Raw genomic sequence first — 60,948 nt, 5'->3', positions numbered from 1 at the left:
CGAAAAGTGTGTATGCCTTTTCCTGTGCCAACCATTTCATGTCAACATTTTGCCTGTGTTGACTCTCAATGACGACATAGACCAAGTGTTGACATATTGCCTTTCGATCAATAGCGGTTGATGGACACGGACAACCTTTTAATCCACACTCCTCCAGGTGCGACCTAAAAGTATTTTTGAGTAAAAACATCCCAGCGCTAGCAGTGCCGTAAATAACCTGGCATCTCATTTGCACTAATTGCGGCATGAGGCTAGGTGTGAGTATACATCTGTATATTGCCACAGGGGAGTGTCATATGACACTGAGGAGAAGATGTATGAAGAAGTAATAAGGGAGAAGTGAGCCAGAGAAGTGGCCCATGGCATCCAATCAGCACTGAAGTAACATCTATAATTTGCATAATATAAAATTATCCAGAAAAGCAGATTGGTTACCATGAGCCACTTCTCCCTTATCATTGCTTCATACATCTACCCCAAGGAGACCATTACCATTTGCAATTAAGGATGTCGTAACAAAACAAGGATTTGTTCAACCCATATATATGAACAATATGTATATGTAATAATATGGCTAACACTAATAATTTCTACTACACATAAATAATTTTTTCACTTGTATTTTATTCAGTAGTTTTTATCCTTCGTTTTTTGGCTTTTTTAAATTTTTAAGTCCTTTTGTTTTTCCCCCTTTTCGGCGCCAGACAAGGCAAGAAGTGATTACAGTCAGGTCGTCATTAAAATGAGAGACCAGGACAAAACTCTCAGTAATAGCCTTGTTCCCCTCCCCCCCTATGCCACCAACCCTGCCACGGTCAACCCATTTCCCTGTGTGCTTTCTAGCGGTTGGATTTACACCAGCGCAGGGTAGGATGAGGAAGAGCAGGAAGTGGGACAGGAAGGATGGAAGAATGGATTCCTAAGAGGATAGCAAGGGGGAGAGTGAAAGGGCAGAGAATAAAAAAAAAAGAAAGTACAAGCTGCGAAAAAAAATTACATTTGAAAGAAAATGGAGTGAATACAAAAAAAAAAAAAAATCAAAGATCATCGACTTTGCAAGGGGGAAAAATAAAATGATGTATATAGTGTTATGAGATTAAACCCAGCCTCACCAATCTCTAGCCCTACAGAAAGAACCATATACAGTGTCGGCTGATACTGCAATTGACATCATAAAATAAAAAAGACAAAAATTAAAGTCTACACATCAGGCAAGATGGTTAAAAAGAAAAGAAAAAAAAATATTACAGTAAACCCTGCTAATACCCTCACGGGGCAAGAAAACAGCAGGAGCAGAGGTTCTCCCTGCGCAGCTATAAAAAGGATATTCAATGGCACCTTAAAACACTGGAAAAGTCAGACGGGGAGGAACTGGCAAAAGCTCCCGCACGGTCAGAAGTTTTCTTCTGTTTTGGAACAGGGTACGAATTCTAGGCTCGACTATCGGAACTAGGTGGACTAAAAGGACTGTCCCACACAGAAAAGGCCAGTACTAATTGACTCGGTCCTGGAATATATACAGGTTATTGGTGGTGGCCACAGCAATGATGTTGTCTTTAGGATGCCAGGCTGTGTGCAGGATCTTCTTATTGAAGTCCAGACTGTCCACCGTGATCTCGTCCTTCTTTCGTTTGCCGCTGGCGCACACTTTACGTGGTTTCAGCACCATGCGGGGCTTGCTGTTTTCCCGCGAAGCCTCCAGGGTGATGTCACGTTTGGTGTTGCGGTCAAACATTCGGAAGAAGTTGTTGTAGGAGCCTGTCATGACAACACTGCAGGCAGAGACAGACACAGGATTGTGAGACACTATCGCAACATACTTTAACAACATTCTGGAAAGGACACCGGTATATATTCAATTGATGCCAGATTCATTTAGAAAAATTATTTTGACGGAATGGATTCGGCATCCATAATTCAATGCAGCGGCCAAATACAGATGTCGGATTTGGCTGCTGATTGATGCTCACCTGGGGACCGGGTGAGCGCAGCGTCGGGAGGCGGCACGATTGCCTGGGAGGCAGCCGTAGCCACTCTCCCAGTGCGGCGGGAGATGGCAGACAGGAGGACGGCGCCGTGTAACCCGCTGCTCACCCAGGACCAACCTCCCTGCCTCAATCAGACATAGTTTCATGTCCGATTGAGATTACCGGAAACATGGCCAAAACCTTTCGGTTTTGGCTGTGTTTCAGTCAAAAGAAGGTGGATTAGCGGCTATTCCATCAATCCACCTGGAAACAGCTAACATTCAATAGATTGGAACCCCTTCCGATCCATTCATGTCGAAAACGGTGTTCTTTTCGGCAAGACGCCAGTTTCAGCATCAATTGAATATACCCGTAAGAGTGCCATACATCCTAATGGCTGGTACCATGTCCAGGGTTAGTGGGATCCTATAGTAATAAAAATAATACCCACTACCCCCTCCTGCCACTATAAATATTCCCTATATCGCATCCACAAAGTTTCAGCAGTGTTACCTTCTCCTAGCACAATTCACCCCACACAACCCCCAGGACATCAGCGCCCATAGAAAATGCCATAGCATGAATAAGAAAAGCATGCAGCCAACAGAATGGTGGCAGCAACCTAATGTGATCAGATGTAGCCACCAGGTGAGAATGAGCCTGCTAGATGCCATTAGTATGTAGTGTTCCCGCTAGGCTGTTTTAGCGGGGCGTTGCGCCCTGCCCGATTTTTAAAGGCCAAATTGCGCCCTGCCTCTCTGGCAGCGCCCCGCTAAAACAGCCTGCCTTCCGCCAGGTGAGACCGGGGAAGCCCGGCGCCGCTGTAGATAGCGATGCCCGACGCTTTCCCGGCAGTGCACAGCCTTCGGGGCAGCCGGGCCCGCCCCTTTTCTTGACGCTGGCGATCCAGGCACGCCCCTTTTATGACACTGCGGCCCGGGACCGCCCTAAATAGTGACGTCGGCGGGCCTGGTCCGCCCCCTTCACGCTGCCCCCTTTGAAGCGGCGCCCTGCCCGACGAAGTTCCTAGAAGTTACACTAAGTATGTACTTATTACCCATCATCCCTCCCTCAAACTTACTTGTCAGGTCCGTTCCAACAGCACTCAAACTTGTCAAAGATGCAGTCATTCTCATACAAGGAGCAGAGCTTACTCCTGAGGTATTCATGTACCTGCAAAGACAAGCTTGTGTAAATATTTTGGCCGTGTTCACATTTACGCTCTCAATTAACCAAATACTAGCAGAGGTTTATTTAATGGAGCAGATAGGCTCGTTGGCCAACACTGCATTTAAGTTCAAAAAGCATCCATAGGTTTAATACAACGCGAGTAGGCGTGGCAGTTTGCTACACTTGTGGGACCACTGGCCCAGCAGGTTTTTGTACACAGCCCCATAGAGTTGCATACAAAGACCTAAGAGTCCTGGGCGAGATTGGGCAGAGAGGGGGACACATTGAGGTGCCGTTTGCTAGAGTTTCTTTGTCAGTGGAATAGCAATAGACGCTCATTGAGGCTAATAGGACTGACACCAGTGAGCTAAGAGATGCAGCATGAGGTCAGCATTGCAGAGTATGATGCAAAGAAGCATTCTTAGAGATTTGATTTTCTAAAGTACTACTAGTATCACGTGCTAGCCCTGAAATAACAGGGGAGCATGGTTAAGTAGGTGGTTTGGTTTTTTTTTGGAAAGAGTTATGTTCAGTATGGGACGGATCAGCTGCTCCTCAATGAGACAGGACAGGAAATACATGGCTCTGAAATCAGGTGCTAAAGCAGGGCTGGGCAACACCGGCCATCCAGATGTTAGTGAACTACACATCCCAGGATGCTTTGCATTAGTTTTGCTATTTGGCCATGCTGAAACTAAAGCAAAGCATCCTGGGATGTGTAGTTCATTAACATCTGGAGGGCAGGTGTTTCCCAGCCCTGTGCTAAAGGGTTTAAGTACAATATCATTACAAAACTAGGGGAGCAGTGACCGAGTGATCTACAGTTCATAAAACTAGCGGACCTGGCAGAAGAATATTTATCTTCACACATTGTAGAACAATCCATGTACTGCATTGGGGCCATTGTAGTATCTAATAGGACAGACCGATAATTCAAAGGTTTATTCATGCCTACTCGGTGATGGTAGATTGAAGGGTGCTATGCAATTTGTTTGGGGGGGGGGGGGGGGGGGGGGGGGTGTTTAATTAGCTGATTGTGCCCTGCAGTTGTAGGGTTCAGCCACGTAACACGTATTGGATGGTCTTGTATTTACAGAGTATACATTACAGGTATCAGCAATAAAGCTACAGCTTACCCTTTAGAGACCCTTCACTCATTTATGGGATATAGATACTTAGGGTACTCCCAACTAAACACAACCACACTGGCATATAACATATCTGTACAGGCCAAACTGCAGTAACTGGTAACAATCTCAAACTATCTTCCGAAAATATCTCGGTCACCTGATATGTTTCCACCGGACGGCTCTCCATGTTCAAGTCCCAGATTTTGACGGACAAGTAGTCCCTGGTCATCATGTATCGGCCATTGTGGCTGAACTTAACGTCCGATATGGAAGAGATGATCTCTGAAAAGAATGACCTGTTGCTAGGATCTTCTGGCTCTTCGAACACTGAGAATACAAAGGGAATATTACTGTGGCGATGTAAGACAAAAGGCAAGCAGAACACTTAACAGCCAGATCCAAGAGCCTCATAATCTGCACAGAGCAGCAGTCCTGGCCAGCGCAGTATAATCACTGTGGGACGCGGTAACTTACACTTAGAGTGGCGATCACACAACGCGGACTCCCGCATGTCACACAGACGGATGGTGCCTTTGCTGCTGCTGTATACAAAAGTGTTGCAGTGATGTGGGGTGGAACTCCGCTGCTGTGATCACCTCGGTCAGCTCTTCCATATTGGCGGGTTTAATATCTACGATGTCTGGATCAGAGAGTGAAGGAGAGCACTGCAAACACTGGAGATTCTGCTTAATATCTCTCTCTCCAAATAGAGGGATGGAATACGGTTTTATAAAATAATTTTATACACACATTATTATAAATCTATACCATGTGAGGGAAGGGACATCAAAAAGGTATCTATATAAAGCAAACTTACTAGCATGGACATGAGCATGACTAAGGGTGCGTACACACGGGGCAATATGATCGCTAGCAATATATTGCTCAGCAATCATATTGCCCCGTTTTTCATCTGCGACCAGAGATGGTCGCAGATGAAAATTTAAACACTGCTGGGTGAAGAGGCAGGGAATGTCGCTGGTCGGAGGAGCATGTTCCTCCGACCAGCGACCATTCAGGGGCTGAAAACGGGAGCGCGCACCTGGCGATTTATCGCTGGTGCACACTCCAATCACTGGCAATATGGTCGCTCAGAGATCTTATTCCCAGCAATTTCAGCCCCTATCGCCCCCGTGTGTACACAGCATTAGTCCATAACAATTATACCCACCTTTCTGTACAGAGGTTACTTAAACATAGGACCATTAACAAACCCTTGCAAAAAAATAAATAAAAAAAGTCCATTGTGAGTTTGAAGGAAATTAAAAGCATCCAGTTCTTCGTTACACCCCCCCCCCCCCCCCCCCCCCCACACACCTCACAACAGCACCACTGCCCATGAAACACGTTACACAACAATATTATGCCTCTTATCCATATATGCAGAAAAGGTGCACAAACTGTATCCTCAGAGCCTGGGTGTAGGGCATTAGCTCTTACAGTGGCTGCACTCCAGAGGAGTATTGGCACATTGGAATTACAGAACGTGTACAACTATTGCTCTCTTCCACAGGTCGCACAGAACTTCTTTCAGTCGGCCCTGCTGCATGGACAGCTAGAAGATACTGAAGTGTAGAAGGACAGACCAGTGATTGTTCTGGTGTTCATTACAACTCCCCGGTGCATACTGGCAATCTGGCATGGTCTGGTTCAAAGGGAAATCCCCCCCAAACCATCAGCGCGATTGCCAGTCTTCCTGATGTGTAGCCGGCCTAAGAATAGAACAGACTTCTGTTTATATAAATCAGCAATACAAACAGCTGACTTCATATTTCAGCACGCCACCTCAGAAGACCAAGCTGAAAGGTGTCCGTCTGGGCTATTTACTGCGCAATGATGGAGCTGCTTTATTGAGCGCCATCTAGGAGGCAGCTGTGGAAAAATACAAAATAAAATGCCTCCAACACATATAGATTTCATATTTCTATAAATGCAGACCAAGCATATACTTTTATTTCTTTTTGCGTATTGAAGGATACTAAAACTCCTGTCCGTGATCTCCAAATGCCAAAGGTTGACGCGCAGGTCATCTGCTGACAAGTAAGTCTCATAGTCGCTATTGACAGAGATGGAATTAATGTGATACGTGTGGGCATTGGCAAATATCCTACGGGGACTTGCTTCAACCATCAGATCCATAGGGCGGAATACTGGCACCTTCAACAAGAAAGCAGTGTACTTATTTATTAACAGTTCCTTATACAGCGCAGCAGGTTCCTTTGCGCTTTACAATTAGAAACAGGGATAAAACAAACTGGGGTGGTTACAGACTGTGAAAGGATAGGAGGGCTTACAACACAGATGTAGTCGTCACAGTAGACGCAGAGCAATACTGCGGAAGTAAGAAGAGTCGCAGAGGGAGGACTTACCCTGAGTGTGGTCACAGTGGTTGGATCCCTGTATCTCCCATTCTCTTCCTTCAGGTTGTAACCCTCTGGTCTTTTGTCACGTTCGCTGATTTTCCACAGCTTGATAGTTTTATCTGTGAGAAACAAATCACAAGCTTAATTCTCACAATCACTAATAAGTCTCCATTACGAATTATGATTCAGATCGCACAGCACGCAGTGTGATATCTGCCATACTGTCAGGGCCAGATAGATTTATCCAGCATGCTGAATCTTAATCGGCGGGCGATAAACGACACATGGGACTGCACATCGCTATCGCACACACACACACACCAAATGTAGGGGCATTTTCTAAGTGATCTACCGAGAGTTTGGAAAATGCCCGGATATCATCCCATTACAAAAGTCTGGGAATGAGGTTTAGAAGAGTTAGTCATCAGGCAGAACCCTGTGCGGGACTATACAACACCAGAGTTATTGGCATTGGAAAGAGGACATGCTAGCAGCCCATGCGCCACCACTTTGGATAAACACATCAGAAAAAAAAAAGCAGAAGTAGCCCATTTACAATAACAGCTTTTAAACTTAAAAAAAAAAAAAAAAAAAAAAAAAAAAAAAAAATCACCATCCTTAGCATCTAAAGAGGTAAAAACCAATTTGTTTGCATTCAGCTCATAAAAAAAATAAGTAATAATAATAGGCAAAATAGACTTTATACCACACCAAAAAACACCATCCTCACCATTTGTAGACAACAGGAACTGTGCTGCATTCTTCTGTGGTAGCCATCGGATCTTGTTGATCTTCTCTTCGATCTCTAAACTCTTCAAGTAGTCAAATTCAGGCTCGTGGCTCTGGAAAGTGCTATAGACACTATACTCCCCTCTGTGATAGGGACTCTTACTCTGCAAACGGTAGCATCGAGGAAGATTTTAACTACTTATACAGCCCATGCATTTAACTTTGTAAACGTCCAATTCTCTATAATGTGCATTCTTACTGATCACCACTAGATGGTGGTGGCTAGTTTGTGTGCCATGAGGGCAGCCAGAAGAAAAACCAATACTGTGAGGTGTAACAGGAAAAATACCAGGAGTAATGCTGGGTACACACCAGGACGACTAGGGCCCGATCCCCACAATCTAGATCCAATTCCGATCAATTGGATGTAGATTGTGTGCTGATTGGGCACTTTTCTGACCTGGTGTGGACCGATACCGATCCGATGCGCAGTCCCGCGGGTCGGTCGGTCGTTATTGAGATCCTACCTGCTGCAGGTAGGATCTCAATGACGACCATACAGCCGGGTGCGGGTCGCCATCGGATCCGCTCACGGTGCACATCGTGAGCGGGTCGTGCCCCCCCGCGTCACTGTGAGTGGGTCGGACGAGACACTGACGACCCGCTCACGATGTGCATCGTGAGCGGGTCGTCCTGGTGTGTACCCTACATAAGTCTGGGAACGCCTGTCCACTGCAACAGATTAGCAGTACAAGATCTACAGAAGGCTGAGATCATGATGGGACCAAGTTAATGGCTGAAGAATTAGGAAGGGCCTCCTAGATCTTGGCACTTGTCTATACGTGCCTGTACACATTTAAGGCAGTGGTTAACATATATAGAAAATTAAACATTGGGAGATAAGATAGATGGGTGCTTAGATGACAGAGCAAATCGTTTATTAGGAATCCAGAATAGAACGCGGCAGTATCACAGTGAATACGAACCTCTTGCTGGAAAATGACCACTCGTCCTCCTTTATCTCCAGTGGCTAATAATTCTCCAGAATGATTAAATTCTACTGTAGATATGATATCAGCTGTAATGACAGAAGAGACAAATAACGTTATGTTTATTTCTGGAGAAGATTCCTCTGTACACAATACATTGACACAAGCCCAGCGAGTCTGCGGTCACTAATCCCGGAAGTAGTGTCTTGCAGGAAACTCAAATGCAAAACTTTATTTACCTGCTAAACACGCCAACAGGAAATAATCAACTTTCCTAGTAAAAATAAAAGTGGAATACACCAGTTCAATGCATACATATAATCCTATGGCAGTGTGCAAGTTTATAGCTTGCCAGCACCTCAGCAATAAAAAGTCTATAAAGTGGTGTTCACATGGATCGATTCAGTTTACGAATCGCTCCCAATTCGATTGGGGTCAAATCGAACGGCAAGCAAATTGCATTCAATTTGGACTATATAGTACAGATCTGTACTATACAGTCTTGCCTACACAGTCTATTTTTCTATTTGATTTTGATGCCACGCATCAGGACTGAATCGTCATCGAATGCAGCTGAAAACCGTTCTATATCCATCAGATTTTGCTTTACGATGGCTGCATCCTCTCAAGTTAATAAACACATTTATGTTCAAAAGAGTTATGGCCCCATACATCAGCAATCACAATTAATGGATTTCCAGATCCAGTGATTTTTTTGGCCAGATAAATGGTTTCTACAATCTATTTGACTTTGCCCACACATTACAGATTTATTTCAGTGATCGGCAGATTTTTCCATCTAAAGATTGCATCTTCATATCTGGAAATTGCCCAATCAATTGTCATTTCAGCTGTTCATAATGTAAATAGATGAAGACGAAGAATTGGGAATGCCCACACATAAAAAAGATCCGCAGATAATACCAGATTATTAAGCATGTTTAAAAATCTGATTAAGCAATCGATTGGCGATCCCTATTAATTTTTGATTGGGATTGCCAAAAGGGGGAGCCCATACATCTAAAATTAATTGTGGCAATCATCTCTAGATCGTCACAATTAATTGCTGATGTATGGGGTCCATACATTTATCAAGAAATTGAAATGTGATACAAACATGTTGGTGCTAAAATAACAAATAAATGCTAACTACAACTTCTTAGGTAATACCGTTTCTATTGAGGGCTACAGAAATATGGGCATTTGATTTTTTGAGTTTTCCTAAATCTAGATTTGCTTGTACAGGATCCACTGCCATAAGTAGCTTTAAGTTAGTATAGTGGTTCAAGCCAGATATCAATGAATAACTTCTGCTTATCAGGATATAACAGTCTTAAAAGGTTGTCATACACAATGTGAGAAATCGCAGCAGTTAATGGTCATCCGATCTACTTTGAGCCGCACTGCGTTCCATTTGCATATAATGTATCAAATGCATGCGTTCCATTTGCATGTAATGTATCAAATGCGACCCTGTTCCCCACCGCTGGGAGGGGTCAGAGTTACAGTTTGGACATGCAGGCAGGCCCGACCTCCGACACCGATGTGCACAGGGCTGCGCATTGGAACGTATGGGATGTCAGACATCTGATTTCTCTGCCTGATTCGTTGGAATGGGGTAATAAGTGTATGGGGGCCTTTAGCACCTGTTTTATCGCACCGCTGTACACTGAGAAGATAAGACAGACAATGACAATTCACAACAGAGACAAACAAAGCCCATTCATCAACACCTTCGGCTCAGTTATATAATTGTTTCCAGATCTTTTATACATTTTTACGTTTCTGTGGCATTCATTCATCAATGTGCTGTAGAAACTCAGGATACCTAGCAGCAGTAGGACTACAACGATTTACAGTATTTATTTTTAAGTGTAGGTTCCATTATTATCCGAATTCTTATTTAAGAAATTGTCTGTAGGCATAAAAAAAGGTAGAGGGGGACTGATTAGTCATCGATTAACAAAATGGCTTACAGGCTACTCAATCGGAGGGGAGTGCAAGAAGCATTGCGGACGTTTTAGTGTTCACGTTAGGCTATTTTAGCAGTGTGACGCGCCCTGCTAGTAAAGCATGCCCACGGTCTTGCCATTGCTGCGCTAATAGAAGCCATGCACATGAGCACGGCATCTACTTACAATAGAGATCGAGCTTGGAAGAAGCCCAGAACCTCTGTAGGTGCTGGGCACGCCCCCATCAGAACACTCCAATGACATGTCCCCATCAGTGACTTAGAGGGGCTGGACCGTGCCCCCCTTTCTGTGCGCACCCGCAACCCCAGCGCCCTGCCCGCATTGGTTTCTAGCCGGAACACTATGTTGGGAAGGTTCCTACAGCCACTGTGTTTGGTCATTAAAGCGTATAAGAACGTTCCTTATAGGAATGCACCTCACCAAGAAACCCCAGAGAGTAATAACTAGGGAGCTGCAAAATAAGCGCTCATAAACCTCTAGTCACAAAGAAGAATGCAGCTCAGCACATGACGCTGTAAAGAGTGCAACAACAGACATTACATTGGGGCACACACAAAACAAATCAATTCCCCTTTAAGATGAATTGGCTCCAAAGTGAAGACTCTTGTGGGCAGCGCTAACTAATGGGTGTCTGATAGCAAATTAATTGTTATGGCCACATACAGCGGCTTAACCAATCTAAAGTCCTGGGTTAGGGGGCCCAAAACCATGGACTTTTTGCACAATTCTTCTGCAAGAAGAAACGTTTCCCCCTTTAAGCCCCATACACACTTAATGAATCCTCGCCAGCGCAGATATTGGCGGCGGCAGCGGCGGTGGGGACCCGGCATCGGAAAGTGCATTGCAGTTACAGGGGATGTCAGGAAGCGACTTTCCGTTGTTAACGAGGAATCCCTCGTCCGAAGATGGGTCGATGATGATGCTCAATACCCTGCATCGTTAACGACATGGAGTGTACACACTAGTGAACAATATCGCCTAGTGTGTCCGGGGATTATGGCACTCATGCCTAAATAGAGCAATAACTGAATTGATGTATTGAGCACCATCTGGTGGCAGCCACTGTTCAGACCATTAGTATTTCTCCCAATTCCGACCTTACGTGGGAAAAAAGATATTCAATGACAACTACAGGTCTTAAACAGGACACATGGGGTCTATTTTGTGTGGAGAGGAAAAGCTACTGGTGTATATACGGATACAGAAGGCAGCTAACTGTTTCAGATAAGGTTAGCCATCGCTGATGTAGGCTCTGTACCCTGACACTCCAGCTGTTAAACTACACATCCCAGGTTGGGATGCGTGGTTCAACAACAGCTGGAGTGTCAAGGTTAGCCATCGCTGGTACAGTAATGTAAATCAGACCTCAAAGTCAGGCCACTAGAGTGACTAGAAAACACAGAAGGAGCAGGGACTGGTTATGAATTGTGTAGTGGGGACTAAGCTCCATTCACATACTTAGCGGTTAAAAAAACACGGTGAAAATGCCCATGATTGAATACGGATAGGCAAATCTTTGCCTGAAACACTCAGCCAGGATTGAATATACCCCGTAGTGAGGGGCTTGGCAGGGAGTAACTCCTGTATTGCCCCTCTGCAGGTCATGATTGTCCAGGGTCTCACCCTGCAGCAATAGCGAGGTCATCAGAAACATGCCTTCAACCAGGGTCGGACTGGCCCACAGGGAAAAACCCTGGCTGGGCGCCCCTCAACCTCAAATCATCATGTTCCAGACTGCACATTATACATATGTATATTATACGACACAGGACTATGCTATATTATCTAGAGTGCAGTGCTGTAATTAATCTGGTACATTATCACAAATACACTAGTAGTATTTACTATATACCCATATCAATGCATTCCATCAGTGGCCTCCCCACCCGAGTCCGACACTGCCATCAGCTGTTCAGACATAACATGCTGTGCAATACTAGCTGCATATGTGTAAGAGTGAGCGTGTGCGCGCTTGGGTTCGATTCCCACCATGGCCCTAACCGTGCAGAGTTTGTATAGTCTCCCCCTGCTTGCATGAGTTTACTCTGGTTTCCTCCCACAATCCAAAGTATACCAATAGGTTAATTGGCTTCCTACAAAATAATTAACCCTTCAATTAATGTGTACATGTGGTAGGGAATATAGATTGTAAGCTCCACTGGAGCAGGGACTGATGTGAATGTTCAACTATACACTGTGCGCTATATAAGAAGTTGTTACTAAATAAATAATAAATTGGATTTGAACAAATGGTTGAGGCTTGAGCACACACACACACATACTGTATATACCTATCAGAAGAAGGATAAGGCAGCACTCTCAGGACTTGATCTTTGTTAATAAGAAAAGGTGACAAACTGCCTTATAGTGAGTGCGCCGCCTCACCCTTCTGCTGCATTGACCACGCTGTTGTTCACAGGAAGGCATTCACAACATGTTTTAGGGTCATAACTTACACGTGTCACATTCTACAGTCATCTCTTCATCTAGCCAAGAAGAAGAAGAAAAAAAAAACAAAAAAAAAGTATGTCATTGAGCAATAACATATACTCAAATAAAAAAATAAAAATAAAAAAACACAACAACAGATATTATAGAATACCAGGTCTCTGTAGCCCATGAGGGTCATACATCAGAAAAACTGTTGGCTTTCAAGGGCACGTATTAGATGACATGGTTGTGTTGTGTCCAAAAAAACATGGGGGGGAATCTAACTGCGGGCAAAGTTTTTGCGCCCATGAGTTAGTGCCACAATAGCCAGTGTGTATGGCCTGGCGATGAGCAATGATATGCACTCCCGCATCATTACCAGCCACATACTGGGCAAAAATGTCCAGTGTATATGGACCTAAAAGGAGAGTTCATGTCCAACTAATGACAGACAATACAGACCAATTACACATTTGTTCGCCTAGAGCAAGTAGTCATCCAAAGCAGAGCATTCAGAGGAAGACGCTTATAAGGGGCCAGGTTCCCAGACATGAGAAAACCTGAGTGACATAATCCCTGACACTTACAGAAAGGGTCAAAGCCAAAATATTTTTTGTAGCAATCAAGTTTGTGAGTACTTGAATCGGCAGAAAGCAGAAGGTGTCGCCATCTTAATCTGCATTTTAGAATTCGAGACTACAGATAGTTTTAGTTCGTTTTGGACAGCCCAACCTATTTTACAGGAACATCTCTATTGGTTACACCTGAGAGCTCATTTCAACTGAGCAGACATGTCTACCCTATGGGGGAAATTTACTAAGATGTGTATTCTACTTCACATGTGATGTTGCTATGGGCAACCAATCAGAATCTACTTCTTATTTATTTAGCACCCTCTAGAACAGTAATTCCGGTACTTGTTTCCTATCTGGGCGCCCGCTAAGTTAATTGCGCACCATGCTATTCCCCGTAGAGAAATCTGATCGCATCGCATCGTATACATACACGATATTGAACGATGCGATTCGATTTCCCATAGGAAACAATGTTAAATGGATCAATTTACCCAAATCAGCATAGGGAAGAATGGTAAATGGGCCAGAAACCCCAAAAAAACCCACAACGATGCGATGCGATTTCCCATAGGAAACAATGTTAAATGGATCAATTTACCCAAATCAGCATAGGGAAGAATGGTAAATGGGCCAGAAACCCCCCAAAAAAACCACAGAGCAGTGGAATGTCCCCCCAAAAGTAGTTGACGCCACCCCGCCATCAACGTGAACCCGAAGCGTGGCGAGCGCAGCGAGCCCGCGAGGGGCGGCGGTACGCGTCCTCCGACCTTTTCATGCCCTACTATCCACTAGGGCGTGGAGTGAGAATAGAATAGTGTGGCGAGCGCAGCGAGCCACCGAGCCCGAAGCGTGGCGAGCGGACGCGGATACCTTCACAGGTAAACGCGTCCCTTCGCGGGCTTCCCAGGTGTCCGCGTCGCCATGGACACCTGGGAAGCCCGCGAGGGGACGCGTATAACTGAAGGTATCCGCGTCCGCTCGCCACACTATTCTATTCTCACTCCACGCCCTAGTGGATAGTAGGGCATGAAAAGGTCGGAGGACGCGTACCGCTGCGCTCGCCACGCTTCGGGTTCACGTTGATGGCGGGGTGGCGTCAACTACTTTTGGGGGGACATTTCAATGTTCAGGGGTGTTTTTGGCCCATTTACTATTGTTCCTATGATAATTTGGCTAAATTGAGCCATTTCACATTGTTTCCTATGGGAAATCGAATCGCATCGCTCAATATCGTGTATGTGTACGATGCGATGCGATTTCATTACGGTGCCGTACGTAGAAAACCTGGGCGCCCAGATAGGAAACAAGTACCGTAATTCCCAACCACGGTCGTCAAGGCACACCAACAGTGCAGGTTTTGTAGATATCCAGGCTTGAGCACAGGTGACTTAATTAGTACCCGAGTGATTCTGATTAAATCATCTGTGCTGAAGCCTGGATATCACTAAAACCTGCACTGTTGGTGTGCCCTGAGGACCGTGGTTGGGAAAGCCTGCTCTAGAAGATAGCAGACAGGATCTGATTGGTTGCCCATAGCAACATCACATGTAAAGTAGACTACACATCTTCATAAATTTCTCCCAATATGTATAACAAATGTCTTATTAATGTGATTTAATTAATATTTATCCTTGTGACGGTCTGGTACAGCTGAAAACGATAACTGACTAAAACCACACACACACACACACACACACACAATGAGAAATTAAACCATATAGGTCAGTAGGGCCCTTCTGAGCTAGAACTTTATAAGTGTGTACACTTACAATTGTTAACTAGGTGTTCTCCCGTGCATCACTAACGACCCCCTCCACATTTGTCGAACGTGCAGGTTGATTTTGGCTATATAGTCAATGACATCATTGAACGATATTGTTTACCGATATCGTTCAGTGTGTACACTCAATATCGTTTGACCACCCGCACCGCCTTCAGTATATAGTTCGTAAAGGGGCAGACTAGATGGGCCAAGTGGTTCTTATCTGCCGTCAAATTCTATGTTTCTATAAGTATCGACGGTGCCCCATGTCTTCAAATGTGTATGGAGGTTTAGTCGTCACACCTCATTAACTCTGAGTGCAAACGCTGCTGTGAGATGTGCAAAATATCCACTAAAAATGCCAGCGTCACTTACAGTGACTGTTTTTTTTTTGGGGGGGGGGGGGGGGGGGGGGCGCAAAGTTTAATGAAACCAGAACTTCAGATCTTTTGTCGGCAATAACTAAAGCGATTCATATTCCTCGACTTCAACCCGGCATTTTGTACATCTCTCAAAGCAACTTTGGCACTCAAAGGGTTAATCTTATCAACAGCAACTTTGGCACTCAGAGGGTTAAGGTGCCCATACACTAGTAAGATTTATTTTCAGATCTGGCTGGAACAAAAACATGGTTATGGATGAGTGACAGTTTGTCAGTTTTCCAGCATTTCCAAGCAAATGGTCAACTGTCATTTGCTCTCATCCATAACCATGTTTTTATTCCAACCAGACAGATCTGCAGATAAATCTGCATGTGTATGGTCACCTTTAATCTTATTAGGTGTATCACATGTTTGGTCAGTGACCCCTCTCACCACTAGAAGGCACATACAAAGCCTGATCTGCCTGGCAATAAACTGAACGAATGGACGCTGTAAACAGACTACGTAACATTAGTTTAAAAGCCGTCATCCTTATGCTCTGTCTGATGCCAGATAATTCCCTGACATCACACACGATATGTAATCTGCGGGACACCAGGCATTACATACAACCCCAGAGCACCACACTAGTAGTACACTGTCTAACCTGACATTGGAAGGCTCCAAAATCTATACTTGTATAGGCAGGTCTGGTAAAACTGGTCTAGGAGTTCACTCCTGGGTGGGAAAAACCAGGTTATCCAGCAAAATGCCAGAGTAATCACCGGCTCAGTTGGGACATACACACAGGCTTCTTTTTCATGTTTCTCAATTCGGAAAACATTTTGAGGATTATGTGGGGGCAGCATCGTGACAAAGCACAGCTGGCACACCTTAGCCCACAACAACAGGTAAGGTGTACCAATACCAGCCACGGGCAAGCAGCCTTTATGTGGGCTAAACCAATACTGGTGATCAGCCAAATGCCTTGTGCAGTAAGGTGGTCACTGGGTCCTTGACCCGACAAGGTCGTGGACATTGGTTCAGCCTACAAAAAACATTCTTGCTGTGTGTGGGTGACCAGGACAGGGATACTGGAGTCACGCAGCATATTTATACCCTCACAATAGAATTTAAGGGACAGAAGGAAAAGTTCCATTATAAAATCAGTCAACCCATCACACCACCCTCAGATAGTCACGCCTCATAATAAACCCAGGCAGCCACCCTACATCACAATGTCAGTTACCCCAACATGCCATCTGCCATTACACTGCAATAATTACCCAATGCCGCCACCCCATGTTACACTGGGCGGTATACTGTCATGTGCAGTTCCAGGATCACATATAGCAGCAAGCCTTTCCTCGCACCCTATAGGGATGTGTATGGGGAATAGCAAAGTGAGGTGGCAACTGCTTGCAGCTGTACTGCGGCACATCTCACTGAAACAGCCCTATGATAATCCTGTAGGTGTGCAGGAGACACTGGTCAGGGCAACATTGGGAAAATGTGGAAAGAATCTACAGTACACACTAATAGATATATCTACAGCAAGCATGTCCAACATTGGCCCTCCAGATGTTTTGAAACTACACATCCCAGCATGCTTTGCACTAGTTTTAGCATTCTCTAATAGCAAAACTGTGGCAAAGCATGCTGGGATGTGTAGTTTCACAACATCTGGGAGGGCCAACGTTGGACATGCCTGATCTACAGATTGATCGGGCAGTGTGTTCTCTGTATTCACACTGCCCGATCTGTCAGAACAAACATCACAAGTGGGCGGGTGCATTTGCACGCGCCTGCCCACTGAGCTGTCAATCACAGTCGGTTCCCGGCCTGGCTGTACACGCAGCATGATGTGCAGATATGTCTCTAGAGCAGGGGTGGGCAATAAGCGACCCTACAGCTGTTGAGGAGCTACACATCCCAGCATGCCTTGCCTTATATTTACTATACAGCCATGCTGAAACAGATGCAAGGCATGCAGGGATGTGTAGTTCATCAACAGCTGGAAGGCTGCTTCTATCTAGAACAGGGATGGGCAATATCGGACATCGGCTGTGTTGCAGAGCCGACGCGATATATCTGAACTTCGTCGTTAACACTGGCTGATGGTGCATGGATATATCGGCCATTCAATCGGACGGCTGATATATCAGCCAGTGTGTACACACGTTTGTATATTACACTCACCACAACAGAACAGTGGAACAGAAAGCCCTGAAGGAGAGGCAATGTTACAAATGCCTCAAGAAGAAAAAACAACAATAAAAGATATATTTTGTTAATAATCACTCAAAGCCAAAATGCCTGCTCCTCCGTGTACTCCTCTCCCCATGCATCCCAACAAGGATACCAGGTTGCACTCTGCACAGCCCATACCCATCACCAGCTGGCGTCAGTCAGAGCTCTGGTCCTTGCTGACTTCATACCATAACAAACACTAGGCTTCCCAATGGAGCTCTGCGCTAATTTGTTGGCTGAATTTAGGCTTTCTTATAGGAGGTACTAACAAAGGAAAGGCTTTCATTCTATAGCAAAAACTCCATGTCTCAATCCAGAGTGGAGATTGGCCAATTTCAAAGATAATACATAGTACCTGAGGAAGAGTGATCCCTGCCTATTCATTTCTAGCTAATGTGAAGGGTGCCGGACGGCTCCCCGACAGTCAGGATTCCGACAGTCATTCCTCAGACGTCGGAATCCCGACTGCTCCCTCGTGGGGGTCCACGACCCCCATAGAGGGAGAATAAAATAGGTGGCGAGCGCAGCTCGCCACCGTGCCCGCAAGGGGCTTCATTGCGCTCCCCACGCTGTGCAGTCGGGATTCCGACGTCTGACTAATGGCTAATACACCACACTCGATGTGAAGAGATGTGTTTGTACTACAGAACTAAAATAGACAAAATGCGTCTCATACTTTAACATACTATACGGGGGGGGATTCAATTGTTTCCCTTATTTGGGCTAGACAAGTGCGATTGAATAGCTCTATAGAGTGCCCATTAGTTAACACAGCTCATTGAGCATTTGGAGTCCCCAGAAATTCCATAGAAGGACACTGCCGGCAGCCTATATCACCCACCTTCAGTGAAAAATACAGAAACGCAATGTGAATTTTTTTTTTTTTTTTTTTTTAAACTCCTTAGATTTGGCCCACTAACATTACAGATTTTATTAAAATTGTGCATGTAGCATTAAACTGACCTAGGTGCTTCAGGAGTATTAAGAAGCCTAAAAAAGGCACGCACCAAAAAAAAGGTATAAAATCTTAAATATGTCAAACTATTTATCGGTTATGTATATATGACAGCCCACACATTGTAATGTTAGTCAACAAGAGAGCGGCCACTCCCCACAGAGAACATTAAGTGCTTTACCTTCGGATACATCGTCCTCCACGGCTCCCTTCACCTGAGAAAAACACCATTGAATATCATTGCCTCCACCAGCTCCTGGAAAACAAAAAAAAACACGAAATGATTAAATACAGTACAGACAATATACTAGAAGCGGAGAGACTATTATTATTATTATTATTATTATTATGCAGCCAGTAACATTAGAATGAACAATAGGTACAATACTGTAGCATTTACAGCATCCAATATTGTCGCTCGTTCCAGGTAACGCTTAGGAGAAAGCAAGTTCCGGGACAATAGATCAAAAATAGAAACATCTCTATATCAATGGTGTGTGGTTGACACGCACAATGTCTACACTGGAAAAAGGTTGGCGTGAGCTTTTCACCTTTTTATTGAAAAGGTCACCACCTGAGCATGCCGACCCCCAGTGTATCGCTCTGCTCAACATGCTTCGGGCACTTTACCGTTCCAGAGTCCACGTGGATGGTAAAGTATGACAAATTAAAAAAAAAAAATCCCAAAAACCTCATGTCAACATTTGGCGTGTCGACCATAGCTATGGCAACCTTTCGACTATGTCGGTCATATGTATATCATATGGTATTGACAGACATGGTCTATTCTCTCTCTGTCTCTATGCTTAAGGATGCCCGGCATTCAGAATACTGATGCATTCCACAGTAGGGAGTCCTAACAGGGGTCATGCAAATATATTAACCCTCCCCCTGTTCCCTCCTGACCTTAAACCTAACCTCCATGCCTGTCACCAAAAAAAAAAAAAAAAAAAAAAAAATCACTGCCCACAGACTAACCATCCATTCTAAGTGAGGGTTGGGATCCTGGCATCTGTATCCTGAAGCAGCCTTATTTCCCTCATGTATTTTTAACTGCAAAACCAACCCAGAGTTGCTTTAAATAATAATAATAAAAAAAAAAAAAACGTTGCTTTAAACCCTGCAGCAAAAATCTCTTCATTATCTTTTATACTGTCCCACAATGGATCCAAAGCACCTAAAAAGTATGCAGGCAGGAACAGTGCATAGAAAACAAGAGATAAAAAAAAAACAAAAAAAAACAAACATTGAGGAACTATCCAAAAATGGAAAATATTTAGAAATAAACAGCAAACCAAACAGAAACACAGGAAAGATCTGGGTGATACACAGAAGCATTAATGCTGCTCTATGGCCAACATATGAAAAACTATTTTACATTAGAAGAGAAGAAAACACAGGATTGGTGTGTACAGATGCAGAGGACAGACTTGTCCAAACAAGAGCTGGAAAGTTCCCAGGAGCAGGAGTGTGGTGAAGGCTGACTACACTATCGCTTCTACCCGGGCCGTAGAGATGTGCAGAAGAAGCTACCCAGAAAAACTGCTCTCGGAGAAAACTTCAGGAACATCGATTGCATCTGCGGACACGACTTCCATTCGCAGGAACCCTCTGCCGCCCATACGCCTAAGAGTTACTAGTTCCGCTGATACAGGAAGGAGCAAACGTCTCAATATCCTCGCCCCTCAGGAGGTGCGTGCAGAAACCAAACTCAGCCGTGTAAAAACATGCCTGAGACAACCACCACGCAGGTCTCAGGATGCAGCACGCAGGACCAAGAAAGGGGACAGGGCTTATAATACCAGGCAATAGCAGCTGCTTGGAGAACACCATGGGCAGTGATTGATGTGCTTTGTCAGGTTTTTCTCTCTCACAAGGAGAGGATGTGCTGAAAGGATGCAGTGATGCTGTGCTGGGGAGGGGGGGGGGCACGCACAATGTATGAGAATAGCAGGGGGAGGACCTGCCCACAGGAAGAAATGCAGGGGTGGTAGGAGCAGGCATCCGGTCCAGAAAAAAAAGGTTTTCTGCATCTCTCATTCCAAGATGCAATAGAAATCCCCAGATGTACTGGCACTGGGAGAGGTCACAAAGGAAATGGGGATTCCAGATACATAGGCTGCTTACTAATACTCATGTGGCCGGGACAGGAAACTACAGAAATACCATGGCATCCATCTTATAGGAAAGGCCAACTCTGTTACTTCAGGGGTTAGGAACGCTTAGGAAATCCATAGACAACTGCAGAAAAAGGACAGAGGACGCAGCCACAAGTCACAGTGTACAAGCACAGGAAGCCCCGGAGGGCTTTGGAAAGAATTAAAATCCTGGACAGGAAATGCTTGGCTGCTGTACAATACTTTTATGGGTACGATATCAATGAAAGCAAAGACCAAGAAATCCATCTAATTCTCTAGTAAAATGGAGTCATTACTAAGTGCCAATTATTCCCCAAATATACAGCATCACAATTCTCACATATAACAGATCAAGAACAAGCATCCCCCCTAGAACCAGCTGGAATAAAAGCACCAACAAAATAAAAACCACTAAACACTCCTAAGTACAACTGTAAAAGCTGTATATCTTTGTGAATCACAGGGTGCCTTGGAGTAGCAGCATGTGTTTCACGGCACCTCTAGACCAAAAGTTTATTTTTGAGAAATTCAGAATTTGTTTTAAATTTAGTAAATTGTCCATCTATCCTTAAGGTGCCCATACCCCCTAGGGCAATTTACATGCAATTTGGTCACTATTATTAAATTGCAGTGATAAATTGTATAAAAAGGGTCCAGATAGCATGTATTCGACACAAAGACCGATGAGATATGTGGTCCGGAGCGCATGGAAGCAACTGGGTCGCACATGCTGCATGTAGGATGAGCCACATTGCAGCCAAGCCAGGTTGACATGGGCAAGATTGCATACAAAACATTTTATGCAAAAACGGCCCACATATGGTATATCGTATGCAATCCTGCCAAGCGGTTCAACGGGGATCACGTGCGACTTGTCCCCTCAGAGTAGCACAAGTCTATAGCCACTTTTAGGCTCAGTTGTGTGGGGTAGCATAAGCACAACTACCACCACTGTTTTGCCTATCACATTTGGCATAACAGGATTTGGTCCTGGATATCTACACGTGGCACCCAGTTCTGGAAATACCTAAAAATGGGTACGCAAATTTAAACAAAAACAATCACTATCCTATATAATAAAGGGTCAACGCTGTTCGTCACCTCTATGGAGAGAATAGCGTTTTGTGTGCCGGCGCCCACTAAATGGCACCCGCTGTAGCAACACAATCGCTGCTCCATTTTGCCACGCACAGTTGCCGGTGCCGACATTTCTCTTTTGTTCTGTCATTTCGATAGGCTGGGAACTAGTCTGTATATAAAATGGACAGCAAAGCCTCAAAGGTCATAGGTTTGATTCCCACCATGGCCCTATTTGTGTGGCTTTATATTCTCCTAGTGCTATCCTCTACTACTAGCTATACTGTAGGTTGACTGCTTCCAAAAAAATAAATGAACCCTAGTGGGTGGATCACCAGGGCCAAGTGGTTTTCATCTGCTCCCAAATTCTATGTTCCTATGCAGTGGTCCTATAAGGGAGAGTATCAGTTGTGGGCTGACCTCATCAATGGGACAATAAAAAGGGTCACATAGTTAAGTTATACACATATAAAAGGGCGATACAATCTTACGCGATAGTCCCTAACGAACACTGCGCGATAGTCCCTAACGAACACTGCTGTATTCAGCAGTGAATCTTTGCCTATTACTGTATTCTGAATATTGCTAGACTTCTTGCACACCTACACGGGATGGAAGGAAAAATTGAACCATTACAGAATGGTACATTGCCGATAACTGAATCATCCCATTAAAATAACAATAGCAAATTAAATCCATATACCATTCGTTAAACATCCCATACCACAATATTACATCAACAAACACATTCCATTACTCTTATTACTAAAAAAAAAGGCATTCAAGTGAGGGTCACACCTCTAGTAACCTTCCTCATCTTACTGGAGGATGCACTACTTTGCCACAATGCTAAGCAACATCATTAAAAAAATAATAAAATAAAACCACAAGACACAGAACATAGGATGACACATACGTGTGTTACTGCCCAGAAACCAGTTTCTGCAGTGCGCGCGTTACTAACCATTAAAGTGTACAGAGATGTTGGGATAGGTTTTAACAAGAGTTCATGTATCAGTCTTGCAACACTTAGCCCAATACCATTACCACTGGGCTGATACAGTGCAGTTGTGCAGAAGGAGTGATCCACAAATTCTTAAAAGAGTATATATATTTATATTATACATACATACACATATATACATATACACACACCCCCCCCCCCCCCCCATGGAAGGCAACAACAATGTATATTCTATCTGTAAGTACCTTTTACACCTTAGCACCACAATGCTGTCAGTAGACACAGAATATGGATGCGCCCTATACACACCCCTCCATACAGTACCAGCAGTGTGTCCCTGTACATTGCATGCACCTGCTGCAGGTGGGCAGCACTCTGTTATGGTATAAGGGGTGGGCAATAGGTCAGGGCAATCTGGGACTTGTAGTGCCACAGTCCTTGTACAGCAACGGGTACCTGATCTCTGTTACAGCCCCAACATACATGTACCAGTCACACATGTGTACACATACTATAATGAATGGCTGCACACATTGCTGAATGGGGTACAGGGATGCTGCCTCCATTCACATAGGATACATGTAACACGCTGAGAACACACATGTACCGGCAGTGATGGGGACACTGCAGGAAAGAGGGACCGGGACACCAGGCACTGAGTACATCCCATTCCATCCCATCCCCCGGATCCCCGCACACATACACCCGGCACATACACACAGGGAGGCATTCCCCTCCCCCAATGCCCTCGCCATGCTCCCCGCCCGCTGCTTCTCTCTCACCCGCCATGCTGCCCCCTGGCCACTGCTGGTCCCGGGCTCCGGATGGAGGCGGATACCGGGGAGGCCGCTGCCCGGGGCGGGAGGACCGGACTGTGAGGCCGCGGCTTCAAGATGGAGGCCGCAAACACGGTGACGTCAGTGGGCAAGTAGAGGGGGAGTGTCCTGGATGGGAGGCGGGACTACGGTGTGTGACGTCATCACGTTGGTGGCGGGAGTGGCTGCTGCTGCTTGTTTCGCTCCGGCGTGAACGCGTTCATTCATTCGGTGAATAAGTACGCGCTCCTGTGCCCCGCCCCGCCCCCGTGTACATGTGTCTCTGCGAGTCTGCGTGTATTTTCTACATGTAACCATGTGGCACTAGCTGTACATACATCACCCATGTCACCAGCTCTACATATCTCCCTAAATCACCCATGTTGCCACCAGCTGTACATACCCCCTACAGTACATCACCCATATCAACAGCTGTACATACCCCCTACATTACCCATGTCACCAGCTCTACAAATCTCCCTACATCACCCATGTCACCAACTGTACATATCTCCCTACATCACCCATGTCACCAACTGTACATTCCCCCTACATCACCCATGTCACCAGCTCTACATATCCCTACATCACCCATGTCACCAACTGTACATACCCCCTACATCACCCATGTCACCAGCTGTACATACCTCTCTACATCACCCATGTCACCAACTGTACATACTCCCTACATCACCCATGTTGCCACAAGCTGTACAGACCTCCCTACATCACACATGTCACCAACTGTACATACCCCCTACATCACCCATGTTGCCACAAGCTGTACATACCTCCTACATCACCCATGTCACCAACTGTACATACTCCCTACATCACCCATGTTGCCACCAGCTGTACAGACCTCCCTACATCACACATGTCACCAACTGTACATACCCCCTACATCACACGTCACCAACTGTACATACCCCCTACATCACCCATGTTGCCACAAGCTGTACAGACCTCCCTACATCACCCATGTCACCAACTGTACATACTCCCTACATCACCCTTGTTGCCACCAGCTGTACAGACCTCCCTACATTACACATGCCACCAGCTGTACAGACCTCCCTACATCACACATGTCACCAGCTGTACAGACCTCCCTACATCACACATGCCACCAGCTGTACATACCTCCTACATCACCCATGTCACCAACTGTACATACTCCCTACATCACCCTTGTGGCCACCAGCTGTACGTACCTCCTACATCACACATGCCACCAGCTGTACAGACCTCCCTACATCACACTTGTCACCAGCTGTACATACCTTCCTACACCACCCAGGGAGTTATCCTTCCCAGGTTCCTACCGCCCCATATCCCTTTTAACCATACCTCCCAACAGTCCCGATTTTATTGGGACAGTCCCAATTGTCAGGGCCTGTCCCGCTGTCCCACCCGCGGGCGGCAGTGTCCCGCGGTGTGGGGGGGCTGTTGGGAGTCCCCCCTGTCAGCTGCTAAGCAGCGGGGAATAAACGCTGTGCGCATGCGCACAGCGTCTATTCCCGTAGCCAGAGGGCTGGGGGCATGGCTAGAGGCTCACAGAGCCTCTGGGTCATGCCCCCATAGCGGCAGAATGGGGGCGTGGCCTCGCGGAAGAGCCACGAGTATAGGCCACGCCCCCAAATTAGCCCCCCCCCCATCCTGCCTGCTGCACTTCAAAAGTTGGGAGGTATGCTTTTAACTGATTAAAATATCTTCTTACAGACATAATTTACTCTGATCATTCGGGATTTATCTCGGGATGTCATTCTGAAAGTAATATGTGATGTTTCCTCTCTGTAGTTTATCGCCCTCCTCCCTCACCTCTACCAATAGGCTACTTTTATCTTTAGATGTGGAGAAGGCCTTTGACTTTATAGAATGGCATCACTTGTTTAACACTATTCTAAAATTTGGCTTTCTTGAACACTTTATTTCCATACTCACGAGTATTTATTATAGTTCACAAACGAAGAGATCATGTAATGGTCTCTCTCCCCCATTTACAATAAAAAAAAGCACAAGACAGGGATGCCCACTCTTAGCTCTCCTTTTTGCAGTTGCTGTAGAATCCCTGGCCATTGCTCTCCGGTCCTCCCCCCCTTCACAGGAATCACAATAGGTCATTTGGAGTTTTTGCTCTTTTCTGATGACATATTATGTATAGCAAGTATATAACAGACTGCACATAGGGGCGACAGATGTGTGGCAACTAAATAAAAAAATAGTAACGGTTTGGTAAAAATAAGTATATTTATTGTAGCTTGAAGATATTATTAGGAGCTGGATCAATTAAAAGCAATCAGAAAAAGTATACAAAACAATAGATTTCTAAAATACACATTCTTCTGATTTAGGACTAAGTTGTATAAAAAGTCCTGGTTATAAAAAGGATATGTTCTTATAAAAAGATGTGTTCACATATACACCTTTATATTTTTGAAGGTGGCATCCTGATGTACTCAGCGTCCCCAGTGTTACAGGAGACCGTTCCGCTGGTGTTGTAATTTTTAATATATGAAATGGTGAGCTCATCTGTACTGTGTTGCCCCTGCTGTCTGTTGGCTATCTGTAGAACTGATGCGGGTACTTCAGTCTAAGGTAGTTAGGGAAATTCTCCCACTTGCATGGACCTGCAGGCTGTGGGAGGGTCGAGAGAGCGGGTGGACGACGTGCGGGTTCTGAGGTGGAAAGCACCGCTAACAGGGACCCGTGGACTCATATTTGCCTGTGCTCTCTGCTGTGTAGCCTCTCCTGTGGCTGTGAGCGGGTGACTGGTGTGCCGGCTAGTCGGTGAGACACCACTGTCTACGACCCTTGCCTGTGCAGTGAGGGTCCTTAGCAGCTTCAGGGGGTTCTTTGATGCTTGGTCCCTGTGCTCTGTCCATCGCAGGCAATGCCTCTGATGAGAGCAGGGTGCAGGAGCTTGCGGGATGTTAGAAGGGGGCTAGGTGAGCCGTAAATTGCCAGCAGAGTATTTGTTCAGTATTATATTATTTATATCCAATCCTCACATATCCATACCGACTAGTTTTGATCTGATTTCCTTCTTTTGGCTGCAGAGGGGTCTATCGCGCTAACTTAACTAAATCCAAACTGTTATATCTTGGTGACCCCGAGATGAATCCATGCACTACAGTATATCTTTTCCCTGCCATTTCCCGACTGCAGGACTTTCTTTGGGCTGCACCCACTCTGTGGAATGCCCTCCCAAGCACAATAAGACTCTCCTCCAGTCTCCAAACCTATAAGCGTTCCCTGAAGACTCATCTCTTCAGGCAAGCTTATCGAATTCCAGAACCAGTCATAGAACCTTGCATTCTGGTGGAATCGATGCAATAAAGAATACAGGGGTGGATTTATTATGCTGCGCTGAGGGGTCTGTGCGCTATCCTCCTGCGCTATAGCAGGGGATAGCGCTTCCCATTATTTATAAAACCCGTTTGACAGGTGGAATAGCGGCGGCGGTGCGGGGGCGCAGGCATAGCGCATGTACATTTTTCTGTACAGTGTGCTTATGCCTTACCTTATTTAAGAACCTTCTTTATGTCCCCGGCGTTGCACTCTGCGCCCTCCAGATTTCGCGACTTTTTTCCGGCGCTGCGGGGCTCTCCTGCTTTCTTCTTCGCCGCTTGCTGGTCTCCGGCGTCTGCAAATTCAAACTGCGCATGCGCCGGGTACACAGCATCCCCGGCGAACATTACCCGGCGCATGCGCAGTTTGAATTTGCAGATGCCGGAGATCAGCAAGCGGAAAACTGCGCATGTGCCGGATACACAACGCGAGACCAAGGTATCCGGCGCATGCGCAGAAGACACCGCCGGCCGGAGGTTCCCCCTTCGTTATGGGAGGAGGCGTATCACCACAGGTCAGTGATAACGCACTCCCATAACGTGCGCACACATATTCGTAAATAAGGGCATGAAACAGGTACGCTTCACTGCGCAAAAGTGGCGAAAAATACCTGCGCCCATAACGAACATTTGCCTCACAATGATAAATCCAGTCCACAGTATCTATCCTTATGTATCAATGCCTATTTCCCTATAGATTGTAAGCTTGCGAGCAGGGCCCTCCTACATTTTGACTGTCTGTAAATACCCTGTTTTGTATCACTGTCTGCTATTGTAAAGCGCAACGGAATATGCTGCGCTATATACGAAACTGATAATAAATAAATAATAATAAATAACCCCTACCTCTAACAAATACTTAGGCATACAAATACCAGTGATTTTGTCTAAACTGTACTTGCTGATTTTCACACCTAAGTTATCAGAAATGATTAGTCTCCTTGAAGGTTAGAAACCCATCCATTATCACTTTTGGGCTGCATTCATTTTCCCCAAATTGTTTTATCTGATGAAAATGTTACCCATATGTCTCTCCAAACATGACCTGAGAACTTTGTGAAGGGCTATGTCCATTTTTCTTTGGAATTAAACTTGCTTTTTCTAAACGATGGCTTTCTAAACTATTTTCTATGGCTCTTTGTCAAACGAGGTGTGCGGGTCTACCCGATATTTCTCCTTTTAGAAGGACATTTACCATCCCTCAGAGTCCTTTCTTTATGTACCTACAAGTACGCCATACACTGATGTTCCGTATTCGTCCTCTGTACTTCCTCTTAGCTAAAACTACCTTGAAGAAATGATGGGAGAATATGTTCACCCATAGCATAGTGATATTCATTCTATTTCTTCATCTTCATCTCTCAGTCCTTTTTATGATACCCCTATACAAATTCTCCAATCCTCGTATCTGCAGGAGAACTATTCATAGAGCATACGTCTCCTTAAGTTAACCCCGCTAACTCGGCTGCTTGTATTAATGTCGTTAGCCTCTTTTTTTTTTTTTCACTGTATCTGGGATTGTGCTTTCATTAGACATTATTGGAACAAGCTCCTCAATTATATCAAATGTATCTTTTAAATTTCTTTTCTCCCAGACCATGTAGCACAGGGGTGGCCAAACTGTGGCTCTTGAGTCACATGTGTCTCTTTTCTTAATGAGATGCGGCCCTGCCGCTTGCCTTTTCTGAGTGTGCACATAAAATGAGGCAAGCAGCAGTGCTGCAGGTGCAGTAGCAAGTGCACAATGGAGGAGAGCACAATCACTGTGGTCCTTCTCTGCCTTTTGGCTAAGATCAAGTGTAGTATCTGCTGCTCCAGCCCCAGCCTCAGACTTCCACTCTGGCCCCCTTCGCTGGGAAGAAGAAGCCTGGTAAGAAGGGTAAGTCCTTGGCTGAAAGTCTGACCAGATTGGCCGGCCCCAGCTCCTCTGCCCCTTCTGTGACACCACCAACGGTGCCCGTCCAGGGCCACTCCACCTCCCAGCCCTGGATAAGGCAGACCGTGGTGATGAAGCTTAAGGAGGTTGCCGGACGGGTGCCTAACATGACAGTCGAATACTTCAGCAAGAAGATGGTCCTGGAACAAGGATTCTCTGCACCTGAACTGCTCAGCATCCAGAGCTTCTTCAGAGGCATCTTCTACTCCACCTTTGCCTCCATTGCAATCTGCTAGAGGTATTGGAAAGCAGTGTAAGCGGCGAAGCCTGATTCCCTTCTCTCTCGCTTTGTGGGCAACTGCCCTATTCAAAGAGAGGGGAGGCGGGTGATGGTTTCAATAAGAAGCCCACACACGCCTGTCAAGGACATCGTCACTTTTCTCAGCCGATCCTGCACCGTAATAAAAGACCCCTCAAGGATCCTTTACGAGACTAGACTCTGGACTGGAAATTGGTCGGTGATTGTCAGGCTGCACAAGGGGGACACTTCGGGGGAAATTTACTAAAGGAAATGTATAAAAAATAGGTGTAAAAATAGGTGTATTTGTATCCAGAAATACACTTATTTTTGACATTTTCTATCCCGAAAATACGGCAATTCGTATTGATGTGCTATCAATACGAATTGCCGTATTTTCGGGATAGAAAATGTCAAAAATAAGTGTATTTCTGGATACAAATACACCTATTTTTACACCTATTTTTTACACATTTCCTTTAGTAAATTTCCCCCTTAGTGACCAGATGGAGTCAAGCACCTCAAACAGTGCTTCTCCCTGGAGGGAACTGCAGGACTTATCCACTACGTGTACTAGCCATGCACTTGCAGCAAGCACAATGTTTAGGACCCCCTTGGAAAGGAATGCAAGGTCCTCGCCTGAAGAATTTGTCGAATGGCCAGCCACAAAACAAAGGCCTGCTCCACGAAGAAGTCCTGCAACCTGTGTGGCTTGGTTGATCATGTCTACAAGGACTGTCCCAGTAGAGCAAGTTCCTCTGCAGCAGCATTATCAGGAGTGGTCATCCCTCCCAAGGTGCCACCCATGTCTGTACTGAGGAAGCAGATCCCGCAAAAGCAAGGCACTAAGAAACCTTCCCCCACCATTCATAACCCTCAACTCCCTCCCTCTGTGACAGCAACTCCCATCCTGGCTGCTCACACCACCCCCCTTCCCTCACCCTCCCAACCTGTGATCCAACCCACCCTTCCTCCCACCATCCGCTATGTCCCTCCCCCTGTCCCTCTCCTCTTCGAGGAAGAGTTTCCATTACTTTCCCATGCAGGAAATGTACAGCTTAGAAGGAAGAGGAAGGAGTTGGACAGCCCAGCTGCTGACCCAGAATCTTCCAAGAAAGCAGCAGGTGAATCGGTCGAGCCAGTCCAGCACCCCCTCGCCCTCGAGGAGGAGGCTTACACAGAAGTGTATGAGGAGAGTGGAGTATCTGAGCTCAACAGCCTGTGCAACATCGACCAACTGCTTGACATCATTGAAACACCCCAACAGGGAGATCCAGTTGCTGACCCCGAGGAAGCGCCTCCCGATGGGAGTGATAACGTAAATGTACAATGACCTAACCCTGCCTTTTCTCCTAACAAATGGTAGCTTTTAATCTTTTTACCATTAATGTGAAGAGCATTAAGGATAAGTGCAGACGTCAATCTATTTTTACCTTTCTTGAAATTCAGAAATGTGATGTGTATAGGTTGCAGGAATGCTCTCTTCCTCTCTCCAGGCCCATCGTAGATGGCAACAGGGTTTGTACAGAGACAAAAAAAGAAATGTCACTGTGTGGTGCACCTAAGAATTGACACAATAATACGTAACTTTTAATTGGATAACTCTAAAATTGGTAGCGAAATAATGGACACACAATACACAAAAACATATATGACACAGACAGGTGTTTTAAAAAGGGTACTGATACCCTCACGACGCTGGGCCCCCAATCCCAATGAAATTTATGAGAATGCTTTTATTTGTGTACACATAAAATGCTTTGATGTTTTAGCAGTAACTTAGTACCTAGGACGTTCTCCGTAATTAGTGGAGAATTGACGGGTATGGTACCGTATCGTAGATGGCTCCTGGGCAGGTGAGCCTATCAGGCTTATCTGCATGTATGCTTCACCTATTAAGAATGAGCATTATTAACTATTCCAGACCCTGCGGACCCAGCTCGCCACCACCAGGGCTGTAATGATGGCCGGAGACTTCAACTGCCTGATTAAAGGGATGGTCGAAGCACCTGCAACTCTGCAAAGCTGAACATCATGTCCAACCTGCTTAGGGAAATGGTGGCTGAAGCATCACTGCAGGACTTTGTGGGCTCCATGGGGGCTGGCTCCGTGAATTTCACGTGGATCCGCCTCGATGTCTCTGTGCATTACCGCATTGACACCTCCCGGGCAGTGCAGCAGGTAAGGCATTCTATGGTTCCCTGCTTCTTCTCTGACCACATGGCCATTCTCTTCCAAGGGATTCTGGGCCATGGTTTTCCATCTGGCCCATGCTCCCGGAAGTTGAACTGTGCCCTACTGGAAAGGGAGGAAGTACTGGCTGAGCTTAAGGATGCCTACATCACATGGAAGAATGACAAATGTTATTTTGATTGTATGTCTGACTGGTGAGAATATGCCAAATCTAACATCCGCAGTTTATTTCAGGTTAAAGGGCATATCCACTCTGGCCACACGCCCCTGACCAAGCTGTGTGATGAGAATGGCATCCCCAGACAGGGGAAGGAGGGCATGATGAAGGTTGTCCGCAACTACTACAGTGACCTCTACTCCCCTAAGACTACAGACACAGATGAGGCGGATAAGTTTCTGTCAGGAATCACTAACACTATTAATCCTGCAGGTAAATCAGCCATGGATGCTCCCTTGGCGTTGGAGGAGGGGCTCTCTGCCACTAAATCCTTTAGGCAAGGCAGGACCCCGGGCAGTGATGGTCTCCCAGCAGAGCTTTATGTTGCACTGCGGGATCTCATTGGCCCGGACCTGCTCCAGCTGTATGATGAGATGGTGGTGGAGGGCAAAATGCCTCCTTCGCCGAGGAAAGGATTGATCACGATCTTATATAAGCAGAAGGGGGAGAGATGTGAGCTGAAAAACTGGAGTCCCATCTCTCTCCTGTTGCATTTGGAGAAAAGATATCGGGAAATCCCTGAGGACAGGAAAGGATTGGCATGCTTTTGAAAATGTCATAGGTTTGTCAGTTGCATAATCTATGAGATTGTTAACATTTTTAATTCCTTCTCTGTTAAATAGTGTAAAGGGATAATCTGCCTCCCCATGCTGGAAACTTCGGTTGCCCAGGAAGGACAAAAATAAACTTTTATGGGGGTGTAAGGAATAATCTCGTCGGAGAATAAGCCACAGGCAGTAGATTGACCATAATAAGGGATTTTCCCTATAATTTAGAATTGTTTCTGCTTTGAGTTCATGGAGAAATAAGATTAAGTTGCCCCTTTCTAAAGCTGGCCATACATCAGAAAGATCGATCTTAAGATCGACTGCGCTCATGATTGTGTACAATTTCCCTTGAAATCCCTGGCAGTCCTTGGTGGTTTTTGGACACACAATCTACTCACAATCCATCATACAATCAGTCATACAATCCATCTGCTGCATGATTGTGTATACAAGATGTGCACACAATCTGCATACAATCCATCATACAATCCATCTGATGATTGATTGTATACACAAGATGTGCATGCAATCTGCATAAGATCCATCTTACAATCAATTGAGATTGTATGATTGGGTACAATATCTTTCTGATGTATGGCCACCTTAAGAAACCTGCCTCAAGGCCAGTGTTGGTATAAATTACTAAAAATAGAGACAAACTTTTCTTTTTATACACTCTCCATACTGTATATTGAAAACATATTTGTCTTAAACAATACCAGCATATCAGGTTTGCCCCCATTTTTGGCTGGGCCAGATGTAAATAAAATTTCAATATGAAAATATAAATTGGCATAACTGGATGCAAACCTCTCTTTTAATACTGTACATATAGAGAGGCGTATATTACAGAAGTTGATGTGTTTATAATATTAGTAATTTAAAAATGTGTTTTTATCATTATATGTTCTTTTAAAGCTTTGATTATTTTTCATAATTATTTTTAATACGTTATCAGCACCTCATTAATATTTATTTTTTCCTCTTTAAGTAGTGTTTCTGTTTCCTTTTAATACATTTTTAATCGATAAACCCATTTCTCTTTTATCTTTATTTTTAATTACTAGATAGAAACACAGAAGGCTGAATAAGCCTGAGGTGACATAAACCACTGAGGGTTCTCCCAGGGTACACTCTGCTGTTGATCACATGCTATTGTAATGAGGATGGGCACAAGGCCTATCAGAGCAGGGGGAGGGTTTAGACAGGGTAGGAATGATCACGAGTTTAGAGTGATCACCCTCTGTTCAAGAAGCCCCACCCACTCTTCCCTATTTCTCTTCCTCTTCGGCGGCGGTAAAGAACGGTCATTCTTTAAGAACTCTGTATGTGTGTAGGTAGTGGGGTGCACTCTCCCTCGACATCGATTGTCATGGGCCATGCTTCTGTCCGGGGAATGGCCGTCACCACCAGGCCCGGTGGCTGACCAGGGAGAGTGGTCACCCAGCGTTGTATGTATGCGTAGTGATCTTTAACCCCACCTTTCCTATAGTGACCGTTCTTTAGTGCCGCCACCATTCATAGTCTTAGTTAATTGTCAAAATAAATTTGAAATTCTTTTTGAAACGCCAGCACTTTGTGTCGTGTCTTTATTTTAAGTTAAGTTATATAAGGTTTAGAGTTAAGTTTGTATTTCGGTGTATCAACCGTCGGGGTGGGCCAGGGGGATACCCGATGGTGAGTTTAAAGGATCTGGATGTAGACCTTTTTATTTTATTTGTTTTTGTAGTCTTTTAAGAGCATTGCATGTCTTTAAATAACCGTTAATGATTTTATTGAAAGTCAAGATTTTAAATTGTTGGAAAATAAATTCGATTTTTTTTCTTTAATTCTGAAAATATCTTCCTGATTTTCATCTTGAGTGGGTGAAAATAAAATGTACAGTCAATGTTTCGGAAAATATTTCTGTCCCATTACAAAAAAAAAGAGAAAATTATTATTTTCAAGGAGAATATTCTAGGTTTTATTTTCTAGGTGTCCTAGAACTACATATATTTGTTAAAATTATAATATCAGCTTAATTCTATGTCTATAGAAATGTTGTATCGCCTTAAACGTAAGAGATAATTATAATGATCTGCACTGTATTCACCATCTGCTACATTATAAACCTGCCACTGCTTATGGTCCTACCATGAGTCCCACAATTTGGGACTGATCTCTAATATGGCATTCTGGGAGTTTAACATTTTTATAACTCTTTCTTGGCTTTTGAGACTGACTGAATCTCCTGGGATTTTGTTCTCCTCCCTTAGTTTACATACCAGACAGCAGGACTTATGTCGTGTTCCTGGTATGCAGTGGTTAGTAGCAACCAGGGAAGGGCAGCCAGTGACAGGGTAATAGGTGCACACAGTTTATTGATGTGTGGGGATGGTGAAGGCTAGCCTGTCTGGTCCAATTATACAGAAGAGCTAATTTAAGAGATTTTGGAATGCTGGATATGATAGAAAGGTATCAAAACACATGGTGCATCACAGCTTGTTGTGTATTGAGCTATGAAGGCCACATCCTGCAACTTACTTGGACTCAAAGGGGTTTATTTACTAAGAGTTCTATTGAAGATGGGATGTTGCTATGGGCAACCAATCAGATTCTATCTATTGTCTTCTTGAAAGTGCTAAATAAGAAGTAGATTCTGATTGGATCTGCTGCTAATGTTGTAGTATATACAAGTGGGGTTTTTCCAACCAACGGGCGCAAGTAGAGTTGTAGTCTCTAGATCTTCCTGTATTTTCTCAAAGGTTTCTCGACCATATGAGGGAAATTTAGAAAGAAACAAGATGGTTAGGTCTGACCATCCCAAAAACCAATATATATGGCACAATGGATACTTTTTGTAAAAAGATGGGTAGGCGTACCCCACTTACGGCAAGAAGGGCAGCGTAAAGGCACGTAGCAGTTTCTTTTACTCTTCTTTTTCCTTTTTCTCTTATTTCTCTCCTCCGGTGGGTTCTTCTCCTCACAGTGTGTAACTCAAGTGTCGGTGATAGACGTAGTGAAGAAAAAGGTACAATATATGGGTTTATATTCGGTTGACTATATATTCATATAGATACATCCACACCCTGTGACTTGATCTATCGGTGAACAGGAAAAGTGCTTGGGTCGTACCTTAATCACCAACAGTATAAGTAAGGCACACATATAAAGGTTTCTTTTTTGTTCAGAGAGATTATTTATCCGTATGAAAAACCAATATTATATTGGCGTACCCCGACTCACGTGAAGAGATGTGTCTTATTACACGTAGCGTGTTCTTTGTCTGGTGGGACTCAACTTCAATCAATGGGCCGTATTTTTTCTCAGGAAAGGTGTGAAAAAAATATATGGAAGGAGATGTCAGGTAAGTGATAATAGAGCCGCCTTATACAGATATATCATCACCCTGTGACTTGATCTATCAGTGAGCAGAATAGGTGCTTAGGTCGTACCTTACTCACCAACAGTATAAGCAAGGTACACAAATAAAGGTTTCTTTTTTGTTCAGAGAGATTTATTCTTCCATAAGAAGACCAGTATTATAATGGCGTACCCCAACTCACGTGAAGAACTGTATTTTCTTACACGTAGCGTGTTCTTTGTCTGGTGGGACTCGACTTCAATCAAGAGGCCGTATTTCTCTCAAGAACAATATAGTGGAAATATATAATAAAAAAGTGTCAGGTAAGTGGTAATTGCACCTCCTCTTATTGGAGGAAAACAAATATAAGTGAGAGATTGGGTATTTATGTTAATGTGACCAAGGGGTACTCATGTCGTACCCTGACTCACACGTGACTGTGCAAAGTAACATTCATAAAGGTTTCTTTCTGTAGACAAGGGTTCCCTTCACCGTGGTTTCACCTTGTGTTTTTAGAAAAGTAGGGAGTTATATACCCAGGAAAGATGGGGTCTCTGAAAAGACTGTTTTAGCGTACCCAACTCACAATTGTGGGGACGTTTCTCCACCCATAAAGGTATCTTTTTCTTTAAGACAATCAGGATTTCTGATGCAGATAAGTATATCCAAAAATATTCCAAAGGGAGTCTCTTAAAATTATTTATTATACAGTAGAAAAATAGTAAAAATCCTTCATCCCAACAATGAAAGGATACCAAACATCAACTCTTAAGGACTCTCCCCAGTAAGTCCCAAAGAGGCCCAAACGACAGTACAAAGTCCAAAAATTAGAAAAAAAAATAAAAAATACAAAATTCTTAAAATTTTTTTTTTTAAATACATATAAAATCCAGAAAAGCGTCCAAAGGAAGGAATGATGGCTGCTCACTCTCCACAGAAATTTGTCAACGCGTTTTGGTGTGTGCAACACCTTTTTCAAGGCATATCTGTGGAGGGTGAGTGTCCATCTTTTATACTGAGAGCAGCCTATCAGAGTACACAGGAAATGAGGTAGTACAAATTACAATATGTCCTTCAAACTGAATGTACACACTAAAGATTGACATTACATCAAATTCATATTCATAAAAAGCATATAGGGCCTTATTCTGATCGGTGCGGCCCGATCAGAATATGCGGCCGCGACCGTGCAGGCGAATCCCCGCCTTCCATACGGATCGCCACCTGCCGTCCGTACGCGGATATGTGGCGATCCGCATGAAATTGGACGGGGATACGCCTCCTCCGTCTTGGGAGCAGCCCCTGCATTCGATGGTCGCCGAACATCGAATGCAGGGCCGCACGCTCCACCAGGTCCCGCCACACAAGACCACACGGACACTTGTCCGTGTGAAATCATGTATGGGGGCGGGCAGCTGACATCCGGCAATGTCAGATGCCCGCCCCGTACCCACGCGTCACGGCCTCATTACCATGCATACGCCCCGCGTTTGCATGGGAACGCCCATGAAACGCGGGGCGTATGCATAGGGTAATGAGGCTAAGTAGCCCCTCACGCCCCTCTACGCCCCCTGTGCGGCGTATAAAGAATCCGTGCGGCGAAATCGCCTGCACATGCGCAGAGTGACCTCTGCACATGCGCAGACGATCAACATCGGCGGTCCGTCCGCATGCGGGAATATCCGCACAGATCAGAATAAGGCCCATAGAGTGCAGAGATATACAGAAAAAGTCCAAAAATTCAATGCAGGAGGGTTTCGTATTGATGGCATAAACGGTCTCCATGGCAACCTGCATGTCACTTCCGGTTTCGGAATGAATGGATAATCTGTATTTAACAGATGTTCCTGTAGCGTATGGGGAAGGGAAAAGATCATTTGAACAGGCTGTTTATTTGAAGAAGATCGTATGTAACTGAAGAATGATATTTGTGTTTAAGCATATGCAGCTCCGTGCGCTAGCCCCGCTATAGAGCTTCCGGTCTGTGGAACGCAGACTACGGAAGCCTAGGAGGGTCAGTAGCGTGGTGTGCGCCGTCACTTCCGGCGCTTGGACCGCATAACGCGGAAATGCCTGTTGTTTGAACCGCAGGTTTGCGGAGAGGACTGACGTGGATTTGTGCGATGCTTGTTGCCATGGCACCGCGTCCACCTCTAGGTAAACAAAACACAGAGACATAATTAGATATACATTACACTGAAGGGTACCATCTATATCAGGTTAATGTGAGAAAAAAATTAGCCACGCATAATGGCAAACAATGTATATGGCTATTACTAGGTTACTTCAAAATGTACCATAACCAATGTTACTGGAAAATTATTTCCATAAATGAGGCATCATTACATAAGCATGCTTGGCCCCTAGATGTTATAGAGGGGCGTCTGACAGTTACTGTAAATGACATGATAAAACCAGTGCAACTGCACGAATATCCCTGAAAACTGCAAATTTATATAGAGACTCTTAGCTCCTTGGTATCATAACAAAAGGGGGGATTGGTTGAACAGTGACCCCGAGCGAGAACTGGCAGGCTACAGAAACCACTTCAGCTCAAAGTCACTGTTCAATCCTCCCGGTATGAGAGTATTACAATTAAAAATGAGATTCATCTCCATTTTTGCCAGAGGAGTGGTTGTATCATTGTGTCTTAAGTTGTTTTTAACCATTCTCAAGCCACAAAAGGAGACAATCTCTGCTGGGGAGCTGTTATGTGCACTTTTGAAGTGTGCTGATAGTGCATGGGATTCAAAACCGTTTCTTATATTACGGATATGTTCCCCCAGTCGGATTTTTAAAGCCCTAGTTGTGCGGCCTATGTAATGCTTATTACTACTGCACTGTATAGTATAAATCACGTTTTTTACATTACACGTAATGAAGTCTTTAATTTCCATTTTGAAATCATTTATGGTGTATTCAGTAATTTTGTTAGAACCTTGGCCTTTTATATTCCTGCATCCCACACAACTCCCACATCTAAAGAAACCCTTAGTGTTTATCCTTGACATGGGTGGTTTAGAGGTGTAAGCACTCCTCACCAGTGCTGATTTAATGTTGGGGGCCTTACGGTATATATGTTTTGGCATCTCAGGTAGTATATTTTTCAAAATAGGGTCACATAATAAGACTTTCCAGTGTCTTCTAAAGGCTCTCTCAATCTTCATGTGTTCCTCTGTATAAGTGGACACAAAGGCAAATGCGAAGCCATCCCCTTTATTCCCCTTTTGAATCTGTATTGTGGGGTTTGGGATATCGTTGGTCTTTAGTAGTTCAATTTTCCTTTCTAATTTTTTCTTTTCATAGCCACATGAAATGAATTTTTTCTTCATGTCTGTGGCTTGCTCCTGAAAAACTTTATCATCGGAGCAGTTACGCCGCAGCCTTTTAAACTGCCCTTTTGGCACTGAGTTTGACCATTGGGTGTGATGGCAACTAGAAGAAGCGATATATGTCCCGGAATCTGTGGGTTTCCGAAAGTTTTTATGTTTAAGTACCCCATCTTCCACATACACAGTAATATCAAGAAAATTAATGTTTTCTTCCTCTATTTCGAAAGTGAGTTTTATATTACAGTTGTTATTATTTAGATGATCACAAAAGGTTTTGAGGGTCTCTTTGTCCCCCTCCCATATAAAAAATATATCATCGATGTACCTCGCGTATGACACCAGACTCGCCCCAAGTGGATTATTCGCCCAGATGTTATTAAGCTCCCATGCCCCCATAAACAGGTTGGCATAACTTGGGGCGAATCTGGTGCCCATCGCGGTACCGGTACGCTGGATGAAAAAATCTTCATTGAAGAGAAAGAAATTATTTTGAAGGATGAAGGATATACCCTCCAAGATGAATTCCTGAAGTCCCTGCGGTTCTTTAGACAATGACAGAAAATGTTAGCACTCTGTATCCCTACATCATGTTCAATTATGGTGTAGAGAGAGCTCACGTCAGCCGTGACCAGAAGGAAATTTGGTTTCCATGTAATGGAATCAATAAGTTTTAAGAAGTCTCCAGTGTCCTTTAAATGGGACTTATTTAAACATACCAAGGGTTGAAGGTGGTGGTCCACAAACATTGATAAATTGCTAGTTATTGATTCAACACCAGAAATTATCGGTCTGCCGGGGGGGTTGGAAAGACATTTGTGCACTTTAGGCAGAATGTAGATAACTGGAGTGATAGGTTTTTCATTAACCAGAAATTTTGCCTCATTTGGAGTAATGATGTTTTTCTCTAAAGCTGTTTTTATGAGAGTCTCAAGTTTTTTAAGAGTATTGGCTGTAGGGTCTCCTCTGAGTTTTCTATAGGTTTGTTTATCCTCCAGTTGTCTCATAATTTCTGCTTCATATTTTTCTGCGTCAAGCACCACAATCCCCCCCCCCCCCCCCCCTTGTCTGCTGGTTTTATTATTATTTTTTTATTTTCATTTAAGTTTTTCATTGCCTCTTTTTCTTTATTTGTTAGATTAGATGTTCTCTTCTCAGTTTTTATGGATTTAAGATCCTCTAGGACCATTGTGGAAAATGTTTCTACATAGGGGCCTTTACAGTGCTGTGGATAAAAAATGGACTTCGGTTTAAATGAAGATATGGTTTCTTCACCGTTTGTTTCTGCACTGGACACATCATTTCTATAGAAGAACTTTTTCAAAGCTAATTTTCTAGTAAATCTTTGTAAATCAATGTATAACTCAAAGTTATTAATATGATTTGTGGGTGCGTATTTTAACCCTTTTTGCAGTAAATTCATTTCTTCCTGAGATAGTTCATGTGAGCTCAGGTTGAAGATTTTTGTGGGTTCTATATTTGGACTTTCGTCATTTTCTATGATGTCTGTGTCATTCAAGGTTTTATTTTTCTTTTTTTCCCTTTTATTTTTATAGGTTTTAACTCTTTTCGGGCGGGTTCTAACTTTTTTTCCCCCTCTTTTACCCCTATATTGGGGCGGGTAGATTATCTGTTCGGAGATGAGGTCTGGCTCATCTCTAAAAAAGAGTAGCATTGATCTAGATCTTCATTTTGGGATTCATCCTGTAGCAACGGACTATGGAGGTTATTCTGATCGGTGCGGCCAAACGTGCGTACGTTCGCAATTAACGAACGCTAGCCGCACGCGGCCGTTGGGGTTAAGTCCACCCACAACTCTGCCGCATACGTACGGGCATAAACAACGTAGAAGGGGAGTGGCGTACTAATGAGCGTACGCCAACGTACACGGACGGGCCAGCCCTTACACTCCGACAACTGGCGTACAACTGAGCGTACGCCGCCGTTTACGGACGTCTCTCGTCCGTCTTCCCACCGCCTTCTTGCGGAGATCTGAGCGTACGCCAGCTTGCACGGACGGGTCCCTATTGTTTTCAATGGAAAAGTCAGCTTATGTCACCGCTCGTGAGAGTGAGCGTACGTCCGTGTACGCTGACATACCCTTCATATATATGGACCTGCAAATGTTGCCTTTCAACTATAATTATGAAAATTAATTAATTGATTGAATTAATTAATGTGCAAAATAGTGGCCATGGGATTAAAACATTGCTGAAACATCCTTTGTAGGTGTTAGATGTGGTTTATGTTATTGTATCATAAATACAAAACCTATGTTTGTATTAGAGTGAACACGTCGACACATGTCGACTTGTGTCGATTGAGTGTGCTACTGTGTAAAGTCTATGAAAGCACGTAGTGAATGTGTATAACTGTTTAACAAATACCTACCTTAGCATATATAAGCAGGTCTTACAAAGATTCTTACCTTAAATTAAACAAACCTTTAAATGTAGAGAAGTATAGAAAGATAAGCTTCCAATGTGTTAGAGTGATGTGTGTGGCTTGCAGGTAGTGAAATCATGGTTTGGACTTAATAGACTGCAGCATTGCTTATTACATTCAGGTGTATGTGTTTGGTAGTAATCCGCGTAAATTAGCTAACCCAGGCGCACGCTGGCATGCGGTATCTGTAGGGGTGGTTTGAGATGGCGGTTGGCAGCCGCCTGTTTTGTGTCCGAAATGAACGGTGCTTTAGTCGATCGTGCGGTAGTAGCACCGCTCATTTTTGGTGCACACCCCCGTGTACGCCCATATTTACGCCCATTTTCCCTCATTATTTCGGCCGCTCCCCTCATCACGCCCCTATGCCGCCCCCAATGCCCGTACACTCGCGTACAGGTTTTTTCGCACGTAGAGACCCGTCCGTAAGCGTTGTGGAGTGTTCGCGCCTGCGCATTAGCGAATGTACGCATGCGCAGATCATTAAAAACCCCGGGACGTGCGCGTACGGCCCGGCCGCTCCAACCAGAATAAGGCCCTTAATCTGTTTTGAATTTTGAAACCTCCTGGATTGTGTCTCTCCTGTTCCCTATTCCGATCTCTGTGGATTTGTAATGGGACTCTCCATTCAGGGGTTCTTTGTGATTCATTTGTATGGTATCTTTCTGTCCTAGTGGGGTATATCTCTTCCAATGAGGTATATAGTTTGAATTTCCTCTATTGTAGGTGTTATATTTTTGATGAGGGGATTGATACCTATTATATCTATATGGATCCCTTTCATGTCTAGGTCTGTAGGGATCTTGTATAAAGTTCTTCTTTACATGGGTTCTTTTTTGACCCTGGGTGTTTTGTTTTACCTCACTGGGAATGTTTTTAGGTATTACTTTGGGGTCTTCTAGATCTTTGTTAAGTTCTTCCTTATCCCTCTTGAATTTTTTTACTTTTCTCTGTATTATCGCCCTTTCTGCTCTCTTTACATTGGCTGAGATGGTTTGTTCAAGTAATTTGAATTCCTCATTTTTGGCATAAGGTAGAGCTAATGATTTATAAACCTTTGTTTCATCCTCTACTTTTTCTAGCTCTTTCTTTCTCTCATTGATTATAAGTTCCATAAGGGAAAACGAGCATTCATTGACAATGGTTTCCCATTGTTTCTTGAATTCATCCCTAGCAGTGGAGAAAGTAGAGGTCTTATTTATTTTCAAACCCTTGGGGATTAATTTTTGGGATAAATATTTTTCAAGTGTAATTACTTCCCATAATGTTTTGCTTTCCTTGAGAAGCATTTTTTCTAATTTTTCCATAATGCCCTCAAGGTCTTCATCTATTAGTTCTATTTCATCAGAATTATCCTCAAACATTTTTTCAAAGTTAGAGCGGCGTTGTTCCCTAAATTGAAACATGATGCAAGAAACAGAAGCAGCCTTTACAGGTTCTCCTATGAAGGTGAAAACAACAGTATAACTATGGAAATTTATAGGAATGAACCTGTGGTGGCGCTGTGCTGCCTGTAGAGTGTACTGACCCCTGATTATCACCCAATAATCGAAATACAACACAATATATACAAGTGGGGTTTTTCCAACCAACGGGCGCAAGTAGAGTTGTAGTCTCTAGATCTTCCTGTATTTTCTCAAAGGTTTCTCGACCATATGAGGGAAATTTAGAAAGAAACAAGATGGTTAGGTCTGACCATCCCAAAAATATATATGGCACAATGGATACTTTTTGTAAAAAGATGAGTAGGCGTACCCCACTTACGGCAAGAAGGGCAGCGTAAAGGCACGTAGCAGTTTCTTTTACTCTTCTTTTTCCTTTTTCTCTTATTTCTCTCCTCCGGTGGGTTCTTCTCCTCACAGTGTGTAACTCAAGTGTCGGTGATAGACGTAGTGAAGAAAAAGGTACAATATATGGGTTTATATTCGGTTGACTATATATTCATATAGATACATCCACACCCTGTGACTTGATCTATCGGTGAAGAGGAAAAGTGCTTGGGTCGTACCTTACTCACCAACAGTATAAGTAAAGCACACATATAAAGGTTTCTTTTTTGTTCAGAGAGATTATTTATCCGTATGAAAAAACAATATTATATTGGCGTACCCCGACTCACGTGAAGAGATGTGTCTTATTACACGTAGCGTGTTCTTTGTCTGGTGGGACTCAACTTCAATCAATGGGCCGTATTTTTTCTCAGGAAAGGTGTGAAAAAAATATATGGAAGGAGATGTCAGGTAAGTGATAATAGAGCCGCCTTATACAGATATATCATCACCCTGTGACTTGATCTATCAGTGAGCAGAATAGGTGCTTAGGTCGTACCTTACTCACCAACAGTATAAGCAAGGTACACAAATAAAGGTTTCTTTTTTGTTCAGAGAGATTTATTCTTCCATAAGAAGACCAGTATTATAATGGCGTACCCCAACTCACGTGAAGAACTGTATTTTCTTACACGTAGCGTGTTCTTTGTCTAGTGGGACTCGACTTCAATCAAGAGGCCGTATTTCTCTCAAGAACAATATAGTGGAAATATATAATAAAAAAGTGTCAGGTAAGTGGTAATTGCACCTCCTCTTATTGGAGGAAAACAAATATAAGTGAGAGATTGGGTATTTATGTTAATGTGCGGGGGGGGGGGGGTTGGCCGTGAACCGCGGGAGGGGGGGTCGCGGGGGGGGGTTGTGTTTTTGCCGCAAATCGCGGGAGAGGGGCATGGGGGTGGGGTGCGGTGGGGGGCGCTCACCTGGTGGCTGTGGAGTAGCAGTGCTGGGCAACATGGGGAGGCAGAGGGTGTCTGGCACTGTCTGTGGGCTCACTGGGCTGGTTCTCTGTCATGTGAGTCAGTCATGTGAGTCAGAGGCTCCACCCAGCGTTATACACACTTTGAGTGGCAGATGTAGCCAAATATATAAGAGATTTCTTCTGCACAAAATAGACTTAATACTAAAGGATACAAACATATACTAAAGGCCATTGAGGATTAATATAGCTCTTTACAACTGTTGGACTGGCGTAAATATATCTATATACCAGTGAGTATGACTGGGTCAAAAATGTGCTCTTTATTGTTATTTATATTTATTTTTATTGACCAGATAAACTGTTTTATGTATGTACGCTGTGTGCTTGTTGATGTGTGATGTGTATGTGTGCTGTGTGTGTGTTTGTTTAGCCCTCAGCCCCCCCACACTTAAGTAGCCCAGGCCTCATGGAGCCCTAATCCATCTCTGGTCCGATCTAAATTTGTACACAGGCGTTGGTACCCTCACTGCTGCTGGTGGGCATCTCAATACAGATCCAGGTGTCTGTTGCATTTGCATATTTTCACCCAGTCACTGCATACACATTCGCAGCTGCGGCAGGATTAGCGCACATCTCTGAATCAGGCCATCTTTTATAATTTGAGATAGAGCTGTCAAAACTGGAATTAATGACTATAAACCTCATTTCGGGAGGTGTTCTTTGAGATACAGAATGTGCTTGTCGCTGTTTTGGAATCAATCCAGTTAAGAAATTATACTGGAAGTAATTATTAAGACTCTGGGGTCGAGTTTGGAATAAGAAAATACATCATAATCCACCACCTGTATAAAGTTTATATTTTAGTTAGATAAAGTGTAATCAGCTTGCATGACTTAATTGAGGAATATACTCAGTGGACTGGTTTCATCATTTCCTCTACCTTACGTCACATTGATATCACCGACTGGCTACTCTTTCCCTGTGTCTACAGTAACCTTTAGTAACTATTGCCAGTGGATAGCGCTCCACACTGTCTCCCCTCTCCCGGCTTCTGGGACCCCGCAGTGCCAGAGACACATAACCCTGAGATCTCTGATCATAGGGCCTAGATCACATTTGTATGCCATGTGCCGATGGCAATCAAACTATTATTAGCAGTGCCCAGGACCAATGTTCCCTCTAATTTTACGAAGGCTGTGTGCGGTAAAAGATGTTGTTTGTGCAACTTTGGAAGGAAATTTTAATTTTTGTGCGTCACATATATATAAATGGAAAATGACGTTCAGCATTTGTGTTAACTTTACTTCAAAATGATATTAAACATTCAAAACACAGCACACAATGTAGTTAATGGGTGAAACACACATTAATTGAGTCCACAATTGTAAAAAGGGACCACTGCTGCTTTGTGCGCTCTGTTGTAATGTCTGTGCGCACGCTCGTCAAGTTGTGTGCGCGCGCACGTGCGCACAGCTTAGAGGGAACACTGCCCAGGACCCTTTGTGATCATGCTTGCACTAACATTTTATATGAAGGGTATGTACAGGAAGGGACCTCTTGGGGGAGGAAATGGGTGATGGCATCAATAACGCAGGCATGTCATGCAGGGCCAGATTAAGGCTTGGGGAGGGGGCCCGGGGCACTTAAGAGAAGGGGCCTGGAGGAAGGGGGGGGTTGGTGGATAATAATGTAAACCACTTGAGTATATTCGATTTTAACTGATTCTTTTATAATATCTGGATACATTCTATAGCGTAGTGTATCATAAAATACACATAGATAAAGAAAATCTACTGTATCCTATCATCTATCTGGTCACCTCCAAGAATAACAGCAGCCTCTATACTGCGCACACACTGGGACAGGAATCAAGAGAGATTGTGATGCCACTGTGTTCTGGCCGAGGGGCCCCCTGACAAAAGGGGGACCCTGGGTACAGTATCCCATGTGTTACCCCCTTAATAGTGTATTTGCATTCAGTTGAGATCCTGGGGGTCAGAAACTTGGGGTCAGATTCAGACCTGGTCGCTGAATGCACAACCCCCTGCCACCCTAGCCCATGTGCACGGATGTGTATGGGTATGTGCAGCCTAGACTTATTCGGCGCTGCAAGATTGGTGCCGCTGCTGACATCAGCGTACCTCCCAATGGCCAGGAGCCACCTGCGTATTTCAGTGGCACTTCCAGAAAACACTGGGGTGTCGCCCACAAACACCTGCCATCTGTCAATCTAGTTGCGAACGGCCAGTGATGCCTGTGGGCAAGTGCAAGGTCCACCTGCAAACAAAGACAGCGATTGGTTTTGTTCGCAGGTGGACCTTGTGCATGCCTACAATGTACTGTCTGCAAGCGCAGTCTTCTGATCATCGGCAGGGCTGCAAATCCGCAGCCCTGTGTTAAGGTCTGAATCCAGCCCTTAGTGCACTACGGCACATGTGCACCTTTACTGCACATATTCTGCTCTGGTCACCTGAGAGTCTCAGCAGAGAAATTGCCTTATACACAGTAGAGAACCTGCATATTCCACTGTGTTATCACCACTATAAGGAAGTGGGAACATACATGTCCTCATACATCTTTGCCGCATTCACTCACGTCAAACTGCCCTCTTGGTATGCCATGGTGCATGAACGCTGGGTGTCCCCATGCGAACGCCCCCTGCGGGAACTAAGCGAATCAGAATCACCTCCAATATTTCTCAGATTTAAATCGTAATTAATACAATATTGAAATCAAATTTACACTCAAACTAGGCAAAAAGCAACTTTATTCAGTTGTCAGACTAACTACATGAAATAAGATCCAGGACTGCCCTCTACTGACAAGCTGGAGCATGACATGCTGGACCAGTAATAAATATTTTATTTATTTATTTACAGTTTGCTATATAGTGCACACATATTCCGCAGCGATGTACAGAGAACCCATGACCTCAGTGCTGTAAGGGAAGTAATGCTAACCATTACACCATCTGTACTGCCCCATTTTAAGTTTTATTCTCAAATGTTCTCCAATAAATATCCTGCGGCTTTGTTGCACTTATTATGATTATTTATTTATATTATTTTCATATTTACACTGTACAGCGTGTAAATAAATGTACTGCATATGTAACAATTTTTGCATTTGTCTGCGATATTTATTAAATCAGTGAGTGACAATATCTACCTGATGAAGAACTCCCTACATTCACTGCAATGTCAAAAGCACAGTGTCGATTCAATGCCGCGGCGAGGGGCGTGTGTACGGTGAGGATGGCTTATTTTTGGTGAGGAAAAGCCATCCTCGCCACCCAACACCCTCGCCGTATTAATGTTTGCCCAGAATCCTCGCCATCCTCTGACGATGAGGATCCCCTTAAACGGTGAGGTTCACCGCAAATGCAGCGAGTCTGCTGCATTTTGTGGTGAGCCCCGCCGTTTTAATGGGTGCACTCGTCATTTCCACCTCACTGAAAAGAACCAGCAAGGTGGAAACAGCGAGTCTATGGGAGGCAGTTGAATACTCTGATGACTAGCTATCAGCACTGCTCGCCGTCATAGCTCTCCATCAGAGCACTGAATACCGCACATGGTATAGGTACCCAGTCTTGTGCAGGACCCCTCTAGCCAGATGAAGTGCAGCAACTTGACATAGCATGGATTCCATAATGAACAGAAGACCTCTGGAAAGATGATGCCCCATGCCGCCAAGATAGCTTGTAGCTGCAGGCAGGACCATTGTAAGTGCTATCAGCGCCCCAGGCAGGGCAGGAGGGTGCGCGCCCCGCCACACACCCGCTCCACGGGGAGGGGGGATGACGACGACTGCATGGGGGGGATGTGTGGCCAACCAGGCTCCCGCTCCATGGAGGGGGTCGATGCACCCTGCTGCCCAACCGCCGACCTGCGGGGTAATCGGGGGTGATGTGCGGCCAGTCACCCGCTCCACGGTGGTGAGTTTGGATGCTGCGGGGAGGGGGAGTTGGATGCGGCCACCGATCTGCTCTGGGGGGGGGGAATTACGGCCACAGGCTCCACGGTGGGGGGTGGGGGGGAATTGGATGCTGCCGCCGACCTGCTCGGGGTCATACAGCTGTGGGCTCCAAAGTGGGAGGTGGGGGGTTGGGGATATGTGCGGGCACGCTCACCTGGCTCCAGGGGGGGGTGACTTGCTCCAAACCTCCGCCCTCCAGCATCCCAGGCAAATGTCTAAAGCTGCCTAGTGGTGGCACCAGCCTTGGCTGCAGGATCTCCACTACATCCCGTACTTCTACAATTAGGTTCATGTTGGACCAACCTGGTGGCCACACCATTTATTAGAACTCTTCAGACTGCTTCTTGAATCAGTTCTGGACAATTTCAGACTGATGACATGGTGCATTATCCTGCTAGAATATTCCCCCATTGTGGAGGTACATGAAGTCCATGAAAGGCTGAGCATGGTCACCAAGCAATGCAACATAGCGGTTACGGTAATGCATAAAACTAACCCAAAGCGGGACGAGCAAACGCGGAATACACATCACATAATCTGCGTCCCCTTGCGTGGATAGTGGGGGTGTTTCAGGAACACATTCACACCTGTTATGTCATGCAGGTCAATAAAATTGTCAATGGTTTCCACACAATGTAATAAGTGCTGACACAATGCTGAATGACTACACTAACTGCATAACGCTGACTGACTACGCTAACTGCTTAAGCTCCGGTTAGGCGCAAACGTACACACAGTCACAGACACAAGCTGACTACGCTGTACGCTGGCCACGGGATGCGGTCAATATGCCGGCGGTCAGACTCCCGGTGGTTGAAATACTGACACCGGAATCCGGACCGCCGCAATGCCAGCTCATTTTACCTCTATGGTTGTCGGCATTGCGTCAGTCGGGATTCCAGCGTCTGTATTTCGATTCTGACCACCGGCATATCATACCGAACTCGCGGGACCACTACGCAACTGCCACCGTGAAACTACACAAGTACCAAGTTTTCTACTCCCATTTATCATGAAAGCTAAAGAGCAATACACTGACCTTGATATGCATCTGGAACCTCCGGCTTTGAATATGGATGTCACTTGAGCCAATTTTGCTTGTCTGATGCAACGGACAATTCTGGCAACGCATCTCTGATCACAATTATTAAGCACCCTTGGTCAGCCACAGTGTGTGTTTAACCCTTTGAGTGCAAACGTTGCTGTGAGAGATCCTCAAAATATCCACTAAAAATGCCAGTGTCGCTCACAGCAACTGTTCATGATTTAGATAAATAATTTAGATAAATAAATATAAATAAGGCCAAGTCAACTCATTGAAGTTTAGTTAAATATTTCACCCAAAAAATGAACCGCCACTGTGAGCGGTGCTGGCATTTTTAGATTAAGCGAGGGCTGCATAGGCATGAGGGCATTTAAGAGCCTGTGAATTTTGTGATTGTCTCAATAAAGTTTTTGTAGATATATCGATTACCCATATAGGCTTAGATGTGTGATTGATAGATGGTTCAGCCAATTAGGTATCCAGGGGGTGGTAGCTTGTGCAGGGGTATATTAGGAGGAGTCAGATGCTGCTGCTTCCTCTTTGAGTCTGGAATGGAATTAGATAAGTCACAGCTCTCCAGTTGCTCAGACTCTCTCTGTTACCTCACACTTTCGTTTTTATAATCCCTTAATCCTACCTTTAAACCTGTGATCACAAGTCTGCGATCTTGGGCCTTATTCAGATCTGCGTGCATTCGCAACCAGTTCCGATGTTGGGCGTCTGCACATGCGCAGATGGGTATCTGCGCATGTGCAGGCGTATGGTGCTTGCACCCACAGCGACCCATGGCGGCGTGGGGGGGGGGGGGGGGGGCGCCGGGCTGCTCCATTACCATATGGGAATGCCCAGCGTTCCATGGGCGTTTCCATGAGAACGCTGGGCTTTCTCATGGTAATGAGGCAGTGACGCGGGTGGGGGGGGCTGGTAGCTGACATCACCGGATGTCATCTGCCCGCCCATATCCATGCCAGCGTGCACGCAAATGTACGTGACTGAAAAGTCACTTTTATAGGCGTGCACGCTAAACATCATTCGATGGTCGGTGGCCATCGAAAGATGTGGGCGGTTACTCGAGCCATGCCAATGGATGTTATGCAAAACATCCATTCGCAGCTGGTCGGGCGAAGCTGCACTTTGAGGGGGCGGCGGGGGGCGGTCGTTCGCTGGGCAGGGTTTGGTGGACTCAATCAACCTGAATAACCCCCCTTGTCTGCTCCATGTTGCTCAAGGTTCCCTGTCCTGGAGCACATAGCTAAAGGTTCCCTGTCCTGGAGCACATATCCCAAGCCACATGTAGATAGTGTCAGGGTTGGGGATTTCTTTGCTGCCTGGCAGTGGTGGTGCTGCATCGCCACCTGCTGGTGCTCTGGTTTCTAGGTTTGATTCCACTTCTGTGGCATTTAATATGGGTTGTGGGAGGCCTCTGTTTGCGGGCCTCCCAGCCTCACTTGGGCTGGTTCAATCTTAGTCAGCCATGCCTGTTAAGGTTGGCCCACAATTTCTACCCCATGCAGCCTCCCTGCCTACTGGCATGACTGGTCCTCGGCTGCGTAACCTTGGTTACATGGCCTTATGACTCATCATTTTACCAAAAGTTTACCAGAGATGTTTTTATCGCTGGTGGGTCATCAGTTTGAAGACTTCATGGTTGGTTACCTCACCTCAGACCGATGGGCACCTGGTTGTTTATAGGCCAGCAACAGTTTGGTTTACAGGGTTTTCCATTGCAGCAGGCTGCATATCTGCAATATGCCCCTTTCACAGGGTTACAGGGTATGTTGTACGCACCTGCGTGGGCTGGCGCATCCCCGCTGCAGTCCCCCTTTTTGGAGGTCTGGCACGTTCTCTGGCATTTCTGGGGCTGGTTTCCCTGCAGCTAGGGTCTCTGCATGTTCCCCTAGTTTCCTGATGCGCCCCCCCCCCAGGGTCTGTGGGTCAGTTGAGGCGACCTCCCGCTTGGTTGATGTCATTGTTTCCCAGTGTGTTTACTATGTGATGTCTCATGCCTATGTTTTCTCCCAAGGTCACAGTGCGGGTCATATTTCCTCTGCGGCTGGGCCGTCGCCAATGGATGTTGCTCCGGTGAGATCTCACAGGGATTCTACAGCATAACTGAGCGGACCCCATCGATGCTGCTTCCTTCAGGTGTGGTCGTCTGTTCCGGTGCTGTGGCAGGGACATCTCAAGAACGGGGGTCCATCTGGTATTGGTGAGCATGTTGGTGAGCATGTTGGTACTTCTTCCTCTGAGTCTTCCTCATCACATTCTTCTGCCAGCAGCGAGGAGTCGGGTTCTCCTAAGTACCTGCGCAGGTTTGCTAGATTAGTGGCACATGAGGTGGCTAAACAGGTTTGCAAAGACGGTCATCCCAAGAGGGATAGGGCTCCTGCGAGTCGTATGCCCTCTTCTGACATGGTGCATTACACTAATGCAGTGGTCACCATGGGCTTGCGGAAAGGTATAAGGATGATATCAAAAAGGGTAAATTAGTTGACATCTTCACGTTAACTGCCGACATGAAAAAGGTATTTGACAAGGCTAAAAGGTGGCAGGCTCTGGGGATAACTCCTACAGGAGTTTTCACCACTGGCTGAAGGCTTTTTTTGATATTTGCCTTGTGATATTTAGACACCAGGCCTGAAGAGCACAAAAACTATTTTGGATACATGTTTTTGTAAATGAGACCTTTTTACCCTATAAAGGTTGTGCCTGGAAGGATTACAATGACACATTTCATCTGAATCACGACGGCACTCGGGTCATGCCCATGGGGTTCAAGGATGTAGAAATATAGGGGGAAATTTACTTAAAGAAAGTTGTAAAAAAATAGGTGTATTTGTATCCAGAAATACACTTATTTTTGACATTTACTATACCGAAAATAAGGCAATTCGTATTCGTATTGCTGTGCTATCAATACAAATACGAATTGCCGTATTTTCGGGATAGTAAATGTCAAAAATAAGTGTTTTTCTGGATACAAATATACCTATTTTTTACAAATTTCCTTTAGTAAATTTCCCCCATGGTTAGAGGTTATCGGCCTAAGCCGTCCATCTACCGAGGTACCCCGGTGAGTAGATGTTTCAGGGGGGGAAGGGTAGTGACAAACGAGATCCAAGGGTAAGTGCTTTGCGTCCAATGACTCAAAGTGCGACAGGGTGCCAAGTGTCATTTTCACCACAAATGCCGGCTATGCAGCACTGGTCCCCTTCAAAAGTCTCTAAGTCCACCGCCTCTGGTCCACATGCGAGCAGGGTGAGGCTGGTGCTGGCAGCAAGTAAGCCCCCCCCCCCCCCCCCCCCATGGTAGTTTCGGAGTTGTCCCATTGGTTGAGGTGTCACCAAAACAGGGCAGGTTTTGTTACAAGGTTTTCTGGATGGTTTTCACTTACCCATGGGTCAGTCAGTGTAATTTTTAGCAGGAATTTGAAGTCGGCCATGAACTTGCCGCGGGTGGTAAGGCAGAAGGTGCAGGCCGAGGTGGCATTGGGGCGGATGGCCGGCCCTTTTCCATCGGAGCCACTGCCTAATTTGAACTTATCCCTCCTGCGGGGTGGCACCTAAGAAAGCTCCTGATAAATACAGGCTGATCCAGCACCTGTCGTACCCCCATGGTACTTACATTACGGCGCAATTCCTGATGAATTATGCAGTGTTCGATATCAACTGTTTGATGAGGTCCTCAGTTTGGGGGTGGCACGCTAATTGCAAAGATGGACATTGAGTCCGCCTTCTGCCTTTTGCAGTTGCTGCTGACTCTCGCAAACCTATCAATTTGCATATACTGTGTAAGTTGATCGCATGCTTACCTGGGTTTACTGAGAGCAAGTATCAAGGCGACCCTGTTCAGGTTGCTTTTGCATTTCATTTCTTTGGCGCGGTTCGCATTACCGAACTGGTAGCGGCCAATAAGAGGTCTGCAGATTCAGGTCTGTTATTCAAAGATAAGGTCTTCCGGTACAGTCGGGCGATGTGCATGATACGCCATTCTAAGAATGATCAGCTAGGCAAGGGTTGCTGGGTGTCTTTGGGTGCTAAGGCTTCCAGTGACATCTGCCCAGTGCTTCTGGTAAGGGCTTGTGTGCCCCGTAGTTGCAGCCTTGCAGTTTTTGGCACATGATACTCTGCCTTTACCGTGCTTTCAGTTTACGGCTGTGTTTAAGCGTTTTTAGGCCACGGTTCTGAAGTGGCACTCTCGACTAGCGGTCATGTTGAGGTACAGGTGGTCGCTGTGCAGTATTGCCCCCCTTTGCCAGGACGGCTGGTGAGTCCTACCTCTGCAGGGGGGATGTTGGCCACTTCCTGGAAGTGTCCTCGCCATGCCATAGAAGGGGCGGTTTGATCTGAAGGGGCGGCTATGGTTTACACTCAGTTTTGGAACGGCCAGCGCTCTGGAAATTGAGGGTGTGAAGGGAATTTTTCAAATGTTTCCTCTGAATGTGGGCTAATTACAATTGGCGGTACTTGTTTAGTTTCACAGCGGCAGCATGGCTGCGCGCTACTTCTGGGTTGTGCTCACCACACTTTCTAAAAGAAACTCCATGCCAATGTGGAAAATAGTCAAAACTCTGGAGTAAAAAGTCTATGGCAGGTCTATCTGGTATTGTCTATGGCAGTGCCTCACCTGGCTACCTTTTCTGCACATCTCTTATCAAAACTCAGCGAATCTCCAGCAGTGTATACTGCTGCACATGTGTATAATGCCGGCATGTACCGCTGGGCTCAAATATTGTGGGCATATCTCACAGGGACTCTTGAGCCATTTACCTCACCGCACGTCCCTGCATACCCTCCCTAATTCCATGTGTTGATGGCGTGTGCCTAAAGTTAGGGTTTGGGATCGTGGGAAGGGGGCGTAACCTCGCTGGAAGCACCCATTTACATCACTACAGGGGCGCAAACAGCATTCCTGGAGATGCTGAACTGTGCCTGGAGACTCATCCGATAGCATGCAGCGAGTGCATAGACACCGATGCCGGGTTTGACAGGAAGGAGCCACGGAGGAGCTGTCTGCAAGAGTTATGTGCTGTACTTTATTAGTTTTAAGACATATTTATATTAAAAGTATAGTTATGAGGTATTGTACTGTTTCTGTTGGATTTATGTATTAATATTTAGTGATTTGGTATCGAGGTCCACTTACTATATTGTTCCGGTATATCTCATTTCTCTGTTGAGGAAGAAGAGCCGCCAGTACTAGAGGAACCTCCTGCCAGAGGTATTTACTGTACTTTATTATTTTAAATACATAATGAGGTTTACTATTCTACAGTACACAGAAGCCTCTTGTATCACAGAGAGACACTTATCAACTGTATTATGTTATGGAACCTTGACATTTACAGGACATCAGATGCCTTCAGCGTCTTGAAACAATTCTCATTACCGCAGAAGTGCCTCGTGAGTCCCGAATCCATGTACCATCCGCCTGCGGTGACTGTTGACTACATTTAATGCTGACTCATTGTTTTTGTTTACACATCTATGATGACACATCACTTTTTTGTTCATTTGTACTACATTTTTAGAACTTGAAGCACCTGTACTTTTGGAGTTACACCCTGTGATAGCAAAACAGAATTCTCAACATTGATCTCAACTGGAATGTGTTCTTAAAACTACATTAGCTTGGCCTATTCAGTCTCCATTTATAGCAGTGCATGAATGACAATTAGAAGATTTGTACTGTGGCATGAGATTTTGCAACATCACCATTGCAACCTCCTCGTCATCTAATTGAATGCCTACTGATGTCAACTTCTGAGAGATTGACAGCAATCAGTATATATATATTCAATCATTGTCTGGCACCCGCTTAGTTTAGTGACAGCCTTAAGGGGTGTACACACACCTAGATTTTGACAGGTTTTGAATCGATTTTGCTTATAGAAGCAAAATCGAATGGTTTTTAAGATGCTTTTGATCTGCATTCGATTCGATGCGCGCTGACGTTCTCTCTATATCGAAAAGAAAAATAGACTGTGCAGGCAAGGAAATATCGAATTAGATCCAGTAAATTAAGGATGTACAATGTGCCTTGAATGCAAATCGAATTCCATGTCAAAATCGATATCGAATGTGAAATCGAATGGAAAGCAAAGGCCAAATCGAAAGGGGGTAGAATTGGGGAAATCGAAAGCAAATCGATTTGAAAGTAAAATCGATGCGTGTGTACACACCTTCAGATTAATTTCATTAAGCCTTTGTGTTCATAAGACATCTCTAAAGCTACCCACATTTTGTGTGCTGTTCACATGCTTTTCTACAGTTAGACCAGTGGTACCTATGGCTCTATTCATTTAACCAGGGTTGGGATTATCCCCAGAGTTGCTATTTATGGTAAAATATTACGCATAATGTGGCCCGTTAACTTGGCCAAGTTAATACTGGATCATGTAGTGTATATTTTCTCTCTGATTCAAAAACTCATGTAAACCACGCACATATTTACATAGTTGAGCAATTACTTGCTACAAGCATGAAAAATTCAGAAGATGCCGACGGTTCATGCGTTCCCTTAGTGTACATACAAAGGTGCTAATGCGATCAATGCAGACATTATGAGAAAGGTGGTAAAGCTGTAAGAATTCCAAGAACAACCACCCAGCTTCATTTATTGATAGTTTGCTTTATATCTGTGGCTGAGAGCACTACACACAAACACAGGGCTATAAATGCCAACTAAATTAATGAAATTCACAAATGCTGCAAAAATGATGCGTATTTGATGTCAGTAATTAAATATTTACTGTATAAAATGTTGACATTAACTTTTCTTAGACTGATCTTCACAAGTTTGCCATTAAAACTTAATGTCCGCATTTAAGATCAACGTCTTTCCACTTCTACTTCAGTGACTTTAGGAATAACATGATGTGAATACAGAATTACAGTCTAATGCTAGCAACATTGCAAATGTCTTGTGAATAAGATCTATTAGAATCCAGAACATGTCTGTACTCTGTACATCATTCTTGCTGAATGCCCGCATAAGTCTTTGCAAGGGTGTAACTTCCATAGGTGCAAGGGGAGCAGCTGCTATGGGGCCCAGAGCTGAAGAATGCCCGCTGGTACAGTCCTGTAAGACGGTCATCCTCAGGAGCTGTTCCTCAGGAGGTGTTTCTCCTGAGGAAGCCGCTGAGAAGCATTGAGGTGGAGAAACGCGTAGAGAGAGGACGAGGGGATGCAGTAGGCTGCCAATAGACTGAACCCAAGAATTCATCTAGGATATGACCGTCTAACAGGACTGTACCAGCGGTCGGAGAAGTTCGATGGTAGCTGCAAGCCGCACCCCACCTTTTGTGATACCTCCGGAATTTAACCTAAGTATTAACCACTTTCAATGTGCACATTAAGTGCGGACTCTGACTTTCAAAACTAACCCTATTAACTGGTTATATGAAAAGGAAAAATTCTAAAATTGCATGCTTGAACTAACCAGTTTAATGAGATGGGGAATGATTTAATTTTAATTATATGTTTGTAAGTTTTGTTTGTCTAATTGTTGGTCATAATACTGTGTTCATTTTTAATAAATTGTATTTTTATTCAGCACAGCGACGTTTCAGAATTTTTCTTTCTTTGGTACACATTTAAAGGGGTTTAGGTAATCCCCCTTTTTGGTACAGCTGCAGTGCAGAATAATTCAATCGGCGCTCAATATCAAATTGTGTTTTTTGGCAATCATTACCCATTGACACATTTTAAAAGATTGACAGGTGGAGATAATTATTTCACTTGTGAGTCTGTGAGGGGACCTGCAAAACATGCACCGTGTGGGGTCCTGAGGACCGAGTTTGAGAACCTGTGCCCTAGTGGGGGGGTGGAGGTCAGAATAGCAAAGGGGGATGGGTATGATACAGTAGAAGGCATATTAGGCATAAGTACAGGACAATAGGCACAGTGCAAAAGGGACAGGACAATAGAGACAGGATAGGACATTAGGCATAAGCTCAGGGCAATAGGGACAGGACAATAGAGACAGGACAGGACATTATTCATAAGCAAAGAACAAAAGGGACAGTACAGGACAATTGGGATGACAATAGGGATAGGACGGGACAATAGAGATAGGAGGGGAACAAGCACAGGACAATAGGGACAGGACATCACCACTCACCAAGCATGAATACTCACTTCCATACAATGGATCCAGGCCTCCCTGGGGTTGACACTCATACACGCTCCAGGGTGCAGGCATGGCAAGTGCCGTTTCCCCATGATGGATCTCCCACTGGAAGGTGGGGGGGGGGGGGGGTGGTGGTGGAGAGACCCCCAGCAAGCATAGGCAAATCTAGGGGGTGGTCCGGGGGTGCACCGGACCACCCATTAGACCACCGGCCGCCGCAAACACACAATTTAAAGAAATGACAACCGGGCAGCAAGAGCTTTGCACTGCCCGGCTGTATAGTTACTGGCAAAGTTAAGCAGTTGCAGTGCTCCGGCGTCTATAGCTTCAATGCCCCTGCTGGACCGCGAGCCAATAGGAGCTTGCGGTCCGGCAGCCAATCAGGAGCGGCCACCAATACTACCAATCCCGCCCCTGATTGGTTACCCAGCAGCCCCCTCCGACGATTGCCACAGAGCCGGGGGGACCATTTACACGGTTGTGGCCTACCTCATTAACTGAGTCGGGGCCTTGATTTATCCATCTGGCCACCCGTTCAGCTCTGTGGGGGCTCCCAGCGCCGCATCACTCCCACAGCCTTCGAGGACCCCACCTCACTATGGGGGAGCACGCGGCCGCCAGCACCCACTGCCTGCTCTCCACTCCTGCAGGTGTTAGTCCATGCAAAGGCCCCTCTCCTTCCTCCTGACTGATGATGGCTATCTTGGTGCTCCCTCCCCATCGCTTCCATTCATGCATGTTATCCCCTGTATCAACAAGCATGTAATCCCCAGTGACAACGAGCATGAGATTCTCTTGGCATCAAGCATGAAGCCCCTGGCATTGAGAATGAATCTCCTAGCAATGAGCATGTGGGTAAGAGGCACTTATATGGGATGGCATAATATGTATTGGCATCACCGGTGTGTGGCGTCATTTGCAATGGGCATTACGGTGTGTGGTCTAATGTGTAATACCACTCTCCTTTTTGTGATGACATGCCTGCTTTTCCCCAAGGCCACGCCCCCTTTTCGTCACGCGGCTTCGCCGTGCAAAGGCCCAATTTGCTTCTGTGTTTGGATCTGGGACCACCCATTACCAAATTTCTAGATTTGCCTATGCCAGCATGTGCTGTTCCCCCGCATTGGGTCTCTCTCCCCATCTCCCGCTCACATGCAGTAGGTGGGCAGAGACAAGACACAGGAGGTACAGGCAGCCTCTGCTCCCTGCTTGGTCTCCCCCTCGCACGTGTTGGGGGGAGACAGGAGGCGCCGGCAAATGCTGCTCTCCGCTGGGTCTCCCCCGCTCACATGCGCTGGACAGGAGGCGCAGGCAGCTGCTGCTCCCTGCTTGGTCTACAACACGTGCTAGAGGGGGGGGTCCCGGCAAGTGCTGTAGTTCACCCGGTGCAGGAGGCGCAGGCAGATGCTTCTATCCCTCTCTCACACGCGCTGGGGGGGGCAGGAGGTGCCGGAAAGTGCTGCTCCCCGCTGGGTCTTTCACCGCTCAGCGCCAGCGCAGGAAAAAGGCAGGGGAGTGCTTGCTGTCCATCGGGCCCCCCAGCCACCGGACCCCATAGCAGCTGCACCCATGGTAGTTTCTCCACTGACAGGGGGAAGCCTTGTCAATGTATACGGGGCTTGGCTGATGAGAAGGTGGGCTGATCCAGGGCATGGCCACACAGTCATATCATTGTGGCTCCGCCCCCTGCAATATTTGCATAGTTTATACAGGCATTGTGTAGTGAGGGCAGAGCTACAATTACGTGATTCACACCATCAGGTCCCCCTGGATTCGCCCACTTGTGCTCTGTAAGTGGGGTGGCCAAGGGGGGAAGTACTGATCGTGCAGGGAAATGCAGGAGACTTGCCTACATTCCTGGAGTCTGGGAGGACCAGATAGTTTTTCAGGAGCCTCCCAGATGTCCCAGAGGGTAGGTATTAAGTATGCTCTAGATTGGTGTTCTGTCTCTAAAGCTGTGTACACACGGGGGCGATTTTGTCTAATATCGTGGGCAATATGGTCGCTGAGCGACCATATTGCCCGCGATGGGAGTGTACATCGGCGATATATCGCCGGGTGTGCGCTCCCGTTTTCTCCACCATAGTGATCGCTGGTCGCAGGAACATGCTCCTGCGACCAGCTGATTTCCACTGCCGGGCTCCCCCAGCAGTTTCGTTTTCATCAGCGACCATCTCTGGTCGCTGATGCAAACGGAGCGATATATCGCTCAGCGGGGCTTAAGTCTGCATGCGTCCTATGGAAGTATTAGCAGAATCAGCCCCAAAACACACATATTACATTGAAATGCATATTCTAATTCTCTCTGCACAGGCTACATCTGCCCCACCTGCAGTGCATATGGTTTTGTCCATTTGAGAAGGAGTCTGCCTTTGCGAGTGAACCAGAATAAGGGCCCATGTAAGGGTCAAACAAATGCAGCACATTCATGCAACATCCACAAAGGAGCACAGAATAGGGAGCCCAATCACACTAACCTTAACCAGGTTGTCGGCTACCTGTATTCCATACTTGATCAAATATAACGGCTGGCCTCTAGAGGGAGCCACATACCTTACTAATGCATTTCTATGTGTGATTTAGAAGGTAACACGAACATCAAAAAAAAATATTTTTTTTCAGAAACTCAATAAATGCTTAGATATCGCTATGTGTATAGGCATTTTTTCACCTGTTTGCTATTATAGCTGTAAATAAGTGTACATCCTAAAGCCAAGGAATCTTTCATAATTTGGATCTGAGAGACCTTTACATGAATTGTTTATATTATATCTACACACCAAATGACTAATAACTTGACGCTGGACTCCATCAGTGCTATTTAAATAGATATTTTTCAGGAAACCAAACTGGTTGTTATTCCGTCCGCTATTTCCGAGACGAGAAATAATTGCTAAATAATAATTAATATTATCTTTTATTTATAAGGCACAATGAGCGTTCTGTAGCTCCGTATAAAGGAAATAATGACTACAACAGGGAATCAGCGTCCGTTTACCATGTTTAGGACCTGGAGAATTGGGAAGTCTCCACTGTGTCAGTCTAACTGTGCATCTATAAATAAATTCATCCATTCAATCCTTTGGTCCTATTTGTAAAACCTGGGGGTATTTATATTTAAATGTACATAATTGTTAGGTAATGCCTATATGCAGTATGCGCCAGTGTATTCCAGGTCCTGGTGCATATATTTGGGCCAATGATTTTCAACCTTTTTAAATTCACAGCACACCAAGCAAGACTTTAAAATGGCCAAGCCACACCAGCAGTCCCCCATGGAAAAAACACACACACATTGATCCCCACAGTGAAAAAAAAAACCCACCATGGCCACCATAATAATTAAACAAACATATTGGTGGCCAAAGTAATAAATCAAATATATTGAACCATACAAAAACTTAAGCCTTTGGCCTTCCCACAGAAAGAAACCACACTGGCTTTGGGTGCCGGACGGGGTCCCAACAGTCAGGATCCAGACAGTCATTTACCCGACGTCGGGATCCCGATAGTTAAAACACCGACAGACGGGTTCCCGGCGGCCAACGGCTATTCTCCCTCGTGGCGGTCCACGACCCCCATGAGGGAGAATAGAATAGGTGATGAGCGTAACGAGCCAACGTGCCCGCAAGGGGCTTTGTTGCACTAGCCATGCTGTCTGAGTCCGGCGAGTCGGGATCCCGACATCTGGCTAATGACTGTCGGGATCCCCACTATCAGAACCCTATACCACAGCCCTGGCTTTTACATGTTATCATATGAGGAAGATCAGCTGTCACTGTCCCTCAGCGGCGGGAGCTTC

General features: G+C 45.1%; 1 protein-coding gene across 1 annotated transcript; it reads right to left on the bottom strand.

Annotated features, from left to right (window-relative positions):
- Positions 1–604: 604 nt before the first annotated feature.
- On the bottom strand, positions 605–23,849 carry PPP2R2A (protein phosphatase 2 regulatory subunit Balpha). Its single transcript, XM_083184785.1, is given in 12 exon segments — positions 605–1,772; positions 3,049–3,140; positions 4,425–4,594; positions 4,742–4,838; positions 4,840–4,907; positions 6,247–6,424; positions 6,637–6,749; positions 7,361–7,523; positions 8,346–8,437; positions 12,778–12,807; positions 18,837–18,911; positions 23,617–23,849. Coding segments are annotated over 12 exon segments (1,365 nt in total). The 5' UTR covers positions 23,624–23,849; the 3' UTR covers positions 605–1,492.
- Positions 23,850–60,948: the final 37,099 nt, after the last annotated feature.

Source organism: Crinia signifera, chromosome 4 (assembly GCF_055691185.1).
Source record: "Crinia signifera chromosome 4, ASM5569118v1, whole genome shotgun sequence".
NCBI classification, from domain to species: domain Eukaryota; kingdom Metazoa; phylum Chordata; class Amphibia; order Anura; family Myobatrachidae; genus Crinia; species Crinia signifera.
Note: the sequence above shows the minus strand (reverse complement) of the source record. Positions and strands in the feature narration are given on the sequence as shown.